The following is a 72,089-nucleotide window of genomic DNA, read 5'->3' as shown; positions in this document are numbered from 1 at the left end:
GTGTCTTGATGCAGCACAGAAAGGTGATCGCGTACGCTTCTCGACAACTAAAGGTGCATGAGAAGAATTACCCCACGTATGACTTGGAGTTAGCGGCAATTGTCTTTGCACTGAAGATCTTGTGTCACTACATGTATGCGAAATAGTTTGAGGTCCTCTCTGATCATAAGAGCCTCAAGTACATATTCACACAATGTGATTTTAATTTGAGGCAACACAAGTGTTTGGAGTTCCTGAAGGACTACAAGTTCTCCATCACCTACCACCCTGGTAAGGCAAATGTAGTGGCAGACACGCTTAGCAGAAGGCTTTAGTCATGATACTTAGCTTAATAGGGCATATTTGGGATATGATCAAAGAGTTTGTGAGATGACAACCATTTGCAGATGATTCTGGATGCATCCTTTATGCGGGGATGCAGGCGTAACCTAAGATTATAGACCACATTGAGGAGCTTCAGTCAATCGATCTAGAGTTTGAGAGGTTGTGCATGAGTGCCCAGAAGCATGATGCATAGTTTGTCGTGAGGAGGATGAAACCATCATGTTCAAAGACAGATGGTGGGTTCCAAAGGCACTGCAGGAGGAGCTGATGAGTGAGGCATACCGGTCGAGGTATTTTGTTCACCCAAGTTCTACTAAGATGTTCAAGGACCTCCAACGGATGTATTGGTGGAACAAGATAAAGCAGGACGTAGCAGAGTTTGTGTCTCGGTGTCTACCTACCAGTAGGTGAAGATCAAGCATTAGAGACCTGGTGGACTTCCTCAGTCATTAAACATTCCAGAGTGAAAGTGGGATGACAACTTAATGGACTTCATCATAGGGTTGCCGTGGACCCATTGTCAACACGATGCCATCTAGGTGATAGTGAACATGTTAACGAAAAGTGCCCACTTTCTACCGATCAGGATCAGTCAAAGCTTGGAGAGTCTAGCAGACCTCTATGTGGATGAGATAGTCTGGCTTCATGGGGTGCCACATTCGATCATGTCAGATCGATACCCTCATTTTATGTCTCGTTTTTGGCACCAGTTGTAGAAGGCCCTTGGTGCCACATTGAAGTTCAACACGACTTTTCACCCACAAACTGATGGTCAGACAAAGCGCATGATACAAACACTAGAGGATATGCTTAGAGCATGCGCGTTAGATTGGGCAGGAGAGTGAGATAGGCTGTAAAGCTTGTAGAGTTTTCATACAACAATAGTTACCCTGCCAGCATTGGTATGGCCTCATACGAAGCTCTGTATGGCAGACCATGTAGATCCCCAGTGTGCTGAAATAAGGTTGGAGTGAGAGCAGTGGAGTCACCAGAGGCCATCAAGCACTACTCAGACCAGGTACGGTTGATCCGACAGAGGTTGGTCGCAGCACAAAGCAGGCAGAAGAGCTATGCCAATCACCGGCGTAGGAAACTCAACTTTGCCATGGGTGACCACGTGTTTGTACAGATCTCGCCCACGAAGAGTGTCTTCCGGTTCGGGAAGAAGGGGAAGTTGAGTCCTCAATATGTTGGACCCTTAGAGATCCTTGAGAGTGTTGGGTAGACCGCATACCGTGTGACACTTCTCCCTTAGTTTTCTTAGATTCATAATGTCTTTCACGTCTCGATCTTGAAGAAGTATGTGACTGACCCCTCACATGTGATCCACTATGAGGCGGTTGATGTACAACCTGACTTGATGACATAGGAGAAGCTGATGAAAATTGTGGATCGCTAGGAGAGGACACTGCACAGTAGGACGATTCTATTCGTGAAGGTGTGTTGGCAACATCACAGATTGGACGAGTGCACTTGGGAGCCCAAGGTCGATATGCGTGAGCACTACCCACACCTATTCAGTACGTTCTAATTTTGTGAATGAAATTCTTTTAAGAAGGTAGGGATGTAATATCGTGTGTTTTTACACAGTCAAATTCAAAGATTTTGGTTGTGTTGCAGAAAAATTGATAAATCCTCAATTTTAGGTGGTGTCAATTGAGTTTGGGTTTGGCTCAAGTCTCATTGACAAGACCTGAACGAGCTAAACAAGATATGATAAAAACTTTTATTTTTTACCTTTAAAATCAAGTAAAATTTAAGCAAAATTTGAGTTAAATTCATGTGAAAATCGGAGGCAAAATTCAAGTTATACATCATTGGATGCACCTTGAAATATTGAATTCAATGATATTTTATTTTCCTGAATTCGAACTATAGTTCGCCCAAAAATTACATTTTTTAAAAAAGTGCCCATCTCGATAGGATCGGGTTCGGGTTGGATCAGACTAGATCCGATCCGCATGATCCAAGTTAATATAGATCTAGACTCAGTCGAAGACCTATATTAATTAGGATCTGATTCAATTCAAGATCCATATGAATATTGAATATGGATTTGGATCTTGGATCCAAATTCAGATTCAAAATCTAGGTCCAACGAAATCAAAGCTTTCAATTTAGTATAAAGGTTTAATTTAAGAAAATTTAAGGTTAAAAAGACTCCTAGAGGGATAAGACACCCTCTAGATTTTTTGAATAATTATTAATTATTAATTAATTAATTAATTATTAAAAATTAATTAATTTGAAATTTCAGTTAGATATGGTAGTTACCAAATAGTGGGGTCTCTATAAGAGCCCCTTTGGTTGCTTTAAAAAAAAAGTAAGTAATTAGAAAGAGGAAGGAGTTGGAAAAGTCAACAAAAAAAATCTAGAAAGATTAGGAAAGGAGGTTGGAGATAGAATCCCATATGGAAAATTCTATCTCCTGTCCATGTGAGGAAGCCCTAGAGGGGTGTCACCCTCTAGAGGCCCCCTCTGATATAAAACTTGAAAAAGAAAGAAAGAAGAAACAAAGAGAGAGAGAGAGAGAAACCGTGGGAGAGAAAGAAAGAGAAGAAAAAATAAGAAGAAAAGAAGAAGGAGAAGAAGGCTCTTTTTCTCTCCGATCATTCGATCTTTCTCCTGGTCTCTTTTGAGCTTCAAAAAAAGGTACAGGCTTCCTTCTTGATTCAAATGCAGAGAAATAGCACAGATGAGGTTTATGTAATGTTTTTGGTGGAATGAAAAAAGAAGAAAAAAATGAGAATATGATTTTACTAGGTATATATATAGAGAGAGATTGATAGATAACATTACATTAGTTTTATATATATATATATATATATATGGTTATAATATATATATATATATATATTATAACCATCCATAAATTTTATTCTTTTAGCCTATGCATGCTGTTTCGATTTTCGGTGCATATAGTTAGATTTGTTCCACTGTTCACAAGGATAAATCTGTCCTACCATGTGTATGGACAAATGTGGATAGATCTTCCTATTGTAATGGTGGACAGATCTGACAAGCCTCATAAACGTGCAAATTTGGTCCGGATCTACGGATGTCAATGATTTTTTTTTTTTTTGGCCTGTTATGCGATAGATTTTCAGCATGTTACATAACTAGATTTTTGGTCTGTTACATGATTAAGATATTGGTCTATTATATGGCTGGTTCTTGGTCTGTACATGATCAGTTCTCGACCTGTGGCATGATAAGTGTTCAGACTGGTCATATAACATACTAATATAATTGTTTAATGCATTATATAAGACTGTTCATGTTTTACATTATGTCACCAAAACCCAAATTTCGTAAATTATGGTTTTAGGATTGATTTTCAAATTTATTTCATTTTTTTATGAACTGTGAACAACCTAGCTGACAAAAGTCGGCTGAGCAGTTTCTCTAGTACACAGGCCCATCCAAGTGTTGTTAGCTGAGCAGGGTTCAAAAAATAATACGAGACACTAATATGCCCAACCAACTGCAGTCGACTAAGTATAATTCAAACACTTATGTGCCCAACCAACTACAGTTGGCTGATCATATTTTATAATCTGTCATGCCCAGCCAACTGTAGTCGGCTGAGCAGTTTCTAAGCCTGTCAAGCCCAACTGACTGTAGTCAGCTGAGCAGATCTCATGTGTTACACTCCAGCTGACTGCAGTCAGCTGGGATAGACTCAAACAAAAAAAATGATGAAATGGAGCTGATGTCAGTGGGTTTTAGCCCAATCGATTATCATCGTCTAGGACCCATATCCAACTTTGTTTGATGCTGCCATTTAGGCCAGCATCAAAACAACCTTTAAAGTTTCATCTTGAACTCTAAGTTAAGATCAGGTATGCTGCCACTGTTTGAATATGGCTTGTTTTGTTGTTGCCACATGAACTGTAGTAAGTCTGATTTTTTTTGGCCTATTATATAGTTGATTTTTTGCATGTACATTACCGAATTCTTGGCCTGATATATGACATATTTTCAGCCTGTCATATAGCCAATTTATGGCATGTTACATAATAAAAATTTCAACCTATTATATAGTCAGTTTATGGCCTGTTTCATAACAAAAATTTCAGCCTGTCATATAGTTGATTTTCAGCTGGTTACATGACAAATTATCGGACTGGTTAAATACATAATCATGTGACTATTCATGTATGTCATGATAAGACTGTTCATGCTTTATAAAACGTTACATAATGTGTGCTTCTATATGACTGTTATGCACACTTTTACAGGATTGTCATGCCTTATGAATATTACTAAAAATATGTTATGTGACTGATTATGCATGCTTTTATGTGACTGTTCTTGTATCAAAAAATGTCACAAAATTTTTATATGGTTGTGTCGTAAAGAGACACCACATACGTGGAGAAATTAATATGAGACTGCATATGGTTATCGGTTGAGGCCGTGATGGTTTTGCCTAAGCCTAACCGATTGCCAATGAGGTCTTAGTGTTATGCCGTGTATGATTAACATACCTTCGGGCTCAATATGTTTTGATTGGTAACCCGAGCATACTCGAATTTGGTAAAGATGTGGTTGTTTACATATGCTCATGAACTTGAGTTTTGTGTTGGCTTAAATATGCATATAGTGAACACGTGAATTCTGAAATTACATTGTTGTTGCATCAGCATGATCATGTGTACGTCTGTATATTATGCATGAGATGAATCATGAAAATAAAAATGTATATTGAAAGCATGTGTTCATATGCATATGTAAATTGTTTATTCATGCACATTCGTATTGTGTGTGAATGAATGTGCATTTGTGAACATGTTTGGATAATTATGTGATCACATGTTCACTTTGCATAAGATGCACCAGTGGTCAGATGTGATCCACTGTAGGCCATGTGGACCATGAGTAGGTGTTGCTCTAAGTTTATTCTATGCATTGCAAAAATCCATTTGAAACTATTGATTTCTGAATTAATTGCACTGTTAAATTTTGTAACGGGCCAATGTCACATGTTGTATTTTGCATGTTGATTTGTAAAATAAATCTTTTGAAAGGAATGTCTTTTGATAAAAGATAAAAAAGATAAAATAGTGTAATTAATGTTTCTTCTTGAATGTTCCTTTTACATTATGGGAATCCTAGATGGCGGTTTTGGAGAACCGTAAGGATACTAAAACTCTGTGTGCGATTGTTCTCCTAAATATGATATGGTGGTTCACCTCTCAGCCACGATTTAGGGAGTTTCTGTCACTTTGCCTGAGGGTGGTGTGAAGACATAGTTATTATTGGTATACCAAGAAAGTGATATCAGTAGATGTTGATTTTCCTGGTGTTCCGACATTAAATGTTGATTTCTAATGTTATGATGTATGACATTGATTTTTGATATAGGTCGAGGGCCAAATCTGAAACCCATTAATAAAACACAAATTATGTGTTAAGCTATAACTAGGATATCTTGAACTTCGGGAATTATTGTGCCCATTTTTTCATATCCGCAGGTTTTAATGAAAAGTGAAACTAAAATTGTGTACATTTAATAGCGACATGCATACAAAAGAAAACTCTGACAAGAATTTAATAAGCTATTCATGCATGTGCATTGATATCATGCATATTTACTATTCTGAAATTAGTTTATGCACCTTTACCTATTTTCATTTCATGTGAGATATTGGTGTTGCATGCTAATTGTTATTAAATGCATGATTGGTTGTTTGGATTATGAGATAGTTGTAGTCATGTTCCTCTAAAAATGTTATATGAATTGATTTATACTTCTCTTGCCTATTTGTATCTTTAGAAAAATTCGTACACAGGATATTTAATTTTGACCCTGTGCTCTTTATGTTTTTCATAGGTCCTGAAGCCCAATGATGAGGACATCTACTATATGGGGCTTATGAGGCTTCATGACTACTTTCTGATATTTTTTTTGGGACAGTGTGGCTCTATAATTAAGGACATTTATTTGATTATGTTCTTAAACTTTAATTATTGATGAATAAAGTTAATTAGTCGATTGTTGGGTTAATGTAAGATCCCTTGTGGTTTGGATTGTGTTATATCTGTAAGGCTCCGGATCTCTGGGTAGAGTTTCCACAATTATAAAAAAAAAATCCACTTTTCAATATGGATGAGTTTGGTTTGTTACAGATCTCTAGATTGAAGTCAAATTCGACAGATGCCAAATCCTTTTTTTTAGAAAGGCAAGATGGGGTTAGGCATAACCCCACCAGTTATTGTTCAATGTACCACTAAGGTTTTTTAACCTGCAACATCCCACCACAAGGAGACGTACACTGATAGCTCTTACCAACCACGCCGAGCCCCATTGGTAACTCATGCCAAATCCTCCAATTACTAAAATGAGAGATCTCAAATTCGTGGATCTAAAATCTTCAAAACTGCCAAAAATGCAAGGCTTTTTGGCAAGGGGGTCAAGCTAAAAATCCTTTGAGGATCCCAATTTCATAAGATGTTAGAGCAGTATTTCAAAGAATGGCTAAGTGCCATGGCTATTTGACACAGGCAAACACATGACAACATTTCACGTGGGGTCTAAACTTTGTAGTTGTGGGCCCCATGCAATGCTGTCGTGTGATTGGCTAGTGTCATATAGTCATGGTTGTTAGCTGCTCCTTTAATCTCAAACTCAAATAGACTTGTGCACACTTACATATTTTTATTAGTTTTTTTACACCTAATGGTGGGTTTGACCGATTAGATTGTGCCTTGCTGGTGACTGATTAGATCTTGGTACTAGCCCTTGTGTGTGGATGTAGAATTATTATGGACCAGCAACTCGAAAAATGATTTTGTGGATGTGCAATCATGTTAAGGGGGTGTTTGATTCACCGAAGAATCTCTTGGAGGGACACCACACTCCCTGCTGAGGTGTTGTCCCGCATTTGATTCACCTATCATGTGTGTTCTGTGCTCAATTTAATTGAGGGGATGCAAAAGTCCAAAACATTTGTCTCTCACTCAAGATTCTTATATCCAGAACATTTGTCGCTTTGCTTGTTCGACCGACAAATGTTCTACATGGCAAACACTTTTTAAGAGTGCATTGATGCCAATATGTTTTAAGAGGGGCAGAAAGGGAGATAATAAAAGTATGAAAAATTATCATAAGTATTGTACGACAAAAATGATGCATTTCACGAAAAACCTTATAATTTTCAAAAATTTGTTTGATGTCCAAAATTGCAAATATCTGTCATTAAAAAGACCATTTTAACCTTTGCATGAGTGGTTTTCTTTCAGATATGCAAATTGTCCCCCAAACATGTTCCCAAGTATTGCATCAAAGATTTATGACAGACCTTATCACTGATTTTTTACCTAAAAAATAAATGATTTCAAAAACACACACAAAAGAACAAAGAAATTAGACATAAATACCATTTCAACGATACCTAATTCGCTGAAAAATTGTGAACAAATGTTGAGATACAACCCTTACAACATTTCTAAACAGGAGATGAAAAGGCACGACTGTGGTTATCCCTATTATTCTATGCTAATGACCACCTGCAGTAGAAATCTGAAAAAACAACAAAAGGGACAAAGACAAATCGAGGCATTAACTTTCCAATACCATAAAGATCACCTTAATCTAATGAGTGGTTGGGGAGAAATATCCTTTGAAAGATAGACTGTTTGGTTATTCTAGTCTGCAGAGCATGTTTTTGTTTCAGTTTTAGAACTCAAAAACGAGAATCCTAAAGGGGTTTTTAGTTGTTACACAAAACAAGAAAGTTACATGCATGTATCTCATTTTCAACAACTATAAAAATGTAAATTTTCAACATCATATCAGAGAGATACATATCAGAGAACAAAGACTGTCATGCAAAAAATATGCAAATTTTCTTTAAAATATGTGAATTTTCTCCCAAATATATGAATTTCCTCCTAAATATGTGATTTTCTCCTACATATGTGATTTTTTTTCTAAATATGTGTCAAAGTATTGCATTTAAGATATGTGTTAGAATTTGCCATTAATTTTTTACTTAGAAAATGAAGGATTTTTGAAAAATACATAAAAAAACAAAGAAACTTGACAAAACACATTTTCAACGATTCCTAATTCGCTAAAAAACAATGAACAAGCATTGAGAAACAACCCTGACATGATTCCTAAAATATGAGATGAATAGGTGTGATTGTGTTTATCCAGATTATTCTATATTATTTTCTGCCCACCTGCATCAAAAATCCAAAAAAATAATAAAAAGAAAAGAGACAGATTGAGGCCTTAGCTTTCCAACACCACCAAGATCACCTTAATCTGATGAAAGGTTGGAGAAAAATATCCACTAGAAGATAGATTGTTTGGTTGTTTCAGTCTGCAGAATATATTTCTGTTCTGATTTTGAAACTGAGAAAGGGGAACCCTAAAGGGCTTTTCGGTTCTGACTTAAAACAGAAAAGTTACAGTCTTGTGTTTCCGCTTTCCAACTATTATAAAAATATAGGTTTTCAACTTCGGATATGAGAAATAAAGATTTGAGAACAAAAATTATTCTGCAAAAAATATGTGAATATGCAAATTTCATCCTAAATATGTAAATTTCCTTCTAAACATATGAATTTCCTCTTATATATATGATATTTTTCTCTTAAATATACAAATTTCCTTCTAAATATATAAATTTTCTTCCAAATATATGCATTTTTTCTCAAATATACAAATTTTTTTCCAAATATGTGAATTTTCTCTTAAATATGTGATTTCTCCTAAATATTTGAGAAGAAAATCATATATTTAAGCAAAAAATCGCATATTTGAAAGAAACCCACATATTTATGAAGAAATTCACATATTTAGGAGGAAAATCATATATTTGAGAGGACATTCACATATTTGGTAGGAAATTTGCATATTTAGGAAGAAATTCATATATTTGAGAGAAAAAATAAATATTTAGGAGAAAATTTATATATTTGGAAAAAAAATTGCATATATAAGAGAAAATTCACATATTTAAGAGAAATTTCTCATATTTAAGAAGAAATTCACATATTTAGGAGAATATTTTCATATTTGAGAGAAAAAAATACATATATAGGAGAAAATTCACATGTTTAAGAGAAATTTGCATATTCACGTATTTTCTGCAAAACCATTTTTTTTTCATATCTGTATCTCTCTGATCTAATAATGAAAACCTATATTTTTATAGTCGTTAGAAGAAGATATAGGCCTGTAACTTTCCTGTTCTTATTAAGAACTGAAAACCCTTCTAAGGTTTATGTTTTTGAGTTTAAAAAATAGAACAGAAATATGCCCTACAAACTAGAATAATTGAACAATCTATCTTTCAAAGAATGTTTCTTCCCCACCACTAATCTGATCAAGCTGATCTTAGTGGCATTAAAAAGCGAACAGCATGATCTCTCTGCACTTTTTATTATTTTTTTAGATTTTTGGCACGTGGCTAGAAAATAGCATAGAATAATCAGGATAGGCACAATCACATTTGTTCATCTTTTATTTTAAAAATGTTATTAGGGTTGTATCCCTGCATCCGTTTATCATTTTCTAGCAAATCAAGTATCGTTGGTAATGTATTTATGCCTAGTTTGTTTGTTCTTCTTTATATTTTTTCATAATCTTTCATTTTTTGGGTAAAAAAAAAGTGGTAAAGTCTGTAGCAAATCTTGGATGCAATACTTAGACACATATTTAAGAGAAAATTTAAATATTTGAGAGAAAAATCACATATTCAGGAGGAATTTTGCATATTTAAAAGGAAGATCGTGTATTTAGGAGAAAATTCGCATATTCGCATATTTACAAATTTTTGTTGAACATTCATTGTTCTCAGATATGTATCTCTCTGATTCAACGTTGAAAACATATATTTTTAAGTTGTTGGAAAGTTAAGATACATGTCAATAAGTTTTCTATTTTGAGTCAGAACTCAAAACCCCTCTAAGGTTCTCGTCGGACTTACAAAATTGGAAACGAAACATGCTTTGTAGACTGGAACAACCAAATAGTCTAACTTTTAAATGATGTTTCTCTCCAACCACTCATTAGATCATGGTAACCTTGGTGGCATTGGAAATATAACACCTCGATATGCCTCTATTCTTTTTATTATGTTTTTGGGTTTCTAGTATAAATGGCTAAAAAATAGTATAGAATAATTGGGATAGGAATAACCATGCTTGTTCAGCTCTTGTTTTAAGAATGTTGTCAGGGTTGTATCTCGTTCGTAGTTTTTCTGCAAATCAGGTATCATTGAAAAGGTATTTTTGTGTAGTTTCTTTATCCTTTTATTTAGTTTTATGGAATATGGTGCACACCGACAATAAGTCAGTTCGTGATCAAGACATCGAAATAAAATTCTATTGCAAAAGCAGTCAAAGTGAAATTTTATGGAATATGACAATGACTGATACTACTAGAATTTGACTTAGTAGGTCACTAAATTTGAAAAAACTGATTAACAGAGAAAACACAGAAAACAAAAATATCTTTCCAACGAATCAATAATTATAATTTTTTGATATCGGGGTGCCATGATATGGTATGAATAACCGGTCTGAATGATGCACCAGAAATACAGTCACTCGAATGACTGTACTCTTTGTTCAGATCTATTTTTGGTGACTGCAAATACAAAATCTGTCAGCGGACTGAACACTGGAAATATAGGAGAGTTCATTAGATTTTCAACAAATCTAAGTAAGCACAAAATAGACCTATATCTACGAAGATACACTCTGATTATCAGGACTGGGTCAGACAAACCAAAATGCATAAACACACATCAAGCACAAATGCACAAGTTTTGATTTTCGATTTTAATTTTTTGGTGGTTAAAATTTGACCTGCACAAAAAATATACTTCCAATGGTGATTTATCAAATTTTCAACTGCCCTTTCTCTGAAACCCAACTCCGGTTAGACAATGCTCAACTCAAACACGAAAGATAATCAACCACACAAGCTTTCAAGAAAATAACTTAACAAATCTGTATTCATTCAAAAGACATGCATGTTTCAAATATGGTGCAACACAATCCAACTCTAACAATGAAATGACAGATTTAAGAAGCAATAACAACATCCACAACACAAATTTAATAGAGCAATTGGGTTTTAGCCAAACTGATGGAGACAAAAATTGGCCAGTTCAAGCCACAAACATGTTTCTTCAATCCTAGTGGTCACAAGATAAGAAGTGTAATCTAAAATTGCCACCAAGGAACACATGCAACATTATGGGTCACGAACAGTAGCAGAGATGCACTTAAAACAACAATGGTGGATGCCCTTCATGTCCATCACGATACCATGAGGATGGAAGGCATCCTACTCGGTTCCTCCAAGCTCGAATACTCCAAGTTTGGCTCAAAACACAAAAATTGCCATTCTTTCTCCAAGTTTCTTCTCAAAACTTTTGCAAAATTCTTCAAATTGTTGTACATATATTGTATTTGAATCGTTATACCAGATAATGTCCTTAAGTGATTTACACAATGACATCTATGTCGGAGACAACGATTTACCTTTGCTACAAATAACAGTCCAACTTATTGACATGTTTAGTAAAATTAATTTTTATTTCAACCCAGAGAGATTTACATAATTTGTCTGTTATATGTTCAAACCACAAACTCATCATTTATAAAGGAAATGTCACTTCGTCTATTCTTTACTGATGAAGCAAAGCGAAGCGACACCCTCCTAAACTTGTGCGACCTGTCATTCATTTATAAAGGAAACATCGTTTCACATACCGCTCATTTTAAAAAAGCGCACACAAATAAATTGCATTGCACATTAATTAAAAAACATCATTTCATTTGCCTTTTGCAAAAATGAATTATAATTGATTGCAAGTCAATCAATATCAAGCAACAATATGCCTTTGTTTGTCTTTCTCAATGAAATCGATTTGTATTTATGAAGTTACCTCGATTTGTATCGCTGAAGTTACCTCAATTTATACTTTACTAAGTCTAAACATTGTGTCGATTTGTTTGTTGTTTTTCTTTTCTGCCTTTTATGAATCAGTCATTTTGTAAATCGCGATAGGACATATCATTCATATAGACAAAGCTCGTAAAGGCAAATCGTAATAGGATATTCAAATGGATTTGGTGGGATGAGATGTATTTGATTGTCAGATGGGTTTAGGTAGGGGAGTGATTGGATTGGGTTGGATGTGAGACCTATTTAGCTCTCATCAAATTTAAACCCAATCTAAACTATTATATATAGAGAGAGATACAAATTTACATATATATATTTTAATTAAATTTATTTGGGTCTCAAATGAACCCAAAAGTTATTATATTTAAGTATGATCCATTTGGAATTTAGATAGATCAAAAACTTATTATATTTTAGTAAAATTCACAGTACACTAAAATGATTCATTTAGATCATAAGTGAATCCAATTCTTTTTTTCTTAAGTAGGAGTTATTTGGACCTCGAATTGAATTCAGATTTAAACAAATTCATTTTACCTTCATGAGAACCATTTAGGTCTCAGGTAGATCCAAAAGCCTTATTTACTTACTGGAATCCAATTGGATCTCCAAATGGGTCTAAATGTTAATATACATAATGAGATCAAATTGAGTCTTTAAGTAGATTCAATATCTTATTTTCTTAGTAGGATCCAATTTGGTCTCTAAATGGATCTAAAATACTTTTACATTAGATTAGATTTATTTGGGTCTTAAACGGATCCAAATCTCTTATAGGTCCAGTCCAAACCCTGATCTGAGTCTAAACTATTTCCATATCTATGATGGTCATGTATTGTATCTAAGCCAAACCATTGATTATGATGTATTATAACTAAATACTCATATTTTTTGTAAATGAATGTGGTTGTAAATCACATCGATTTGTAGTTATGAAGTTACCGCGACAATGATATGTCTTTGTGAAGGAAATCAATTTGTATTTATAAAGTTACATTGATTTGTATCATTGAAGTTAACTCGATTTGTTCTTTACTAAGTCTAAACATCGTCTCGATTTGTTTATTGTTTTTCTTTTTTTACCTTTTATGAATCAGTCATTGTGTAGATCGCGATATGACGTGTCGTTCACTTAGACAAAGCTCGTAAAGGCAAACCCAATCTAAACTATTATATATATATATATATACACATTTACATATATATTTTTTAATTAAATTTATTTGGGTATCAAATAAACCCAAATTTTTTTTATTTAAGATGATCCATTTGAAATATAGATAGATCCAAAACTTAAACCCTAAACTCCAAACCCCAAACCCCAAACCCCAAACCCCAAACCCCAAACCCTAAAGCCTAAACTACAAACCCTAAAACCTAAAACCCTAAACCCTAAAACACTAAACACCAAACCCTAAACCCTAGACCCTAAACCCTAAACCTTAAATTCTAAAACCCTAAACCCTTAAAACACAAAAACCTAAACCCTAATCGTGATAGGGCATATCATTCTTATAGACAAAGCTCGTAAACACAAATCACGATAGGACAAATCATTTTTGCTTTATGTTCATGGGTGTACAGATCGTGATAGAACACTTCTTCTATAAAAAACAAATCGCGATCTCTTATAGAACTGATTGCAAGTCAATCGGTATCAAGCAAATCGTGATAACATGTAGCCTTTATACGTACAAATCCTTTCAGCCTTTTATCATTTTTTGTGTAAATCACGATAGGAAGAAAGGTCGTAAAAGTAAATCATAATTTCTGTAGTACACAACGCTAAATGCTTCTTCAATTTTTTTTTATGAAGGCCGAACATTACAACAATTTATTCAGTAGCACTTGTGTGTTGAACTTATTAAAAAAAGAATTATATATTTATAGAATGTCACATTACAAAAAAGAATTATAGAATTACAACAAAGAATTATAGAATTACAATAAATAATTATCGGGATACAAAAATCACATAATGTTTATTCAGTAGCACTTGACGACTCAGATGGACTATGATATACAAATCGTCTCTTTCTTTTCCTTGGTGGACTCTCTTTTCTCGGTGGCCTCTTGGTTTCCTCGAACTTATTCAAACCACTGGTAATCATCTCTACCAGTGTACCATATTGTGATCGCATTTATCTCTCCAAATTTTGCACCTACTTCCGTAACTCCTTATTCTCTCTCTCCAACATCTCTAACCTTGTGACAGAGACTACCTTCTTTTTTGTGAGTTGTGTTTGCAACTCACCGTGTACTACAACTGAGGGAATCGTTGTTGTAGGCAGAGGGACACGATGAACATTTTTTCTATGCTGGGAGTTGACATGTTGGGGGACGAGAGGGATGCATGGGTTCCCAATATTTTCACGTTGCTTCTTCTCAATCTCCAGATTTTGATGCATGGGTTCCTAATATTTTTTAAAATAGTTGAGGTCATATTGTCGTTCTTTATAATCATATGCTATGTTACAAACACCTCATTTGTTCCAGCTATCCAATTGTTTCCTAAAGCATTCGTGCTGATTCTTGTTCCTGACCCCACCACTATTCATCTTCCTTCTCACTTCCACAAGCTGCTTTGGGGTAGACTGTCCCAAGCCAGCTTACAGGAGAACTTGACTACCATGCTGCAACTTGGCTTCAGATTTGCTAAATAGCCAAATATTGCAGCCAGACAGTCTCGCAGCCTCAGCAATAACCTCTTGGTCCTCGTCCTCCCCATCTTCATACAGTCTCCACACAACCTGTACATTGGAGATTATGGTTTAGGTATAGGCATAATTATTCATGCTAATGAATGCTAAATATTAAAATGATTTATAATAACGAGTGCTAAATATATTACAACGATTGTTGCTAATGAATGTTTTGTATTAAAATGATTTACACTAATGAATGCTACATATTACAACAATTTACAATAATGAATGCTAAAACGATACCGCTTTGTACTAACGAAGACAAAATCATTCAACGATCATTACTTAAGAATGCTAAAGATTATAACGATTTACACTAATAAAAGTTAAATGCTAAAGCGATACCAATTTATACTAAGGAATACAAAATCCTGCAACGATCATTACTTAATAATGTTAAACATTAGAACGATTTATACTAATGAATGCTAAATGCTAATACGATAATGATTTGTACTAACGAAGACAAAATCCTACAGCAATGATTACTTAAAAATGCTAAACATTTCAAAGATTTACACTAATAAAAGTTAAATGCTAAAGCAATAACGATTTGTACTAAGGAATACAAAATCTTATAAGCAATCATTACTTTAGAATGTTAAACATTAGAACGATTTATACTAATGAATGCTAAATGCTAATGCGATAATGATTTGTACTAACGAAGACAAATTCTTGCAGCGATGATTACTTAAGAATGCTAAACATTTCAACAATTTATACTAATGAATGATAAATGCTGAAACGATTATAAACGATTTTAAACCATTTACCTCATTTAATTGCAGACCATCTAAAATGAACTTAGCATTATCCTCCTTGACATTTATTGTAGCCTATCGGTCGATCTTGGAAAAACCATAAATCGCAGGGCCACACTGAGGACAAAAGGCAACAATATGCTCTCATGCTCAGGCCTACAAAAATAATATATTAGTAAGACTATAACCTTCAACGACATTAGTCTATAACTACCAAATATTTAATAAATAATTACCTTAACAAATGGCTAAAACCCTTCGACGGTTTTTGTACCCTTACTCACACGGTAAAGTTGACTGCATAAGAATGCAAGAATAGTAGCACCCCATGCATAGTTGTCTACTTCATCGAAGTCTTTCAAGAACTGCAGCCACAGGTAACTTAACCTCGAACCAAACAAATCCGAAAATAGAGTAAGTCCAAAAACATAAAGAAGGAAGCTGCGCAACTCTTGGTCAGCTCTTTCAGATGCACATGTAGCAGACCGGCCTTCCCATTTATTACGAAAAGAAGAAACTTTCATTAATGTGAAATTGCTTTCACCAAAAATACATTGACCCCAATCCTCCATCGACATTCCTAGAAGGGTCGTGCACTTGTCCCTTGCATTATAGTTTGAATCTCATGCTAGGACAACAATTCTATGTCACTTAAGACCCGTAATTTGTGGCACATCTTCTAGGGTCATGGTGATCTCAAAAGAATCAAACTGGAATGTGTTCATCTTATGATTTCACTTATTGACCGGGTGGGTCATAGTGTTCCAACACGAGAAAGCCACTGAAGTGCATATTTCATAATTGATCATTCTGATATTCACTCAGATGTCCATATTACGACAGAACTGCAGGCCACTGACACCGCCCTTTGAGCTTTTCACCTGGCGCTCTACTTATCTTCTGACCTCTGTGTAGCACAAAATAACATATTATTTGTATCAAATCAAAATTACTCTCATTTGTACTTTTACATGTCGCTATACACAGTAATTCCTATATATAATAATCGTTGCACACTCGCTATCACTGTAATCATATACACAATAATCAATATCAAAGTAATCGCTATACGTACTAATCGCTATACATAGGTCACAATAATCACTATACATAGTAATCACTATCACAGTAATCACTGTACATAATAATACCTATCACAATAAATCATTACGTAATCGCTATATGTTACATATAAACAGATTCAGATATCCTTCAAATTTGGATATTTATCAGATTTGATAGCAAAATCAGAATCGAATTATACTCGAATAGTTTTAGCTTATCAAATGCAACTGAACAATCAAATTTGGTCGGATATAGGATCAAAAATATGATTCACTGAGTGGCAGTTGTGCCAGAGAATGATGTTAAGGCACTTTATGCATTTGAGAAAGGAGGTGAGACGGCCTTTGTATTTGCATTGAAAACTGGATTTAGCAACTACCACCTCATAAAATGGTAGATGCCAAATCCAGAAATGGACTGCTGCCACTTTGTCAAATGCATAAACTCCCTCCAACTACCAGTTTCCATATGGAGACTTATTTCACATTCTTAAGATCGAAATATCATCAAGAGGGCATTTATTGCATCCCCACCCAAGGGAAGCCACTTCTTGAAGGGACGCATGAGAAAAAGTTCTTTCCCATGGGGGGAAGGTGTGAACCAGTGTTGTCGATATTGGCCTGAATGTCGATGCACCAGAAAATACTGACCTGAATTGGCTATTTTTTAATAAAATGTAAAAAATAGATTAAAATTAATTTTTTATATTATTTTAATGGCTTTAACATGTGTCACGTTCTGATTGACACAATATTTTTTAATTATTTTTTGGCCAATTCAGAATAATTCACTTGAGAATGGATATTGGAGGATTCACCTGAATCATTGGGCCAAACGATACAAGTCCGATTCCGATACAGACAACAGTGGTGTGAACCCATTTTGACAGGAAAGATGCTTGTTTGCCTTTATTATGTAAACACCACCACATGTTTTCCATGGAGATGTTTGTTTCACCTCCCTTAGTAAAAGTTCTCTTTCCTACAAAAGAGTGTCTCTTTCATCCCCCCCCCCCGAAAAGAAAGCAATATCCATGCTTGAACAAAGAAGAGAGTGCGAATAGGCCAAGGGATTAAGCATTCTATTATTTCATCACAATTCCAGCAATGAACATTGCATACACAAATATGATCATGGAAAATATTTAGGTGTATGCATGGCTGATCAGACCGACAAAAGGAGAAGGAAAAAAAAAACACCCAATATAACCCAAAAAAGGCAAAAAACTCACATCAGCAAAATCATATCAAAACACGAACCATTCTGCTATGTTCTTCTAGTCTTCAATCAAAGACAAACTGGAAAGGGTTTTCCTACAAACAAAACAGAGAATTCTTTTGACGAAGACTGCACAGAGCAAGAAATGTAAGGCCACACAACTTGCTTCCAAAACCAAATCAACCATCAATTGCAGTTACGATCCCGTTACTGCTGCACTAATCTCCACACACGAATGCATGCATCTTCACCAGAGCTTACAACAGTGCAATCATCATTGAAAACTAATCCATAAACACCTCCCAAGTGAGCACCCTTTATGGTTATACGACTTGAAGCTGGCTTATCAACTTCATATATAATTATGCTTGTGTCTAGAGATCCCGTAGCAACCATTGTGCTATCAGGAGACCAAGCCACACAATTTATACGAGCAGTATGGTACAACATGTTCTTAAGCTTAACCTGCAGAAGATAGTCAACTGGTTAGTGAGACAAATGTTCAGGAAGTTAAAAATCAAACCTTGGTAATTAACATTACATTTCTAAAAAGGATTAATGCGGAAGGGAAAGGAAGAAAGAGAGATGGACTGTAACGCCCCGGATTTCCAAAACAAAGCTAAGTTAAAATTTTCATGAATTTCTTTTTTTTTTTTTTTTTTTTTTTTCATTGCAGCGGAACTTAGAAAAGCTTTTAGCAGCGGAATAAGACGATAATGAGTCGTCAGTTTTAGAAAACTCCGAGCACGTTGCAGGTATGTGGCCAAGCAACTCATTGACCACCAAAGTGTTCTATTTTATCGAAAACATATGTTTATTACAACACTACTGCTTAGGAAAGCAGTGTAGGTTCAATAAAAAGGAAGCAGTACAACTCTGTCTAGAGAAACCCTGGAACTTGATGCCGCCTTGCTCCGCATATCGCCACGCAGGTTCAACACCTGAAATCCCCATTAAACGGGGTCAGGCACCACTGATGGTCTGGTAAGTAGGCAAACACCTATCTGTTCAACTCAAGTAAATGCATAGACCACTCAGGGTCGCAGTTCGTAATACGACGCTCAAGCCTCCATGACTTAGCGTATATCGCACAAGCCTCATCAGGGCTATGAGTTGAACATCCACGCAAGTCGTCATGACTTCGCATGAGCCTCTTCAGGGCTGTGAGTTAGAATAACCTCTCAAGTCTCTACGACTTAGCCTTGACTTCCTCAGAGTCACGAATGGATGTCTAGCTCAAGCCTTTATGCTTGGCACATCCGTATCCTACGAATCTAAGGACAGCTCTCCGAGCTTCACTTAGTCGTACGGATATCAATGGGGTTCTTTCCCAATCGGTCCAGTAGTATACCGACCATGACACCTTCACAAAGGTTATGCAGGACTGACTCAACAACGTCATCCACTCATACATTCAAAGTAGCGCTGTACCTAAGCTAATGCTTTGTTTCGATAATTGCACCTCCCCCTGGGCTTAGGGGACTCATATCTGGGCGACAACGCGACGATCTGGGGGTTGATTATTCTATGTATTTTAGATACCTCAGAGGCCTGTTGACCCCATCCCCCTAGTAGGACGGTACAGCATACCGGAAGAGATCCTTACTAGGTATCCGAATGCATTCTGCTACTGCAGTAGTTGGGTTCAATCCTTAGATATTTAAGGATAACCACGACCTCCATACCTCTGAGTGACGAAGGCCATCAATGAACTCTATCAGGTTCGGGTGAAATATATGTCACTCAAGGCTGCGCCATCACCGTCTTCCTCGGTGAGAAATTCTGAAAGGGGCCTGCCGGTCTTACAATTACTTGACGAACATTGCATGCCTATAGGGCAGCCTTTGAGAAGTATGTACCCGACCCCAATCAACCACACGGTTTTCACCGTGGAACAAAAGTTTTATTCATATGCATGCTTAACTCTGCTCTCGGCACTTCGGCTTTGACGAGCACTTCACCTCTTTCGGTGGAAACAACACACTCCGGCTCAGCGGCCCTTACGAGTCTGGTTGTCTGATAATTCTCAATGAGCATGCACATGACTCGATCTCTACGGATCGGCTACTCGGCGTATTTTTACGCAACGAGCTCAGGACCTCGTCAAGGCGCTACCACTACTTTGGCGCAACGGCTCTTACAAGTATGATGCCCTTGCAGGTGTCAGGGAGACGAGTCATTCTGACATCGTTCCAACAAAGGGCATCATTGTGCCACTTAACTGGTTTCGGCAGCTCTTCTGCCAACCATTCTGTCAACACCTTCTCTGCTCTACCGGCAGTGGTGCGACGAACCTTTCTACATCGTAGAAGGCATTCTATAACTGGGTAGCACTTCTGCTACGTTCTTTCTGAGCCATTCTTAGCTCCTTCAGGAATTTCAGCAGCACTTCCTCTCTTTTACGGAGAAAGCGTGCGTTTCTTTTATCCGTTTCAGCGGCATCTCCCCTCTTTGGTGGGAAATCGCTACGCTTAACTCGGGAAATGGATGCGCACCGTTGTGCGTACTTTGCATCCATCAAGGTTGCAGGAACCTTGGGCCATAGCTAGGCCATACGTAATTGATTTAGTCTTTACGTAAAGAGCATTTTGCCAAAAGGCGAAGCCTTTCCAATAGGGGCTTCATTCGTCAAGCAGAATCTTGTACGAGGAGCGGTAAGGGAATCGCATGGGCGATTTTGGAGTTGATCTCCGTTTGAACGCTCACTTACGCGCCATATATGTAATATAAGCAGAAGCCTGTGCTTTATACAGCGGCGGCGTAAAGGAAATGCATATACTATTGTTCAGGGTGTGTAACTGAACGAAATATTCTACATATATAACAAAGCAGAAGCCTTGGCATCGTTCGACACGACGGTGTAAGTAAATACATTGCAGAAAGCAGGAGCCTTGGCATCGTTCGACGCGACGGCGTAAGTAAATGCATAATCGGAAGTGCAGTAATCGGAAGTACAGAAAGCAGGGAGCCTTGGCATCATACGACGCGACGGCAAAGGTAAATTACATGGCCTGTGCGATATAAGACGCGTCGGCAGTATCAGCAGATATACACCTAGATCTGTATCCAACGATAGTTACGAGGCGAGCGAGTGAACACCGAAGTGTCCTAGAGGGCTCAACCAAGAACTAGGGTGAGATACTATTTTGAAGAACGCATATACTGCGTATTCGAACATATATATCCGACGATAGTTACGAGGCGAGCGCGTGAACACCGAAGTGTCCTAGAGGGCTCAACCAAGAACTAAAGCAAGATACTACTTCAGAAAGTATATTCTATATACAAACAATCAAATACTTGAGAGAGATGGTTTAATGAAGCGAACTTACTTCAAATCGTGGAAGAAACGGCTCCGGGTTGCTTCTTTGGCTTCGAGCCTTCCTTCGAGAGGTCAGACTAAGTCAGATGAAGCTGACTTAGTTGAGAAAGAGGTAGAGCAGGTCAAGCTACTCAACCTAAGTGGTTTGAACCTAACAGGGTTCAATCCAAGTCAACTGGGTTCAGTAGGTTCGAACTCAGCTCAAGTAGGCTAAGTCTGGGTTCAGAAATCCAAACCGGAATCTGGACCAAAAAGGACTTTGACTTTGACTTTAAACCCAACTAGGTTCAAGTCAAGTCAACTGGGTTTGGACCAGGTCAAGTGGGTTCAGACCCAGGTCAGGTGGGTTAGGACCAGGTCAGGCAGGCTCAGGCTAAGTCAGGCAGGCTCAGACCAGGTCAGGTGGGCTCAGGTGGGCTAGGCTAGGTAGGGGAGGTTTAGGAGAGAGAGAGAAGGCAAGAGAGAGAGGGGGGGTCGATTTTTATGAGAAGAGAGAGAGTGGGGAGGGCTATTTATAGCCCAAGCCCACCTCCTCTTGGGTTTTCTCATGCCCAAACTACCCCCTTGGCTTCTTTTTAATTCCAAGAGGTTCCTTGGTGTGGGGCCCACTTGGATATTCCATGGGATATTTTTGTGGGTCCCACCAGATATTTTCTGAGGAATATTTCTGTGGGTCCCACCAATATTTCCGTGGGTCCCGCAAGAATTTCGGGTTTCCGGCGATTTTTTCCGAAAAACTCTGAGTACGTCATTTTCTTCGTATTGACGTAACTAAGAAAGTTGGCTCGTACGAATCTATTGATTTCGTTTAGTTAGGAAGTTATGGCTTCCCGAGTGTTTGAGCATATATTCGCGATTCGACGAATATCCTAAGTATAACTGGCTCGCAGGAATTGATTCGTTTCGCATTCTGAGAAGAAATGCTATTTTTACCGGTAAATGCCTCATGAATTTTATTCAGATATTTTCTGAAAAATTGCGGGTCTTACATCATTACCCCCTTAAAGGAATTTCGTCCGCGAAATTCAGCTAAGAGTACAAGGTGAAGAGTTCAGGATATTTATCCCGCATATCCGATTCGGGCTCCCAAGTGCAATCATCGACTCCGTGATGTTGCCATCTTACTTTGACAAGTGGAATGACCTTTGTCCTTAGCACTTGCTCCCGTCGGTCCATGATCTCTATTGGCCTTTCTTCCACCGTCATATCCTCCTGGATGTCAATATCTTCATGTTGGATGACGTGGGAAGGGTCGTGAACGTATTTTCTAAGCATTGACACATGAAATACATTGTGTATCTGTGTATACTGCGGTGGCAATGCTACTCTGTAGGCGGTCTCTCCTATCCGGCTCAAAACCTCGAAGGGACCAACGAATCTGGGGCTGAGCTTCCCCTTCTTTCCGAAACGAAACACACTCTTGGTTGGGGAGACCTTGATAAAAACCTTATCTCCAACCGCAAAAGCGAGTTCCCTACGCCGCTGATCGGCGTAGCTCTTCTGTCGACTCTGAGCAGCCAGTAGCTTCTTTCTGATCATGTGGACCTGCTCAGTGTAATGCTGTAACACAATGGGCGAGTCCAAGGTTCGCTCACCCACTTCACCCCAATGGATCGGTGATCTACAGGGTCGTCCATACAAGGCTTCATACGGCGCCATCCCAATGCTAGCGTGGTGGCTATTATTATAAGCAAATTCAGCCAACGCTAGGTGGGAATCCCAATCACCTTTCCATTCCAGCATACAGGCTCTTAGCATATCTTCAAGAGTCTGTATGGTTCGTTCTGATTGCCCATCTGTTTGGGGATGGAATGCTGTACTGAACTTGAGTTTCGTCCCCAGGGCTCTCTGAAGCTGCTCCCAAAAGTGAGAGGTGAACTTCGGGTCACGATCGGATATGATCGAAATCGGCACTCCATGGAGTCTAACGATTTCCCGAATGTAGATCTCTGCCAATCGTTCAGTTGAGTATCGAGTGTTGATTGGCAGGAAGTGAGCAGACTTGGTGAGTCTGTCTACGATCACCCATATTGAGTCATGTTGTCTCTTGGACCGAGGCAATCCAACGATGAAATCCATCGTAATGCCTTCCCATTTCCATTCTGGAATCTCGATCCGTTGCATCTTTCCACCAGGTCGCTGATGTTCGATCTTAACTTGCTGGCAGATCAAACACTTCGAGACAAACGTAGCCACATCACGCTTCATACCCTTCCACCAGTACTTTCTCTGCAAATCTCGGAACATCTTTGTACCCCCAGGGTGGATAGTATATTTGCTACTATGGGCCTCCTGGAGTACTTCCAGTCTTAGCTCAGGGTTATTTGGAACCCAAATTCTTTCTTCCATCCATATTCCTCCATCTTCTTTCAAATGGAAGAAAGTGTTATCTTTTTCAGCACGAGCTTTCAATTCCAAGTACTGGGGATCCTTGAACTGTTCGGCTACGATGCGATCGAGGAACTCAATGTGGATCGTCAAACATGACATTTTGATTCTACCTGAATCAGCCAAAAATGGCTTCCACTTGACGAAATCCTCCATCAACTTCCATTGTCCGGTTAGGCTGGCCAGAGTGCCAACAGTCTTGCGACTAAGGGCATCTGCTACAACATTCGCCTTTCCAGGGTGATAGGAAAGCGTGAATTCATAATCTTTGAGGAATTCCAGCCATCGCCGTTGCCGCATATTGAGTTCTTTTTGAGAAAAGAGGTATTTTAGGCTTTTATGGTCCGACATGACCTCAAATTTCTCTCCATACAGGTAGTGTCGCCAGATTTTAAGCGCGAACACTACCGCGGCAAGCTCCAAGTCGTGGGTTGGATAGTTTTTCTCATGGACCCTCAACTGTCGTGATGCATAGGCGATTACTTTGCCATGCTGCATCAACACACAACCCAGACCTGTTCCTGAGGCATCGGTATATGCCACGAAGCCTCCCTGACCAGAAGGTAAGGTAAGGACAGGGGCAGTGGTAAGCCTCTGTTTGAGAACCTCAAAGCACTCCTTACACTGGTCAGTCCATTCAAACTTGGCTCCCTTTTTAAGTAATTTCGTCATCGGTACGGCGATTCGGGAGAAGTCTTGTATGAACTTCCGATAATATCCGGCAAGTCCAAGGAAGCTACGAACCTCAGTGATATTTTCTGGCTGCTTCCAGTCCATCACAGCTTCCACCTTCGCAGGATCCACTGCGATTCCATCTTTTGAGATCACATGACCAAGGAACATCACTTTATCTAGCCAGAATTCACATTTTGAAAACTTAGCATAGAGTTGGTTATCTTGAAGGGTTTTCAAGACGATTTTCAAGTGCTCCACGTGTTGTTCCTTGTTCTCAGAATATACGAGAATGTCATCAATAAAGACGATGACAAAGCTATCCAAATATGGTCTGAATATCCGGTTCATTAGATCCATAAAGGCAGCAGGCGCATTAGTGAGTCCGAAGGGCATTACTACGAACTCATAATGGCCGTATCTCGTTCTGAAGGCTGTCTTGGGTATATCCTCTTCCTTTACTCTAAGCTGATGGTATCCAGACCTGAGGTCGATCTTGGAGAACACTCTCGCTGTTCTGAGCTGATCGAATAAGTCCTCAATCCGAGGCAATGGGTACTTATTTTTAATGGTTGCCTGGTTAAGCATCCGATAATCGATGCATAACCGAAGGGATCCATCCTTCTTCTTTACAAATAGTACCGGGGCTCCCCATGGTGACATACTTGGTCGGATGAACCCTTGTTCCATCAGTTCTTCCAACTGACACTTCAACTCACTGAGTTCAGCTGGCGCCATTCGATACGGGGCTTTGGATATCGGCGCTGTTCCAGGTAAGGATTGAATTCCAAATTCAACCTCACGAAGTGGCGGAAGTCCTGGCAATTCCTCAGGAAACACATCGGGAAACTCCCGCACTACTTCCAAACTCTCAAGGGGTTGGTCGTTGGATTTTTCCACCGAGAGACTCAACAGGAAGGCCACACCACCCTTCCTAAGGTATTTTTGTACCTTAAGTGCTGATATGAGCCTTTTTTGTGGAACTGGTTTGGATAACCGGTATTCCATCTTAGGTAATCCGGGTCGAGATAGAATCACTCTGCCCTCGCGGCACAGAATCTTGGCATTATTCTGAGCCAACCAATTCATTCCCAGAATGACATCGTACTGTATCATATCGATCAGGATGGCATCAGTAGGCAAGTGTTGCCCTGCTATCTCAATATCCAAATTTTTCACACACCGAATACATTTGGTGCGTGAACCCAACGGGTTATATACTTCGATCATTTTATCAATCGGTTGCACCGAAGCGTGGAGTTGTTCGGTGAAATCGTCAGAGATAAACGTATGAGTAGCACCACAATCAAACAAGACGTAAGCTGCATGTCCATTAACAGGTACGGTGCCTTCAATCAGGTCACCATTTTCGACTTGTTCAGTCGTTACAGCATATACACGACCTGCAGCAGGCCTTTGTTCTACTCTAGGTGGGGGTCGTTGGACTTGTGTTCGTTGTGGTACTTGTTGAGAGGGTCCGGCAGATCCGGCATTCCTCCTCTGCTCATCAATAAGCTTCTTCCTGCATTGTCTTGCAATGTGGCCCACTTTGCCACAGTAGAAGCATCCACCTGTGTCACGTGGACATGGTCCTCTTGCGTGATTAACATGGCATTTTGGGCAGTTTGGGTTGAACTGCAGGTTGTTTGGAGCCATGTTCTGCCTTGGCCTTACAACTTGTTGAGTGTTGTTCCCACCTTGGAACCTTTTCTTCTGAAAGGGTTGTCGTGAACCCTGGCCACTTGGAAACATTCTCTTCTTGTTCCCACCATCAACTATGGGCCTTTTTGCTATGATCACTTTTGATCGCTCCCAATCCACTTGTATTTTTGAAGCTGCTGCCACAGCCGTTTGAAACGTTTGGGGCATGCTGGTGATAACCCGTGACCTTAGCCCTTCTCGCAGTCCATTGATGTACTTGTCGGCCCTTTCTTGGTCGGTCTCAAATAACCGGGAGCAGTACCGTTCAAGATTTTGAAATTTGGTGGTATAGTCAATCAGATTCATGCCACCCTGCTCCAATTCCAGAAACTCCATCTTCTTCTTGTTCCTGGAGTGTAATGGAAAGTAATTATCCATGAAAGCTCTCCGGAAGTCAGTCCAAGGAATGACTTCAACTTCCGAGAACTGGATAATCTTAGTGGTATCCCACCACTTCCGTGCGTTGTCTTTCAGCCGATACGTGCCAAAATTGGTTTTCTTTTCCTCTGGTACTCCCAGTACTAAGAAGGCACGTTCCGTCTCTTCGATCCAACTCTCCGCGAGCTCAGGATCGGCTCTGCCAATGAAAACTGGCGGGTCAAGCTTGAGGAACTTCTCATAAGTTACTCCTCCCAGGTGCTCGTTTCGTGGTGCGACTGGTTCTGGCCTCGTTTCACGGATGGCGGTAACCAGGTTGTTGAGTGTCTCTAACAGGAATCCTTGCGTATGAGACTCCTCGCTTGGTATGGTTCTCCTCGTCGTAGGAGCCATTTATCTATGCACACACAAGCACTTGTTTTTAGTTTCTCGATGTATATGAAGAAGTAAAAGCTTTATTTACTTAATATACATCACATTTACACAAGCATTGCCTTAAACAAAACGTCATGCCGCACTGGCAGACTTTAGGCAATGAGAAACTATATACATGAGTCTACTGACTCCAAAACATCACCAGTCTCTTTAAGACTTGGATTTCTTTGATGAAGACGAACTCCAAAAGGTCCATCTATTGCCACATGGCCTTGGTGCAGGCACTACTAGCTTTGGCTTGGGCGGCACTTCCGCACTAGCAAGCGAATACTGGGGATATATGAGAGACTCCAGTCCACTTTCCCAGTTAGCAAGATCAAGACTCTGGGAGTCTGGAATAAGGATTGGCGAACAGAAAGAATCTCCTCTTTTGTTCCTGCCATTTAAGCTCGGCATATGTGATGCCGGATGGTAGCTTGGCGAGTGATAGACTTCTGCAGGGAAGTTCAAATCAAAATCCCTCAGCCTTGGTAATTCATCAAAAGATGTTGGGGTATGGTTGCTCCCAACACTAGAGTGATGCGGTCCACTGACACGCGAAGTCTCATCCCTGAGACCCTTTGAAGCCCGCCGACCCATATCGGCGGTATATTTCCTTTGGCATTCGTTGGCGGAATGCCCATCTTCGCCACAGTATTGGCAGTCTTGGACTTCATACGGGCATATCCACTCATCGTGCATGACCTTGCAGCGATAGCAATATCCACGCGAGTCATGAGTTGCCATCTATACAAAGATGCACCCAGATCAGAACAAAAGTATAAAAACATATACTTACAGTGCGATATCGGTACCATGACGGATCTTGAACCAGGTTTCTCAGACTCATGCTCTGATACCAATTCTGTAACGCCCCGGATTTCCAAAACAAAGCTAAGTTAAAATTTTCATGAATTTCTTTTTTTTTTTTTTTTTTTTTTTTCATTGCAGCGGAACTTAGAAAAGCTTTTAGCAGCGGAATAAGACGATAATGAGTCGTCAGTTTTAGAAAACTCCGAGCACGTTGCAGGTATGTGGCCAAGCAACTCATTGACCACCAAAGTGTTCTATTTTATCGAAAACATATGTTTATTACAACACTACTGCTTAGGAAAGCAGTGTAGGTTCAATAAAAAGGAAGCAGTACAACTCTGTCTAGAGAAACCCTGGAACTTGATGCCGCCTTGCTCCGCATATCGCCACGCAGGTTCAACACCTGAAATCCCCATTAAACGGGGTCAGGCACCACTGATGGTCTGGTAAGTAGGCAAACACCTATCTGTTCAACTCAAGTAAATGCATAGACCACTCAGGGTCGCAGTTCGTAATACGACGCTCAAGCCTCCATGACTTAGCGTATATCGCACAAGCCTCATCAGAGCTATGAGTTGAACATCCACGCAAGTCGTCATGACTTCGCATGAGCCTCTTCAGGGCTGTGAGTTAGAATAACCTCTCAAGTCTCTACGACTTAGCCTTGACTTCCTCAGAGTCACGAATGGATGTCTAGCTCAAGCCTTTATGCTTGGCACATCCGTATCCTACGAATCTAAGGACAGCTCTCCGAGCTTCACTTAGTCGTACGGATATCAATGGGGTTCTTTCCCAATCGGTCCAGTAGTATACCGACCATGACACCTTCACAAAGGTTATGCAGGACTGACTCAACAACGTCATCCACTCATACATTCAAAGTAGCGCTGTACCTAAGCTAATGCTTTGTTTCGATAATTGCACCTCCCCCTGGGCTTAGGGGACTCATATCTGGGCGACAACGCGACGATCTGGGGGTTGATTATTCTATGTATTTTAGATACCCCAGAAGCCTGTTGACCCCATCCCCCTAGTAGGACGGTACAGCATACCGGAAGAGATCCTTACTAGGTATCCGAATGCATTCTGCTACTGCAGTAGTTGGGTTCAATCCTTAGATATTTAAGGATAACCACGACCTCCATACCTCTGAGTGACGAAGGCCATCAATGAACTCTATCAGGTTCGGGTGAAATATATGTCACTCAAGGCTGCGCCATCACCGTCTTCCTCGGTGAGAAATTCTGAAAGGGGCCTGCCGGTCTTACAATTACTTGACGAACATTGCATGCCTATAGGGCAGCCTTTGAGAAGTATGTACCCGACCCCAATCAACCACACGGTTTTCACCGTGGAACAAAAGTTTTATTCATATGCATGCTTAACTCTGCTCTCGGCACTTCGGCTTTGACGAGCACTTCACCTCTTTCGGTGGAAACAACACACTCCGGCTCAGCGGCCCTTACGAGTCTGGTTGTCTGATAATTCTCAATGAGCATGCACATGACTCGATCTCTACGGATCGGCTACTCGGCGTATTTTTACGCAACGAGCTCAGGACCTCGTCAAGGCGCTACCACTACTTTGGCGCAACGGCTCTTACAAGTATGATGCCCTTGCAGGTGTCAGGGAGACGAGTCATTCTGACATCGTTCCAACAAAGGGCATCATTGTGCCACTTAACTGGTTTCGGCAGCTCTTCTGCCAACCATTCTGTCAACACCTTCTCTGCTCTACCGGCAGTGGTGCGACGAACCTTTCTACATCGTAGAAGGCATTCTATAACTGGGTAGCACTTCTGCTACGTTCTTTCTGAGCCATTCTTAGCTCCTTCAGGAATTTCAGCAGCACTTCCTCTCTTTTACGGAGAAAGCGTGCGTTTCTTTTATCCGTTTCAGCGGCATCTCCCCTCTTTGGTGGGAAATCGCTACGCTTAACTCGGGAAATGGATGCGCACCGTTGTGCGTACTTTGCATCCATCAAGGTTGCAGGAACCTTGGGCCATAGCTAGGCCATACGTAATTGATTTAGTCTTTACGTAAAGAGCATTTTGCCAAAAGGCGAAGCCTTTCCAATAGGGGCTTCATTCGTCAAGCAGAATCTTGTACGAGGAGCGGTAAGGGAATCGCATGGGCGATTTTGGAGTTGATCTCCGTTTGAACGCTCACTTACGCGCCATATATGTAATATAAGCAGAAGCCTGTGCTTTATACAGCGGCGGCGTAAAGAAAATGCATATACTATTGTTCAGGGTGTGTAACTGAACGAAATATTCTACATATATAACAAAGCAGAAGCCTTGGCATCGTTCGACGCGACGGCGTAAGTAAATACATTGCAGAAAGCAGGAGCCTTGGCATCGTTCGACGCGACGGCGTAAGTAAATGCATAATCGGAAGTGCAGTAATCGGAAGTACAGAAAGCAGGGAGCCTTGGCATCATACGACGCGACGGCAAAGGTAAATTACATGGCCTGTGCGATATAAGACGCGTCGGCAGTATCAGCAGATATACACCTAGATCTGTATCCAACGATAGTTACGAGGCGAGCGAGTGAACACCGAAGTGTCCTAGAGGGCTCAACCAAGAACTAGGGTGAGATACTATTTTGAAGAACGCATATACTGCGTATTCGAACATATATATCCGACGATAGTTACGAGGCGAGCGCGTGAACACCGAAGTGTCCTAGAGGGCTCAACCAAGAACTAAAGCAAGATACTACTTCAGAAAGTATATTCTATATACAAACAATCAAATACTTGAGAGAGATGGTTTAATGAAGCGAACTTACTTCAAATCGTGGAAGAAACGGCTCCGGGTTGCTTCTTTGGCTTCGAGCCTTCCTTCGAGAGGTCAGACTAAGTCAGATGAAGCTGACTTAGTTGAGAAAGAGGTAGAGCAGGTCAAGCTACTCAACCTAAGTGGTTTGAACCTAACAGGGTTCAATCCAAGTCAACTGGGTTCAGTAGGTTCGAACTCAGCTCAAGTAGGCTAAGTCTGGGTTCAGAAATCCAAACCGGAATCTGGACCAAAAAGGACTTTGACTTTGACTTTAAACCCAACTAGGTTCAAGTCAAGTCAACTGGGTTTGGACCAGGTCAAGTGGGTTCAGACCCAGGTCAGGTGGGTTAGGACCAGGTCAGGCAGGCTCAGGCTAAGTCAGGCAGGCTCAGACCAGGTCAGGTGGGCTCAGGTGGGCTAGGCTAGGTAGGGGAGGTTTAGGAGAGAGAGAGAAGGCAAGAGAGAGAGGGGGGGTCGATTTTTATGAGAAGAGAGAGAGTGGGGAGGGCTATTTATAGCCCAAGCCCACCTCCTCTTGGGTTTTCTCATGCCCAAACTACCCCCTTGGCTTCTTTTTAATTCCAAGAGGTTCCTTGGTGTGGGGCCCACTTGGATATTCCATGGGATATTTTTGTGGGTCCCACCAGATATTTTCTGAGGAATATTTCTGTGGGTCCCACCAATATTTCCGTGGGTCCCGCAAGAATTTCGGGTTTCCGGCGATTTTTTCCGAAAAACTCTGAGTACGCCATTTTCTTCGTATTGACGTAACTAAGAAAGTTGGCTCGTACGAATCTATTGATTTCGTTTAGTTAGGAAGTTATGGCTTCCCGAGTGTTTGAGCATATATTCGCGATTCGACGAATATCCTAAGTATAACTGGCTCGCAGGAATTGATTCGTTTCGCATTCTGAGAAGAAATGCTATTTTTACCGGTAAATGCCTCATGAATTTTATTCAGATATTTTCTGAAAAATTGCGGGTCTTACATGGACTATGCAAATGGGAACCAAAAAGTTAGAAGTATGAACAACTTAAATATAGTGACAAAATCTATCAAAAATAAAGAAAAAAAAAACATGGATGAAGCATGACAGCCTTCCACTACTTTAATGTGTGTAAAAAGAATTTAGGAAACAAAAAGAAAATTAAAAAACCATATAGGATTTACATTATGCCTGATAAATTGAACCATGGCATTTTGCTATGTCACATGGGTGCGGGTGCGGGTGCGACACGGGTGCGGCGCAATTTCAAAAATTTTGGACACGGGGACTCGGCTATATATATATATAATTCTAGTAAACAATTAAAATTAAGTAGCCAAAACTATGACCTTAATTTTTTCGAAAGTTTCAATTTGGCATTCCCATTTCTTTATGGTAGTTCTTAAGCTAGCTTTTCTAATACTTATGAAACTAGTATTTTTTTAAACTGGAAAAGCATTTATTTAGCTATCTCAAATGGTTGGGTTACCTTTTATCGTGTTTTATATATATTTTTACATAAGTTGTGACTTGTGAAACAGTCACACAGACTGTGCACACAGTCTGTGCAATGCAGTCTGTGACTGTGCAGACTGTGCACAGTCACACAGACTGTGTGCAATGACTGTGCAGTTGCAGTTGCACAGTTTGTGACTGTGCAACTGCATGCATTGCACAGTCTGGTTATATATTAAAAAAAAAGATATATAAAAATTGTTTTTTTTTGTTTTTTGTCTTAAAAATGGACATTTTTGGACTCGGTCAAAGTTGACCGAGTCCAAAATGTGGACGGACGCGGCCTGGACTCGTTGACCGAGTCTGACTCGGCGTTGACCGAGTCCGGGCCGAGTCCGAAGCCGCACCCGTGTCGGGGCGTGTCGACTCGGGTGCGGCACCTCCCTAGCCGAGTCCGTGTGACATAGGCATTTTGTAGTCTAGGAAAACAAGGGTAATTATAATACCGCACACAAGGCCATAAATGCTTAAGAATTTTCAAGCTTTTTGGATCTAGAATGCCATTGACATACAATAGAATGAATGTCTACTACATTTTTCATAACAGGGATATTGCGCCAAATCAATTCATTCTAGGTCTTGATTGCTTTGTCACCTTCTCATGAAAATCCAGAACATGCAATTAATAGCAAAGTACACCATTATTATCAAAACTGGTATTTGTCTTATGCACCACAATTTGCTTTGTAATCCCATTGTTGCTTAAAGCTAAACTTATGGTCCCCAATAGTAATATTCCTGCTTATTGCTGATCTCCAATCTTTACTGGGCTCCTCCTTTTCCCAGTTCCTTCAACTTGCTTCATGTCAAATTTTTTGTGTTCTGTAATTTCGGACAGCTTGTAACATGCCCATTCTATCCCTGACAATGCTCATCTTTCTGTTTAATTAACTCTTAAGGACAAGATGTAAGGATACGTGGCATTTCTTCAATATGTGTTTTTATTTTTGCTTTACGTAACATGCATTAGTATTGTATCATTGTCATCAATGGCTCGGGTAATTGATTTGTAGTACCAGTTGGAGTCACACTATCTCAACCGGGCCATATTCAGGCAAACCTAGCTTGACTAATAAAAAAGAATTAACTCAATCGTAGTGAGGATTAATCTATTATGAGAGATCATCCCATGTGATTAATGACTTGGGACATCAACCTGTTGTAGTTGGAATATTCATTTTCTCTTTCCTATTTCATTGAGTCAAATTGAAATGACAAAAATTGACACAGAATTAGAGCAACCATGACGAAGTGATCTATTAATCTCATCTTCATGCTTTTTCCTCTAATCTTCTAACCTCTTTCTTCTCTATGGATTTAATATTTTTCAGAAGATTTCTTTGTTTTGAATGTTAAATTTTAAAACACTTACTGGAATCATAGGCAGATCTGATTGTTAGCTTTAAACAAATCTGGAATCTAACTTGTTTTTTGGTCCCATAGGCTTGGGTGAAGGGGATAAATGGATTGGTACGTGGAAATGGTAGCTCTATCTCAGCTGGTGGTGTGGTTGGCTGGAACCAAATAATCAAATCTTCAAGGGAGTACGACCTTGCAAAGGGGGGTGATTGAATTGGTAATTAAGTTTATGGTTCAAATCAAGCTTGCAAAGGGGTCAAGCTGAGGTTCCAGACTGACTTATGGTCCAGGGATGTAACTCTTGCTGAAAGATATCCACCATTTTTTCACATAAACAGAGATAACAGCATACATGTAAGTGAATGTTGGAAAGGAAGAGCTAGTTAGTTCACTGAATTCAGAAGGAATTTCACGGAGCAAGAGGTAGAAGATTGGTTTTGGTTATGGCTATTGGATTTTTAGGCCCATGGAAAATTTCTGACAGCGAGAATTCCTTATATGGAAATGTGACGGATGTGTTATGTTCTCTATAGCTTCATTTAGCCATGCTTTTGGCTGTAAAGATGTAGACCACTTTCCAAATGACACCGTCCAGGGTTTCCATCCCTCTCCTACAGCCAAGATATTTGTGTGGCTCTTAGCACTTGATAAGGTTAATAACCAGTGCAAATTGAAAGACAAAAGTTTCCAGCTTGCAAGTACTTGCTACTTCTGTTTCGATGAGAACGAAACAATTGAGCATTTGTTTTGGTTTTATCCAGCATTTCAGTGGTTGTTCAAACAAGCTTTGGATTGTGCCAATAAAATGGCCAGATGGGGATTTAGCTTGGATTGGTCGGAATAGGACTGGTGATTAAGAATCTTAATTTGATCTATTCTGTAAGCTTGTTGAAAGATTTCTTATCCCCTGGCTTAAATTATTTCTCTTAGACAAAAAAAAAAGGATTTACATGGTTTGCAAAGTGTTATAATGTGCATCTCCCTCGCATACTGTCTGTAGACTCTGTACATACACCAATTCTTGTTTTCTTTTTGTTATGTGTGTGTGCTTGTGTTCAAGGATTGATACACACACACACACACACACACACACACACACACACATATATATATATATATATATATATATATATATATATATATATATATATATATATATATATAGAGAGAGAGAGAGAGAGAGAGAGAGAGAGAGAGAGAGAGAGAGAGAGAGATGGTACCTCTCGAGTGACATGGTCCCATACAACAGCTTCTCGATTGAGATCACCAGAAATAAACATAGAGGCATCTGGGGAGAAACGAATGACGTTAATAGCACCACGATGCTTCTCAAGGACTGACTCTTCAGTGAGAGTGTCCCCATTGACAGAATAGACGTGGAGTTTCCCATCTTGGCCACCAACAATGGCCTCACTTCCATCAGGTGAAATTGCAGATGCCGTCACAGCAAACCCAAGATTCAGAGTTGACAACACTTTGGATCCACGAAGCATGATTACTCCTGAATCAGTTGAAAGCAATGCCAGCTCGGGCTTATCAAGTGCAATATTTAAGTCCTTTGGTTGTGCACCAATATCAATTTGTTCTTCATCACCACACTGATCAGCATGCAGTGGAATTCTCCTTACCTGTAAAATTTTGGGAAAAGGATCATCTCTTGTAGCAAAAGCAAGTTGAACATATTGTACATAGCTACAGTTGTTGTACAGTCAGCAAAATATAAGCCCCACAGCAGGATATCATCAATTGGAATTTGGCAGGTAGATTAAGAAATTGTTCCTTATTAAAGGAATATGCTATTCATCAGACTTGGTGAGCAATACTACCGTGTATTGAACTTTTATAATTGGCTGGAAAGCTTTCCAGACAAGAATATATGGACTATCCCTGATATTTACTATCCGAACATCAAAGAAGAGGACCAAATATTTGGAGAACACCTGATAAAATCATCAAATTGGACTAGGACAATATAACTTAAAAACGAGGAGAAAATCTCCAACCGAATAGCCTTTGGAAATCTTTCACATGTTATTGCCATTAGACATACTAGCGAGCACAAACATGCTCCCAGTCTATGTCACAGGGACTCACCAAAGAGGCCTCTGCACCCACGTCGACGCGACGCGGGTGTGGCACCCAATTCGGTCAACCCGCACCCAAGGTTATCATTGTCCAAAATGGACTTGGTTAACTTTGTCCATTAAAAAAAGGGACAGGGCTCGATAATGGGTAAGGGTACCTCGAGCACCCCCCTCCCCCCCCCCAATGAAAAAAATAAAGGGGTACCTCGAGAAGGGGTAAAGAGGGATGGGGCTTGAGAATGGGGTACCACGAGAAAGGGTAAAGGGGTGGTGTTAAAATATATATATATATATATATATATACCCTCCCGCACCCCCACACCCAAGTTCTTTTAAAGTGCCGCATCGTCGCCCCCGCATCTGCACCCGTACCTATGTGACATAGCTCCCAGTTTATCCAATACATATATGCACATGTATGAATACAAATTGTAGTTAGTTGCCTGTTTATATAGAGCGTGAGAGAGGTTGACTATACCATGCACGTGCGAAAATCAAATTCCACTTGTACAACTTACATAATGAATAACAAATAGTGTCAACTGTCACATACAAATCAATTCCTTATGCTGTGAACATTGGATCAAGAGAATTTCTGCTCATGACATTTTATATGTCAAAATTACAACTGGCACGGTAACAATGTCAGAACAAAACAATATCCATAGTGCTATGATTAGGCCAATGAAGCACTGCTCGTCATATTATATCATTACATGGCAAGGTGTACCTTTCAAAAGGTATATGTGTAATTAGGTTAACCTAAAGTTAGACATAACATACAAGAGAGTTGACTACGACATCACCCACCATATGAGGCACTTTACAGCCCTGTGGTACCTCCTGTTATCTCTTCTCTATTCTTCGTCTTCACCACATGAACATAAAGTTGAATTACTTGCTTAAAAGATGTAGTACTGCTCATTTCAAGCATGGGCGTGAACAAATCTCAATTCATTTTTTATTTCTTCTCAAGGAGTATTGAAAATGATATTACTTGCATATTTTTGTCAAACTATTTCAATGGAATATTATATAGAATTTCAAAGGCTATTTAAGTTTCTAATTCAAGAATTTGACATCAAGAAATTGGTCTCATTTACGTACCTCTTAGAGATTGAAGTTACAAGAACAACAAAGAGTATATTTATCTTTTAGAGAGAATATGTTGGAAGATACTGTTATTAGTCAGTTTGGAGCCTTGTGAATTAACTAACATATCTGTTATCCGATTAGCCTGATTAATCAATTCATGCACAATGAAATGATACTGAGATGGGCCATGAATATTCAAAAAATTGAAGGCTACTCATCAAAAAGGAATCTTCTATGCCAATTCCTTTGAAGTACAAAATAGATGACCTGCATGTATGTGCATAAAAGAACCGCCTCTGGTTTTATTTTCTTTGAGAGTGAATTCCGTACCATTGAATAGAAAAGAGACAAATGATCATAAGCTTAAATGTTGAAGCCAAATTATAAAGCCATGTCTTTTGGGCCATTTGAAAAGAATTCATATAAAAGCAATATTACAAAAGGCAGAGATTCAGGTGAAACTTCTAGGAAGCTTTATGGTGATAAATAATATCTATGAAAAGAAGCAACCATATATTGGTGACTTGCCACTTTAATAAGAAAGAGTTGCATTCAAGATGTTTAGCACTTCAAATTTTCTGAACAGAATTGCAAATTCTCCAAGAGAGTTCAAGGCTTGACTTCATAAATCAATTCGATAGATATCTTTGCAACACCTCAAGATGGAGCATTGTTGCCTATCTCAATTAGGGGTGGCAATCGGATCGGGTTGGCAGGTCGACCCAGCGGGTTGGCTGGTCAGCATACCTCAACCCGACCCGTTTATTAAACGGGTCGGCTGTGGCAAACACGAACCCGACCCGTTTATTAAACGGGTAACCCGACATGACCCGCCAACCCGTTTATAAACGGGTTGGGTCGGGTAAACGGATTGGCAGGTTAGCAGGTTGACCCGCCCGCCTAACCCGTTTATTAAACGGGTCAGCTGGGTTGGCATACCCCTAACACGAACCCAACCCGTTTAATAAACGGGTTAGGCGTGAAAAGATACTGTCATTTAGTATAAAGTCTGGATCTCAGGATCCAGACCCAATTCCTTTCATTTTAAACACATGCTCATTAATGTTTCATTAATGATATGCTATAATTTTATCATAACATGTAATGGGTATTTTCGTACCCTAGCTATTGTATCTGTGTGTATTTAATCAGAGAAGCAAAAATGAATACCCTGATTAGGGATTTTTGCTGCAGCCTCGTTCTCTCTCCCCATGCTGTGTTGTTGCTTGTAGATGAAGAAAGGAACCCATGATTTCTATCATGGTATCAGAGCAGCAGGTTCAATATTGAAGATCGGTTCCTTCTATGACTGATTTGTCTCCTTCTAAGGTACCTGTTTTCTCATTTTTTCTATCGATTTCTCTTGTATTTAAATCTGCAGTCCTGACTGAAATCTCTTCTTCGTACTCTCCTTTTTCTTTTTGCTCTTTTGAAATACATCATTAATCTGCTTATTGTCTTCTTCAAGTACCTCCTTTTGATTCCCCTTTTTTATTTAAGCCAACGTGTTTCTCTTATTTCCAAAATCCAAAACTGAAATTTGGTCACGTTGGCATATTTCCTCCTTCTTTCATTCCCTGTTGTTCTTCTGTCATATCTACTACTTCTTTCACATCGCTGCACGTGATCTTACCCATCCATAAGCAAAATAATCAAGCAAGATCAATTTTTTTGATCTATGTGTGATTACAAGAGTTGAAAAGGATCACTCCAAACTCATTTGCATATTGACGTCAGATCAGATTGTGATCTGCACGCCCATATCTATCTTGATTAAAATAATTTCATCTTCGAATTCATTTTCATCTCTGTTTTGCCTGTTTTCTCATTATTCTAAAAGGAAAACACATTATTTTCAAAATAACGTACCTATTACTGATTGAATTTTATTCAGAACAGATTCTTTACTGTGCAGTCCTGTTTTTTTGCCTCGTGTTCATCAGTTAAAAAAAAAAAACTAGTCTGGTCTTTAGACTTCTCTGATATTAAAATTTATGTTCTGAATTATACTAGAATTCAATTGTGGTTGGGTCTTTGTCGTAAGGCCATTTCTTATTTTTTATTCCTTCTCTTGGTTGGATCTTATTCCTTCTTGTTTTTGGCTTCAAAAGAATATGGACTCATTCCCTCATTCTCAGTCTGGTCTTTCCTCAAACTTTCTCAGCCAACTCGTGTCTGAGAAACTGAACAATTCCAATTTCCTAACTTGGAAGCAACAAATCATACCATTCATAAGAAGTCAGGACCTTTCTGGACATCTGGATGGTTCTGTTCCTGTTCCTCCAGAATTCATACCACAAGAAGAAAAGAATGGTGAGAAAGATCTTTCTATTACCTATGTTAGAAATCCTGAGTATGTATCCTGGATGAAGTGAGATTAGGCGTTGGTTGCCTATATCACTTCTACATTGTCACAAGAAGTGCTTGTGGCAATTCCAGATGACTGCTCTGTTAAAATGTAAAACTGTGCAAATGTTTCATATTTACTGACAAAAATGATAAACTTTCTCCTCGTGTGATTCCCTGTGCCTTTTTAGGATATGCTGAAAACCAGAAAGGTTATAGATGTTTTGACTTCAAAAATAATAAACTATATGTGTCTAGAAATGTTTCCTTTCTTGAAAAGGAGAGCTTCTTTGATTTTAGAAAATTAAAAGACGTCACTGAGTACTCCTTTTTGCTAGATCTAATATCAACATCTGATGAATATGACCTTGATTGTAACTTTGATGATGATCAAAGAATTATTGATCTTAATGTTGAAAATGAAGAAGTTCATAGAGATACTAGTATTCAATATTCCAGGCGACAAGAGTCTAATCCTCCATGTGCACTTGAAAAATATTCTAACATTCCAACTAGACAATCATCCCGAATCTCGAGGCCTCCAGGAAAGTTTATATCAGTGGCGGAGCCAGGGGTGGGCATGGGTGGGCGGCCGCCCACCCTAAAATTTGAAACCGAGTCGACTCATGACTCGGAAAACCGAGTCGAATCGGGACTCGTGAAACCGAGTCGACCGAGACCCGGGCTCTCGATGAGTCTAGAGCCTGCCAAAAGAGGCGAGGGGTAAAACCCTAGCCAGTTTTCTAAAGCTCTGCCCCTCCGTTCCAGCGTTCCCCTTCAGTCACAGGCAAGACGGCAACCCCATTCGCCGGCAACCCTTGTGCTCTGCAGTGCCGCCGGCCTCCCTTCGGTGAACCCGCGGTGGCGGTGCCCCCCTCCGAGCTTCTCCCTCTCGGCTGCAATCTCCAGCGATGCGAGGCACCGGTGTCGCAGTCAGTCGGACCTTTGCCAATCTCCGGCAACCATCGCTAGCAGTTTGAAGAAGACCCTCTTATCTCCTAAATTTGAGGGTGGGTTTTGTTCATGTTCAGTGGCTCTGGTGATACAGTATCCAGTTATCCATTCTACAGGAGCAATACAGGCCAATCCTTCAATTTGGTTCTTGATCCTTTCTTTTTGGGGCGCAACTGAACGTGGGTCTAGTTTCTTTCCTCCTTTTTGGGCGCAACCTCATTGGAAGAGTCAATCTTGCTATCCTTTCTTGGTCATCGTGCGTGCATAGGACTCTCTATTTGTGCCTGCTGCTAAAACAAGGTATGGATGTCTATCAATGTAACGAAGGCAACGGATAGCGTATCTTTATCTACCAGATAGTTGGTGAGTGAATTGCTTGTTCTCGATTGTCTAGGATTCTTGTAGTGAGTAACTGTGGCCATTGACAGATTTTAATAATTGGGCGTCTGTATTTTTTTTCTAACAGGCATTTTTATACTCTTTTTGCTTGAATTCTTCATATGGTGCATGTTGGTCATCATCGGTGTCATAAAAAATGTATTCATTTTTTAGCTTAAAGCTTTTTCGGGGTTCTACGACCAATCTTGGTGGTCAGAGGCAGAGCTGGAGGGGGCGGGGGCAGGAATGGGCTGTAGCCCAGTCCTGCCTCTCGAAACAGTTAAATTTTTTTTTTTTTAAAAGCCTAGTCCTAGCCCAGCTCAGCCCTGACTGCAGCAAATAGTTTGATTTGTCCATATAAAATAGATTTTTATTAATAATTGTAGCCATTTTTTATTTTATCTCAAATTTTTTTTTTTCGAGGGCGCTGCCCCCGAGCCCCCGACTATCACGCCATTTTTTTTTTTGCTACACCCCTGTTTGCCCATCCCCCACGTCAATCCTAGCTACGCCACTGGTTTGTATCATACGAGTCTTTCTCACCCACATATAGGGCAGTTATTGCATTAATTCACTCATATGAAGAACCATCCACATATTTTCAAGCAAAAAATGATATCAAATGGATAGAAGCCATGAAAGCTGAATTAGATGCACTTGAAAAGGCTTCTACATGGAATATTCAAGATCTTCCTTCAGGGAAGAAAACTATAGGATGTCGATGGGTTTATAAAATTAAAACCAAGAGTGATGGTACTCTTGAAAGATATAAAGCCCGTTTAGTAGCCAAAGGTTATGCCCAAGAATATGGGATTGATTATGAAGAAACCTTTGCTCCGATGGCTCGTATGACTATTGTCCGAACCTTAATTGCCTTAGCTTCTATAAAAAAATGGTCTATTTTTCAAATGGATGTCAAAAATGTTTTTTTAAATGGAAAGCTAGTTGAAGAAGTATACATGGAACCCCCTCCTGGTCTAAGTATTCCTAAGGGTAAAGTCCTTCGCTTAGAAAAAACTCTTTACGGACTTAAACAAGCACCAAAAGCTTGGTATGATAGGTTTAGTCGTGTTATGATTGATATTGGTTTTCAATTCTGTTTAACTGACACTGCTTTGTTTATTAAGAATTCTGATGCAGGGATCATTGTGCTTCTTCTCTATGTGGATGATATGATCATCACCGGAAGCGATAAACAGGGAGTTGAAACAATCAAAACACTTCTTAAATCTCATTTTGAAATGACTGATTTGGGCTTGTTGAGATACTTTTTAGGCATTGAAGTTGCTTATTCTCCTAGAGGATATTTATTATCTTAGACTAAATTTGCTTTTGATATTGTTTTCAGGTCTGGTATTACTGATGATAAGAAAGTTGACACTCCAGAAGTTGTTAATGTTAAAATGAAGATTGATGATGGAGAACTTCTTGCAGACCCTACTCCTTATAGACAGCTTGTCGGGGCACTTTCCTATCTATCCATTACCAGACCAGATATAGCACATGTTGTTCATACAGCAAGTCAATTTCAACATGCTCCTACTTCTGTTCATATGGGAGCAGTCATGCGTATTATCATATACATCAAGTCCTCTCTTTCACAAGGACTTTTCTTATCTTCCTCCTCTTCTCTTGATTTAATTGCATATACTGATGCTGAGTGGGGAGGTGATCCCAATAACAGACACTCAACCACTGGCTTTTGTGTCTTTTTAGGGGAATCATTGATCTCGTGGAGGTGTAAAAAGCAGCAGAAGGTATCTCTCTCATCCACCGAAGCTGAATACAGAGCCATGGCAACCACGACCATGGAAGTAGTTTGGCTCCGACGACTGCTTGCTGACATGGGAGCTGAAGCAACAAAGGCTTCACAAATGTGTTGTGACAACAAAAGTGCGATCTACATTGCCAGTAACAGAACATTCCACGAACGCACCAAACACATCGAAATGGATTGTCACTACGTCAGAGAGGAATATCTACACGGGATAATTGATCTGCCATATGTCACTTCAGAATATCAGTTAGCAGACTTCTTTACAAAGCCTCTCGCTGCTCCCCGATTTCACTTTCTCTTAGACAAACTTTCGCTCATTGTACCGTAAGTTTGAGGGGGAGTGTTAAAATGTAAAACTGTACACATATGTATATATAATAATATTATATTATTATTATATATATATATAAATACATTTTTCATTTCTTTCTTTTCTGTATTTTTTTTCCTTTATTTTTATTTTTTGTCTTTATGTCATCTAGTTCAGTTTGAACAAGAATGACTGTTGCTAGTCAAGTCCTGTCCAGACTTGACTAGCAATAGAGTTGTTGGACTGACACATTCCAACAGCTCTTAATAGAGCTGTTGGACTGACACATTCCAACAGCTCTAAATAGAGCTGTTGGACTGTGTCCAACAGCTCTATTGAGTCCTCTTTCAGCTGTGTATATAAAGGGGTGCAGCCCCTCTTGTATTTCATTCCAATGCTTCTTAAGCAATTGGTTTTTCATATCAATAAATAATACATTTTTGTTTTTATTTTGTTTCCGGTTATACCCTTTTTAAGGGTTATGCTTTAGTGTCATTCTTGACACTTGCCCTTGTTAATCTAAGCTCGTGTTTCGAAGATCCCCATTTCATTTCATGCTCAACAATGCAATTATGGCATCGACTGGTTCAGACATATTCTCAAGTTTCTCAGGCCAGAGTATTATTTTTAAAGAAAGAGTTTCAAATGCTAAGAAAGGACTCCATGACTATTATGGAGTATTTGAACAAAATGAAGACTATTACAGATCAATTGGCCATTGTGGGATGCCCTGTTAGTGACAAAGATATGGTGCGACAAACTTTGAGTAGGCTGGGGTCGGACTATCATATGATGGTTACTTCCTTATTGTGTTTGCCAGATTTACCTACATTTGAAGATCTTCGTGTCAAGCTTTTACAGTATGAGATGACGTTGAAAGGATTTTCTGAAGATACTCATGCTCATGTTGGAGCACACAATGTTCTTGCCACAGGAGTTGCCTATGGGCGAGGACGTGGTAGGTATGATTTTCGAGACAAATGGGGTCAAGAAAGAAATGGACAAGGAAGTCGTGGAATACTACCTACACCCAATGTTCCTCCCAATGGGCAAAGGCAAAGGACAATACCTACCTGCTTTCTCTGCAACAAAAAGGGACACATAAAGGCAAATTGCTGGTTTAACCCGCAAAATAGAGGAAAGCAATTGGAGACAAGAAAGGGAACAGATACATTGAAAAATAGTGGAGAAGTCAAAGAGTTACTATTATTTGCCTTGGCTGAATTGAATATCAAACAGAATAATCAAGGTACTTGGTATGTTGATTCGGGTGCAGCCACTCATGTCACTGGTGATGCTGGTAAGCTCCTAAATCTTGTTTCTTATGTTGGTAGAAATAGTATAGTCACTGGAGATGGGTCTCACCACCATATTTCGCACATTGAAAATTTTGTAATCCCCATGTCCAACTATTCTCTTGCACTTTCAAATGTCATTCATGCTCCTAATATCAAGAAAAATATTGTTTCTGTCTCTAAACTTGTAGATGGCATTAATACTTCAGTTGAGTTTACTCCTTTTTCTGTTTGTGTTAAGGACCTTCAAACGAGAGAAACATTCACTGAAGGAAAACGTCAAGGAAATATGTACGTGTTCCAAGAGAATCCTTCCTCTCGTGTTCAACCTGTTGATTCCATCTTGAAGCTCACATCATCATCTTCAGTTTCTACTGAGAGTGTTTTTAATCTTTCTGAATGTATTGAGTCGAATCTTTGGCATGGTCGTCTGGGTCATTGTAGTAGTCGCTTTATTGATAAGCTTGTTTCAAGTAGTCTTATTCCCAAGTCAAGTCTAGACTTAAGTGTCGATAATAAAAAGTGTTCTAGTTGTCTTCAGTGTAAGAGTCATGTTCTTCCTTTTCATTCCATTAATAAAAGAGCTTCAAGACCATTTGAAATTATATGTTCTGATGTTTGGGGCCCGGCTCCAGTTCCTTCCATGTATGGCACTAGATATTATCTCATATTTGTTGACAGTTATTCTCGATATACATGGATCTTCTTTATGAAAAGTAAATCTAAAACCTTCAAGTTATTTCAGAATTTTCATTCTTTTGTTCAAAACCAATTCTCTCAGAATATTATTTGTTTCCAATGTGATGGAGGGGGTGAATTCTCTTCAAATGACTTCATAAATTTCCTCCAAACAAATGGAATAAGTAGATATGTGTCTTGCCCTCACACACCTCAACAGAATGGGATTACTCAACGGAAGCATTGTCATATTGTCAAGAGTGCAATGAGCATGATGCATGATAGTAACCTTCCAGTTACCTTCTGGGCAGAGGCTTTTCACACAACTGTCTATGTCATAAATTGATTGCCTATGAACATCTTAGAGAACAAATCACCCTATTTCTCTTTGCATGGTGTGCATCCAAATTATCACGATTTGCGTGTATTCGGGTGTATGTTATGTTCATGTTGACAGTTCAATGCGGCACAAGTTTCAGGATAAGGCCTTAAAGTGCAGATTTGTGGGGTATGCTGATGATTACAAAGGCTACAAATGCTATGATCCCGTGAGCAAGCGCATAAAAATATCCAGAAATGTTGTGTTTGATGAATCAAATTTTGGTCATAATGCTAGCACTCCTCCTGAAATTGAAGTTTATCACCCTTGGTTGAACTCAAATCTCTTTTCTAGTATTGATAATGTATGTTCTTCTTAATGTAATCAAAGAGACTAGGGAAACGTATCTACTGTTGCGCAAAGAACTCAAGAAAGTGTAACGTCTGAATCACTATTGGCCCCCGAAAGGTATAAAGGCATTGGTTACTCTCGACATGAGAAGGAGATACCTCCCAGCTTTAATCAGGAGCATAATTCTCCTTATGTTTCCACTCAATCACTTGCTCACAGAAGGTCTACCCGACCTCGGCATCCTATTGATAGGTGGGTCAGTTATGAGAACTTCACGATGGATTTTCAACTTTTCTTAACCTCTTTGGGCAAGGACAATCAACCGACAACATTTTATCAAGCAATAAATTCTAAGAGATGAATTGAAGCTATGAACAACAAAATGGCGGCTCTTCATGAGTCTGGCACTTGGGATATTGTTCCCAGACCACATAATCGGAATGTGGTTGGGTCAAAATGGGTCTATAAGATAAAGTATAAGCTAGATGGTGCTATCGAGCGATATAAGGCAAGGCTGGTTGCCAAAGGATTCACACAGAAGCAAGGACAAGACTATGATGAGACCTTTATTCTAGTTGTGAAAATGGGAACTATCCGCATCATAGTATCATTGGCTGTTGAGCACCAGTGGACTCTCAACCAATTGGATGTGAAGAATGTGTTTCTACATGGAACTCCGAAGGAAGAAGTATACATGGAGCAGCCCACTGGGTATGCAAAAGGGAACTCTAAAGAATACGTGTGCAGGTTAAAGATAGCTATATATGGTCTAAAGCAGGCATCTCGATCTTGGTTTGACAGTTTTGCTCTTGAAGTAGAAAAATATGGGTTTAGTCGGTCTCTTCTTGACCATTCTCTTTTCATATTTAAATGCAAAGATATAATTACCCTATTATTGATATATGTTGATGACATTATCATTACAGGTAACTCTAATGAACATATTGAACAGGTTAAAGAACTTTTGAATCATAAATTCAAGATGAAGGATCTTGGTAAACTGCGATACTTTCTTGGAGTAGAAGTTGACAGGACTCCTTAAGGCATGACGCTTACTCAGCATAAGTATACCATTGATGTTCTTAGCAAGGCAGGTATGACAGATTGTAAGCCCCTCAGCACACCCAATGTACTTCATCAGAAACTCAGTGGCTAAGATGGAGATTTGTACGAGGATCCTACAGGATATCGCAGGATAGTAGGAATGCTTCAATATCTTACCTTCACTCGGCCTGACATTGTCTATTCTGTCAATCAGGTATCTCAGTTCATGCATGAACCACATATTGGGCATATGAAAACCGTTAAACGCATTCTTCGATATTTGAAGGGTACTATTGGAGATGGTCTTCTGTACAGAAAGAGTATGCCTGGTCATCACATGCATGAACTCCTTACTTACACAGATGTAGATTGGGCAAGAGATCCAGATGAACGTAGGTCTGTCTCAGGATACTGCGTTTTCATTGGGCTAAATCTTGTCTCCTGGAGCAGTAGAAAACAAAAAGCCATAGCCAGGTCGAGCACAGAAGATGAATATAGATCAATGTCAGCTACTACAGCCGAAGTAACATGGATCAGACACCTGTTGACAGAAGAGAATCGATTTCTAAAAGTATTCTCTTGTGTGACAATCAAAGTGCTATCAACATGTCATTCAATCCTATCTACCACAGTCGTGCCAAACATATTGAAATTGATCAACATTTTGTAAGACAAAAGGTTGAAGAGAAGGAAATTGAACCAGAATACGTGCGGACTGCTGATCAAGTTGTTGACTTGTTTACAAAAGGACTTATCAAGGACAGATTTTGGATGTTCATGGTCCAAAACCATGTACAACTGGAGGGGGGGTGAAAAGATACTGTCATTTAGTATAAGGTCTGGAACTCAGAATCCAGACCCAATTCCTTTCATTTTAAACACATGCTCATTAATGTTTCATTAATGGCATGCTGTAATTTTATCATAACATGTAATGGGTATTTTCATACCCTAGCTATTGTATTTGTGTGTATTTAATCAGAGAATAAAAAATGAATACCCTGATTAGGGATTTTTGCTGCAGCCACGTTCTCTCTCCCCATGTTGTGTTGTTGCTTGTAGATGAAGAAAGGAACCCATGATTTCTATCAAGGCGGGTCGACCCGTTTATTAAACGGGTTAGTTTAAGCCCAACCTGAACCCGCCTAAAAGGCGGGTTGGCGGGTCGGGTTGGGAGGTCGTGTCAGGTTTTGCCACCCCTAATCTCAATATTTGTCATATTTTATGACAAAATCTTTGCAGTTTGTAGTTCTACTTTTAAAGGCAGTGACATTTTTTATTGATAAAAATATAATTTACAATCAAGCTCCTTTACCACCGGAGAAAATTATTAACACTATCACAGTTCACTATACATGGAGTTCACAAAACTATACTAGTCATCAATAACTTCACTTTTCATATTCTTTATATATTTTATATTTTTCACTCCATTGTTCTCTAAAATGCCAAAATTACTTCTGTAATATCACATAAGGGCATTTTGTGAAGCACATTCTTGTACCATTTCTATATTGAGGGATCTAACATTTCTCCATCAACGCAAGATTTCATTTTCTTGTTATTCAATTGCAATGAACATCTAGTCAGTCTTTTCCCTCAAGACATGTTTTATTTAGAACACAAGATCTTGTTGGCTTACTATGCCTGACTCAACATTGAGTAGTAATTTTAGCTAGTGTGTAAATTGCCTACCCCATCAAGGTGCAAGATTGAATTGAAATATATTCATTTCAGTGATCATATTGGATAATAGAAAGACACATCATCATGTTCTCCAGCCTAGTTGCAATCATAAGTCATCAAGAAAATCAGCTTCAAAAAGATGGTGCAAGCACACAAACCACAAGATATAAAAATAAAGGCAACTACTACATGTACATGAAGAAATGGTGCTACCTTGTTATCAAAGGCAAATGTGGTGAGCTCTCCTTCCACCACTGCAAAACATTTAATTTGAGAGTTCTCCCTTCTCTGTAACCTTCCTGCACATCCAACTCCTTGCATCCATCGGACAATCACCCCATCATAACTGCTAGATAGAATAATATTCTGGCTGCCTTCAGAGGTGACTGCCAAACCAGTGACGCTCTTCATGTGCCCAGAAAATGATACTGGCATCTTTTCTAGGTCATTGGCTGAATATATACTAATAGTGCCACCAAGGGAAACAGTGACAAGATGATTATTCTGCCACAGGCAACCAACTAGCATTCCATCCAGTCCAGAATCAGATGAAGTAAGTGTCTTCTTCACCTTACCGTTTCCATTTTCATCAATCTCCCACACTTTTGCAGTTTTATCTGCAGACACTGTTAGCACCTGAAACAGCAAGATAAGCTTTCGCAGTAAGATATGAGAGTTGGCTACTAGAGAAATAAATATATAAAACAAAGAATGAATAGGTATCTTTCTGTTGAGTCACACCAAAAGAAAAAATCATAATCAGCAAGTGCATTCTCTTTGAAGACCTAAAAATAAGAAAAAACAATGTATCAAATATTGCATTAACACTTTCCTTTAATCCACCTGTAAAATTGCAACAGGCAATTCAGTCAAAACCAGAAATCCAGCAGTAGCCGATGTGATTCGAAGCTAACAAGGAAAATGAAGGGCTTTTCACCATCTCTATTTCTCATAGTGACATAATCACTTCAACAGATTAAGTTTGCAAACTAAAGGCTATTAAGATACAGCATACAATGCAAACTACTTGTCTTAGATGTTCAAATGATATAACCCAAATATTGTTAAGATATATATATATACATATATATATACTTGTATATATATTATATACTTTAAAGTTAAGTCAACTGTGGTTGACTTAGACTAGTTGTTGGACTGCTGGTCCAACGGCTAGAAATCTAGCCATTGGACTAGGTCCAACAGCTAGTCAAACTAATGTGGACTCCCTTTTTCTCTCCTTTAATCTCTTTTCTTCCTCCATTTCTCTATAAATATGGGTGCCTTTGTAAGGTAAGAGAGTGATGGGTAGTTTTAAGCTTCTTGTGTGTTTTTTAGTGTATTGTAATGATGATTAAAATGTATTTTTCTTTGTATTTTTAATGTTCTTTATTAATGAAGTTATTCATTCACATTCTATTGTGTTTTATTTTAGTTATTATGTTTTTATCCAAATGCATTGTGTTTTTATTCTTGGAGTTCATTATAGAGTGCATTGAGGTCCATGCCATTTTGTGACATGGTATCAGAGCAAGGCATCATGGTCTTGAAAAAGATTCGTATTAATGAATAGCATGGATTCAAGGATTTTGCATTCCGGTATTTATCTTTAGCTTTTCTACCTTCATATGTATGGTAGGAGTTTTGAAAGGGTTATATTAAAAATGAATGTCTTCTTTTGAAATTAGAATATGTAGAAATTGTTAGAAGTCAAGCACCTTCGACCAGATCTTCATCCACAGCAGAAGAGAAAGGGATTTGCAAGAAGGAGAGGCGGCAATGATTGACAGGATTCTCAATGAGAGGTTGTGCCCTATATTCAATGTTATATATATGATACAAGTTGGATTGGGTCTGTCAACCCAGACCCAATAATACCAACCATGTAAATACAATACAAAAGAATCATTTTGGGTCTAGAACTAGACCTGTACACTACATTCTCAATACCCTCCTTCAAGTTGTGCATGGTTTTGCAACATGGACAACTTGTTCTTCAAGAACCAAAAATGCATATTGGTACGGCCCTTAGTGAACAAATCTGCCACTTGGTCAGCCGTAGGAACATAAGTAGGTGCAACTTCTCTATCTTCAATCTTTTGCCGAATGAAGTATTGATCAATCTCTATATGCTTTGTGCGACTATGGTGAATAGGATTAAAAGCAATTTGTAGGACACCTTGATTATCGCGCAAGAGAGTGGTGGGTAGCATAGATTCTCCAACTTCAGTCAAAAGATGTCTCAGCCATGTGGCCTTTATTGTAGGAGCCACCATAGATCGATACTCAGCTTCAATACTAGATCGTGCAAATGCACGTTGTTTCTTGTTACTCTACGCCATCAAGTTCCCATCAAGAAAAGCACAATATCCAGAAACCGACTGCCTGTCATCTGGAACTCCAGCCCAATCTGCATTTGTGTATACATCCAGTCGATGTTGCTCCCCTTTAGTCTTGGATTGATGATAAACTAGACCATCTCCAAGAGTTCCTTTTAAATATTGAAGGATTCTCTTGACAACATTCATATGCTTTGTTCGTGGGTCATGCATGAATTGTGAAACTTGATTCACTGCATACACAATGTCTGGTCTAGTGAAGGTGAGATATTGGAACATACCCACAAGACTCCGATATTTCTTGGAATCTTCATATGCTTCCCCATCCCGGGATCCGAGTTTATGATTAAGGACACTAGGGGTGGATAGAGGTTTATAATCCTTCATGCCTGCCTTATCCAACAAATCCAAAGTATATTTGTGTTGGGTTAGTGAAGTGTTTCATCCTGTCGATCCACCTCAACCCCTAAGAAATAACGCAAAACCCCCAAATCTTTCATCTTAAACTGTCGACTCAATAAGATCTTGGTAGCTTCTATGTGTTCATCAGAGTTCCCAGTAATAATAATATCATCCACATATATAAGAATTAAGGTGCGTACCTGACAATCTCGAAAAATAAAAAGCGAATGATCAAGATGAGATCGAACCCATGTCTCTGAACTTCAATAGAGAAACTATCAAACCATGAGCGGGAGGCCTGCTTTAGCCCATAGATGGCTCTTCGTAGCTTGCAAACATGCGTGTTGGGGCTATGTTTGGTATAACTAGAGGGTTGCTCCATATACACCTCTTCCTTGAGAGTGCCATGCAAAAAATACATTTTTGACATCAAGTTGACTTAGAGTCCATCCATACTGAACTGACAAGGACAGAACTAATCGAATAGTTTCCATCTTGATCACAGAACTAAATGTTTCGGCATAATCTTGCCCGTATTCTTGAGTGAACCCTTTCGCTACTAGCCTCACCTTATAGCGTTCAATGGATTCATCGAGTTTATACTTGATTTTATAGACCTATTTAGATCCTACAACATTCTTGTTCGATGGTCTAGGAACAATCTCCCAAGTCCCACACTCATGTAAAGCTTTCATTTCCTCATTCATGACCTCAACCCATTTGATTGACATAGATGCTTGTGAGAAACTGATAGGTTCATCATGCTTTTCAATCTGGGAGATGAACAGTTGTAAGTCTGTAGAGAAGTTGTCATAACTTACCCATCTTTCAATAGGATGGTGAATCCTCTCAAGCCTCCTGGGTTGCACAATAGGTCGTTGAACTTTGTCTTTGTTTCACTGCACATAGGTAATCCCTTAAAACTTTGTAACATCTGAAATGACAGGCATAGTAATATCTTGTGTGTTTGTCGACATTTCCTTTTCTGGGTGTACAACTGTACTATTTTGTTCTGCAGATAGTGTATGACATGAGGGTACGTCATGCATCACCATTTGATCAAGCACCTCAGCAACAAGCCATGGCTGATAACTTTTAGCATCCTTACAGTGTCCCTCTGTACTTCCTGAATCATCAGTATGAGTCTCGTCAAACACGACATTCCATGAAACTCTGATGCGACTGGTAGTGGAGTCATAGCAGTGATATCCTCTATATTGATCAACATATCCAACAAACCTACACCTGCATGCCTTTTTCTGAAACTTATCACGTTAAGAACTGTCAATATGAACATAGCATATGCAGCCAAACACTCGCAACTCATTATAGTCAGGATGAACCCCAAATAGTGTAAATAGCGTAAAATAAGGGGATTGATCTGCTAACAATTTCATTGGCAGTCGATTTATGACATAGACAACTGAATGAAAAACTTTCATCCACAAGTTTAAAGGAATGTGAGTGTTATGCAACATACTCATCGCACTCTCTACAATGTGCCAGTATTTTCTTTCAGCCGCACCATTTTGTTGTGGTGTGTGTGGACAAGATATTCGACGACCTATTCCACTATCTTAGAGAAATTCAGTAAATTCCTTTGATAAGTACTCTCATCCACCGTCACAATGAAAATATTGAATTTTAGTTGAAAATTGATTACAAACTAAAGCACAGAATGAGCAAAAAAGCTTGAAAACTTTAGATTTATATTTGATAAAATAAATACAGGTGTATCTAGAGTAACTATCAATGAAAGTAATGTAATAATGATTGCCCAATAAAGAAGACTGCGGGGCATGTCTCCAGACATCAGAATAGACAATTTCAAAAAGCACAAAATCTCTTTGATTTATTGAATGAAATGGAAGAACATGACTTTTACATAATTGACAACGGAAACAAAGAAGAAAATCAGCCTCGACATTCAAACTAGACTGCGGAACAAGTCCACTAGACACAAGCTTCTCAATAAATGAATGATTACAATGACTAAGATGACGATGCCAAATCTCTGGCTTATTACATTGAGATAGACTAAAACAAACTTTGAATGACACTGGACGAACTGGTTGTGAATTTATTGATGCATCATGAACTAGAAGAGACTCCTTGAAGACATACATGTTTCCCTGTCGTTCTCCTTCAACGAGTGTCTTCTTCGTGAGAAGATCCTTGACACATACAGAAAGAGTAAATTCGACAAAAGAATTAGTATCATCGACAAGTTTAGAAACAGAAACAATGTTTTTAACAATACTAGGAGAATGGTAAACATCAGATAAAGGTAATGAGGAATTGGGGAGTAGAAGGAAAATATTTCCATCATGAGAGATAGGATGAAGAACACCATCTCCGGTTTTAATAAATCTTACCAATATCACATGTCACATGTGCAGCAGCCCGGAGTTAATGTACCAAGTCTCCTACTCAGTTTGCTTGAAGCTCAATTCTGAAAGAGCGAAAATCAAAAGATTCTTCACATTTTTCTTTTCATCTCCTTTACGGTCGTCTCCTGATTGTCCCCTAGTAGAAGGCCCAGCACCATTAAACTTGCCTTTGTTTTGCGGATTATGCCAGCAATTTGCTTTAATGTGCTCCATTTTATTACACTGAAAACATGTCGGGATGTTTATAGGGTTCCCTGGATACAAGTTAGGTGACATGTAGGGTATGGGAAAAAGCCCACGGCCTCCTTGATTACCTCTTCTATGTCCACGCCCGCCTCAAAAGCCCCCACGTCCTCGCCCTAATACTACTCATGTGACAAGTACCTCATGGTTGTTGGAATTCAGGGTCATCTTCTCGCCCCTAATGGTAACTTCATATTGTAGTAGCTTAGTCCGTAGATCTTCAAAACTGGGCAATGAAGGGAGGCATAGAAGAGAGGTGACTAACATGTGGTAGTCAGAACCCAGACCATTCAGTGCCTGTTGAACCTTTTCTTTGTTAAGAATTACGCAACCCACCATGGCTAGTTGATATGTAATACTCTTGATTTTGTTCATGTATTATGTCACTGATAAACTCTATTTCTTCAAAAGCTGAAATTCTCTCTTTAAATGCAAAATCCTAGCTTATGAAATCTGTGAATAAGTCTGCGCCAATATTTGCCACAACTCTCTGGCTGAACATTCATCTAGGATGGCCACTAATATCTCATGGGAAAGCATAGAGGTAATGTAAGCCACAACTGCCTGATCTTTTCTTCTTCATGTTACAAATTTTGAATTATGAATCAATTTGTTGGAAACCTCCCCTTTATCATCTCGCTCTTCTTGCAGGATGAATTCTAGTGGTGCATGGATCGTTCCATCAAGATATCCAGAGAGATCCAGACTCTTAATAAAAGGAAAACTTTGTCGCTTCCAGGTCAAGTAGTTATATGAGTTGTCCAAGGAAACTGGAAGGGAGAATCCATGTGAAAGGACAACAAAAGAACACTCTGACCAGCAGTTTGATTTACCAGCAATGTAAATTTGTTTTTTTTTTCTTTTTGCTACGAAAATAATATTGCAGGGAAACAAATAATCAGTAGAACACGACAAATTAATGATCTGAATTTTTTTTTTGTATGGACCGAAACTTTGATTTGGTTTTGGAGAATAAGATTTTACTTGAAAGACAAAAGAGAGATCTAAGTTTAAATGGAAACACAAATCTGATCTGATACGATCAGATTTGATTTAACGCTGCTGAAGGGAAGAATCAATATGCCATGGCCAGATCTAATTTAGTCTGGCTTGGAACGAAAACACTAGATCTGGAACGATCCGATCCAGCATCAAAGAGGAAAAAAAATAATCAAGATTTAAGAAAACAGATCTGGTTTGACTTGACCAGACTGTTTGACGTGAACAGATTCAGTTTTAAGAGATCGAAAACTTAGAGAGGAAGAAAGATGTTTAAAAATTTTAAGAGAGAGATTTTTAACCCAATATGATAAGATCAATTTTCAGGACAGAAGGAGAATAGAATCTGATCTGATAAGATCAGATCTTGGATCAAAGAAAGGAAGAAGAGAACTCGACCTAGTATTTACTTCTCAGCCTGCTCTGATACCATGTTAGAAGTCACGCACCTTCGACCAGATCTTCATCCACAGCAGAAGAGAAAGGGATTTGCAAGAAGGAGAGGCAGCAATGACTGGCACGATTCTCAATGAGAGGTTGTGCCCTATATTCAATGTAATATATATGATACAAGTTGGATCGGGTCTGTCAACCCAGACCCGATAACACCAACCATGTAAATACAATACAAAAGAATCATTTTGGGTCTAGAACCAGACCCGTACCGTACATTCTCAATAGAAATTATTGTCTTTTAATATATTTTTTAGATTATGGTTATGTATATTGAAAAAATTATATTTTGCAAAAATATGTGGTTTCTTAAAATCTTATGTGTTTCATGTTTTGCAAAATATTAATTTTTTACATTTTTTTTTTGTGTCTCTTAATGTATGTATTTACATAGATTATCTTTGGGATTTTTAATATATAGTGATGTTTCTTTGGTGATTCTAACTATGTGACCATGCATGATTTTAATTATGTAGCCTTTGTGATTATTATTGGATGGCATAAGCATGATTTGTCATCATGAACTCGAATGCATATTTTAATTTCTCTATTATGCATTATATTTTTTAGTGGGTTCTTGTGTATGCTTCTTGAGCATTTTATGAATAAAACTTATATTTTTTAAAAGACTCTTGTATGATTGTTGCTTAGCCCTTAGTAGTTTTATGTGCTTTTTGGTAGCTTAGTGACTTGATTGTTTGTGCACTTTTGTAACCCTTAGCGGTTTCTTTCTTGTGCATTGATACTTCATTGCATGTTTCTTAAAGATTTTATATTTGTTACATTGTGATAAAATTCTTTGTATGATATATATGAGTTCATGGTTGTTGATAGTTATATAGCTCTTTGTGAATCTCTATATGTTTGTCATCAATTGTCTAATAGTAGACTAATGATTTAGATCTAGCTTCTTAGAAGCTTTTCTTTAATAAAATCATATACTTTTGTCTTTTTATTGAGATTTATTGGATCTTTTGTATATGATGTGCCTTAGTGCACTTGTTTCTTGATTGGTGGATTCATGATTCCATTATCTTTTGAAAGATACTCTAACATCATAATTTCATCACATCTATGCAGATTATTTATATTGGGCATGATTCTTGTCCATTATTTGCTTGTCAAAGTTTGTAAAATTTGTCATGAGACATCTTGTGTTGGAAGTGATTGCATCAATTGACATATTGTTGTGCATATGATTGAACTATATTCATTCTAAGTCTTCATCTACCTTTATTGGATTTGATTTAAAACTTTGTTTTTTCAAATCGGTACTTTTATATATGAACTCACTTATTTGAAAAACAATTTCCGTGAGTATTTTTTGCCTTCTTTTGGCATTGTTTTTTGTCCATCATAGATTTTTCTAGGATGCGCCATTTATTTTTGGCCTTGTTGTTGGGTCAGAGTTAGCCGTTGAGGTGAGTTATGTGTGCACCTCATGTCATCTTACTAGTCTAGATTCCCAAAGGTTATGAGTGATGTGTTGTCACTTGTCTTGGGTTTGATTGGTATCTACATCCATGTTGCTTTTGTTGAACAAGAGATGCTTGTTGGGGTGAGTTGTGTGCACCTTGGTTTTCTTATCAGTATAGATTGTCGCCTTATAGTTTGGCTCTAATTGACGGTTGTTTGATCTCTAGTTCTATGAGTGTGTTATATCACTCATTTGTTTATTTGGACAATGTTATTATGAATACTTATAATTATGTTTATCTGTGATGGTTATCTATTTTGAAAATATGGTGTTTGAAAGATTGTTAAAATTGATACATTTATCCTTCTTGATGACATTAGTTTGTTTTTATTACAAGCTCTCTTACTTCGTGTCTTCTCCTATTATGTCTCTTATTTAAAAGATATTTTTGTGGTGAGTTATATGCACCCATTGGTTATTCACATTTTGTGTGTTTGTATTATACTCTTATTTTAGTAGCTGATGCACTTCAATATTGAGGTTTGTCTCTTATTTAAGTGTCATTTTACGTAGACAAGAAAGATTTGTTTGCAATGAGTTAGGTGCACCCATTGGTTATTCATACTTTTTGTGTGTTTGTATTATGCTCTTTTTCTAGTAGCTGAAACATTGAGGTTTGTCTCTTATTTAAGTGTTATTTTATATAGATGAGATGTTCACACTTTTTGTGTGTTTGTTAAGCTCATAAGTAGCATTGTCATTGATCTCTTGTTCTAGCAGCTATTACACTTGAATTTTGAGGTTTGAAGGTCAAGCGAGGTAAATTGCTTATGGTGGTCGAACTATTGTGAAGGTTTGCAAAATATCATTTCTTGATATTTGTGGGATTTTCAAATCTCTCCACAAAATTTCTAAAAAAAATTCACTCATTTACCCTTGTCTGGGAAATGGTTATTGAAAATTCTTCATGCATTTTGCATTGAATATGTTTTAATTGCATGCTTAAAGATATTTTAAATGTGTTCCATGATTAGTTATCTTGGGTGATTTACATCATGATATGCCTTGGTTGCATAGGATGCAATATTTTGAGTGTATTTATAGATATTGTTTCTATTGTTGAGATTTAAATTGTTATTAATATTTGTCATTATTACAAAATATCTCTTGTTATGATTTGTACGTGGGATTTTGAACTTCCCCATTATTTCTGTTGTACATTTAATATGGCTACTTGTTTTGAAAAACCCTGCTTTATGAATATTTTTTGTGTGGGTTAAACTCTTTTGTGAGTTATTTATTCATGGTATTGATGTTGTTTGAGAATTCATATTTCATGCATTAATGTGCTTTTCGAGATAGATGTGTGTATTGACTTTCAATAATGCATGTTTTCATGAATGTTTAAAGTGATGAATGATTTATACGTTTATCTTTGAGATATTTTATGCATGCATCTCTTCTTTTGATAATATGCAATTGTGTTCTCTTATAAATCAAGAACTATGATTTCGTAAAATTATCTATTGAGGTGAGACTCTCAATGAATATTGTGTATAAAAATTTAATGACTTTCAAAATTGATGTTGAAAAATTTTATTACTATTAAAAGATTTTGAAAATTATTAAAATGTCTTATTAAATATGTATTGTATTTTTGGCGTGTTTGGTCATTTATATATATATATATAGAGACAGAGAGAGAGACAGAGAGATGGGTGTGTACGAAATGAAATATGCGAATGAAATGTGCTAAATGGGTTTTTCTGCTCTTTTGGTGTGGGTTTTTTTTTTTGCAGTTCTGACCCCATAAATGTGTTGGGCATGGTCAATTTACGAGGAATCCACACTTGGATCATGTGTTTTGGATGAAAAAAATGATATTTGGAGCCTAAAAATTAACAAAGATTTTGGAATGGTGATTTTTTAAACGTTATAAAAACCCGCTCATGTGTCAGAATCGAACACTTAAAGAGTTGAACCCTATAAAATCAAGTACATAGATCACATTTGTACGATTAGAATTTAAAAATAAAACAAAAAAACCCTGAAAAACTCATTTAGCATGTTTCATCTAGCATATTTTATTTAGCACGTACCCATTACTCTCTCTCTCTCTCTCTCTCTCTCTATATATATATATATATATATATATATATATAGTTATTTTTAGTTGGATTGCTCCTTTTGCACTCTTTAAAATATTGGCATTATTGATGATTCTAGAGACCTTTCGAGCATATCAAGGAAGATCTAGAAGCTCCTTCAAGAATTTGTATTATAGAAGAACATGTCGATATCTTGTGTAATGGGATTCCTTTTGTAATTGCAAACTTATAGTGAGTCAATGTAAGTTTGAGCGGGGGCGTTAACATATATCATGGTTGCCAGTCGAGGAAGCAGGAGCAGGAAGCGTGGCACTTTCAAAATTTTAGGAAGTGAGAAACGTGAGACTACTTAAAAGCGAATCAAGAATCATCTTGGAAGCGACCTAGGAAGCGAACCGGAAGCGACCTACGAAGCGAGGGGGAAGCGAAAAAATAAAAATAAAAAAAAATGAAAAAAGGGAGGAAGCGCAGGAGAAGCGCGGGGTAAGCAACGGGAAAGCACGCTTCTTAAAAAAAATGGTGCTTCCCAACGCGTTTCGGAAGCACAACATTTCGTGCTTCCACTAGGCTAGGTGCTTTCGGTAACTCTGATATATATACTTTAAAGTTAAGTCAACTTTGGTTGACTTGGACTAGTTGTTTGACTTATGGTCCAATGGTTAGTGTGGTCTCCCTTTTTCTCTCCTTTAATCTCTCTCTTCTTCCTTCTTTTCTCTATAAATATGGGTGGGTGGGTGCCTTTGTAAGGTGAGGGAGTGATGAGTAGTTTTAGGCAGAGTTACTGGAAGCACCTAGCCTAGTGGGGAAGCATGTTTCGGAAGCGTAAAACGTCGCGCTTCCAAAACGCACTGAGAAGCGCCAATTTTTTTGAAAAGCGCATTTCCCATTTATGGGAAGCACGTTTCTCTTTTATGGGAAACATGCTTCCCATTTATAGGAAACACACTTCCCATTTATGGGAAGCACGCTTCTCCTTCGCTTTCCCTGCATTTCCTCCCTTTTTTTGTATTTTTATTTTTATTTTATTTTTCGCTTCCCCCTCGCTTCCTAGGTCGCTTCCAGATTCACTTCTGGTTCGCTTTCGAGACGATTCTTGATTCGCTTTTAAGTCGTCCTATGTTTCCCGCTTCCTAAAATTTTGAAAGTGCCACGCTTCCACTTCACATATCGCTTCCCGCTTCCTCGACTAGCAACCATGGTTTTAGGCTTCTTGTGTGTTTTTTAGTGTATTGTAATGAGGATTAAAATGTATTTTTTTTGTATTTTTACTGTTCTTTATTAATGAAGTTATTTACTCACATTCTATTGTGTTTCATTTTAGTTCTTATGTTTTTGTTCAAATGAATTATGTTTTGACCCTCGGAGTCCATTATGGAGGGTATTGGGATCCGTGCCATTTTGTGACAAATATAACCTCAACCAGGTTTATCCAACTGCACAGAAAATATGAAAGAATTTTCTATCAATACCAAAGTAAAGCAGACTAAAGCACACAATGAAACTTTGGATTAACACTTCCACTCACACCTGTAATACAGACAAGTACAGCCCCATCAGAACCAGTATGGTGCTGGAGACCATTAGAATATAGGTAAACCAGATTGTATAAAACTTTCATTCAACAGATAAATGAATGTGCTTCTTCGATCAACCAAAAAACAAAAAAGTAGAAGAAAAACTCTCCATTAGTCAGGCATTTGATTATATGAGTAACATTTAAATTTAATTGTGTTCCAATTAAAATGTTCATATTATCAATCTAAGAATCTGAAAAAGGAAAAAGTAGATATCATTCAATGTAGATATTTGCATACTAAGTCCACCACTGGAAGTATAATTATTAATCAATAATGAAAATAGCATAGGAATATCATAAATACCTCTTTACTGTCAGGACTCCAACTAACAGCATAGATGCTACCATTGTGACCTTCAGCAGATAGCTCCCCAATCTTTTCTCCTGTCCTCCCATCATATAGTATACCTTTCTTATCTGAACTTACACTGATAAACTTGCTTCCATCAGGAGAAAACCTTACACAATTGACAAAGTTGGAATGTTCCCTGCACTTCAAACAATAATGTTTCCTTTACATACTACCTCTGTTCGGTAAGACACAATCAAGAACATCTTCCTCAGCACATTATATTTTATTATGGCCACAAGCCTACATTGCTACAATGCCATGAATGAGTTTTTTATCATTGACATAAAATTAAAATAATGACTACATTTCTCCTACAAGAAATTTTGAAAAAAAAAAAGAAAAAATACCAAGCACTCGATGTTAATTAATATGAACCCTAGAACATTTTTCCAGAAGTTTTGCATTGGACTCTGCAAATCAAGGACACGACTGTTGCTCCAAAATAAAGAGTATGCTTCAACAATTAATGGGGAAAGGCATCTTGTAAACAATGTAGCCAAATCACACCAATGCACAATATTTGATGGGCCAAACAAGCAATGCAAGGAAACTTGAATAAATGTTATGTTTCTGCGTTCTATCTTGAACCAAGAGGCTACCATGAATTAAAATCTTAGAAGGATGAAGACATCTAACACTCAATCCAATTGCATCGATCAGAAGATGGCAGGTTTAGTGGATACTTAAGGGAAGTTTTCCACTTTTTCACTTTTTCTGTTTTGGTTAGCCTAACTGGAGTGCAGACCAGTGAATTAATGAGGTAACAAAAATAAAGGGTTCATATACATCATGATGACCACTTTAGAGGTTTATCCCAGGGTTACCGGAAGTACCATAGGACATGGGGAAGCATGCTTCTCCGAAGCGTATTTCGGAGGCGCGAAACGTGGCGCTTCCAAAATGTATCTTTTTTTCCTTTTTTTGTTTTTTCCTTTTTTTGTTTTTTCCTTTTTTCGCTTCCCCCTCACTTCCCGCTTCCCCTACCCGAATCGCTTCCCCAACTGGCAACTCCGGTTTATCCTTTGAAGTACAATATGTTATAAGGAAGCATTACATGAGAGTCAAAATTGATTGGCTAGTGAAGTCCTTTTTTGTATTCAAGACCCAATAGGTCAAAAGATATAGTTATGAAGGGCATTTTTGTAAACTGACTTAAATTACCTTTATAAGGGTCAATATGAGAGGGATAGGGCACGATTCCAGCCCCTATTCTCTTTCTCCCTTGTCTTTTCTCACTTCCTCTCTTTTCCTATATCTTCTTCTTCCTCCTCACTCACTCATTTCTCTCACCTTGTTTCACAGTTCGCACACACCACATATTCTTTCACACATCAAAGGAACATAATCATGTTACCATCAATCTGAAGATGGTATCAGACCAGATGAAGATATGAAGGGAAATTTTGAAGCATACATCAACCACAAAATGACAAGGGGATTCATGACCTGCCACATGGGAGCTCCAATCAGTTTTGGTTGCATTCATGCAGATAATATTTCAGAAGATTTTGGTTAGGGAGCTCCAAAATCCAAAATTCAGTTTTTAAACATTATAACAAAAAGTATTCTTAGGTATTTCCAAAAAATCTATGTAGTATAAACCTCCTTCTTTACAGCCTTCTCCAATCAGCTTCCCTGAGAGACGATCCCGCACTCATAAACCAATAGAAGAGAAAGAAACATTATACCAAAGGTCACATAATTAAGAGACAAATAAAAGATTTAGGCTTACCTTGGGAATATATCTAATTTTTTGAATAAAAAATCTCTTTAAAATATTTTCAAAATTTCTTATTCCCTTTATCTCAAGAGATATTCTATCAACAATAAAAAACATTTGACTCGCTTGAGTTATGACATCCAGATAAAATATCACAATTTAGTGTCATATGAAATGAGGCACATGAGCCAAGAAGCCAAAGAGACTTACTGGGATCAAAGATGCCAACAGAAGAGACCGTAGCTTCGGTTGGTGAAGCTCCTTTGAATAGAGGTTGAAGAGCTTCTACAATTTGAGTCAAGGACATGCTCTCAATAGTTGATTCTTGTGTAGCTTTGAATTCACTTGACTCTTGAGCAACGGAGGCTACCTTCTTCTCATAGGGTATCTTTAGTTTAGGACAATATATCTTGACATACCCCGGTTCACGACAATAATAGCAAATAATTTATTTTTTTTTCAAACTCATTGTCTTGCTTTCCATAGCTATCATTGTTTGGTCTCTTATAATGTGATAGTTATAATGTAGTAGTTGGTAAGCATGGACATGGTTTCTCAGCCTAGACACGGCTATGACCGAATTATCATCATCTTTAAATGTCTTTTTTTTAGTCTATTTTCTTTCATACTTAGCTCTTCAATAGAGAGAACTTCTCCTTTATGAAGAAAAGCCGATTTAGTAGACTCAAACTCCGGTCTTAGACCATTGATGAATTGATAGAAATGTTTCACATCAATTTGTCTTTGACGGAGTTCTATGTCTTTGGGATAATGTCATTGTGACTCAAGAAGAGCAAACTCATTCCAAAGGTCGAACAACTTACTAAAATATTCTCTAATACATTTTTCTCCTTGAATCATAGTGTGTACCTTGTCTTACAAGTTGCAAATGTGGGTAATATCTTTAAGACTATGTCACAGGGACTCTTCAACTAGGTGCCGCACTCACATCGCACCCGCACCCGATGCGATCAACCTGACCCTGGGTGCAGTCAATGCACCCAGGGTCATTTATGTCCAACTTTTTGCCGCATCCCCGCACCCAAGTTTTTTTAAAGTGTCGCACCCCTGCCCCTGCACCTGCACCCATGTGACATAGATTTAAGAGAATACATTTTCTTAAGATAGTCTCATGCAAATATTTATTTGCATGTTCAAATTTAGCTAGACTCAAGCACTTCTTGATATCAAGACTACTAATGACCCAAGACATAATCTTGGCATGCCCCATTCTCCATTCTTTCCATTTTTTCTCATATGTGGCCATAGCCATAAAGATTCAAATAGAGATACATGTTTAAATTACTTTGAATAGAAAGCTAATCTAGTTTGATCTAATTTCAAATCTAACAAATATGTTAATCAAATCCTCAAACTGTATGAATCCATATGTATATATGAAACTTAAACCTTTATGAATGTGCAATTAGATTTTCTAGAGAAGCGTCATTTGTTAGTAGCCTTTTCCCTTATCGGTTAACTTACTCTTTTATCATTTATATATCCATAACCTATGTTAACTGTTAAGAAAAAGAAAGTTTGCCAAGCCCCTCATGTTCTTGTCATATTTTCTGCTTTTTGCCATTTTTATAACCTTCCAGCCTTAAACACAGAGGGAGAGAGACCTAAATTAGTAAGTGTTCCTGATGTGCTCAGACTAGATTCATAACTATGTTGCTCTCATGAAGGGGGCTTGGCAGTTATAATGTATTTTGAAGCAATATTATCAAGATATGAACTGTGATCTGGAAACCAGCAGGGCCCATCCTCTAGGACAGAAAAGCTCTCTAGTTATGGCTTGAAAAATCTGTTTAGATTTTTGGTAGAAAAAGTGGTAGTCCTGTCCCTACAAGAACAAAGATCAATTATATTAAAACATTTACCTAGACGGTGCAGTTAATTTAAACCTGTGTTGGCCATTTTAGGAATAATAGTTTAAATGTTATCTTCAATACCCTGATATATTCCCCTTGGATGTTATTAGTTAATTCTCTTACTAGTTTTAAACAGACTACACATCAGATAAAGGGCAGGTATACATCTCCCTCACTAGAGCACATAATTCCTTACAATTTGGAGAAAATATTATTTACATCATGTGCATTGCTTTTGGAAAATGTCATTCAAGCATGAAGATACTAGGAACACTTATTTATACCATGATTTTATATTCCATTGCAAGTTAAACGTTATAGTAATGTTTCAAGCCAGAGTGCACTCCTAAAGTTTGAGAATGGTCATTATTTACTTAAAAGCTAACACATCATATACTGAATAGCTATTAGAATTTCATTTGCTTCGACAGGCTAACATGTCACGCTTCAGTTCCTGCATTGGATCCTCATACCTTTACCAAAAAAGAAAGACAATGTACCAAAGGATTCTTCATACAAAACAATTATGTTAAAACAGCTGAACCTTTAGCAAATTTGCACTATCCTTGACCTAATATAGTATAAATCAATCTCTTAAAACCATAAACAAGACTAACCTTTGTGACAGTTTGAACCTAAATGGTGGTCCCTCATAGAAATTCACCAAGTAATCTTCTCCACATGTAACAATACGAAAAGGTCTTGTAGGCTTGAATGCACAACTTAAGACACGTCTTGAATGACCGTCAAACTCACCAACAGTTGATCCTGAATCCCACCTACAAACAAAAACAAAAAATACAACAAAGAGAAGGAGATCACCATGACAAAGATGGATTAAACTATAAATTGTGCAAAGCACAAAATACAACCGAAACAAATTTAAATGTAAAATATCAAGGCAATCTCAATCAAACTTCACATATGGTAAATAATGCTAGAAAAAAAAAAGATATTATCTCTATCATAAACAGAATGTCAATGATAGAAAGACAAAAAAATCACCCTTTCCTTACTCTTTGAGGTATCAAAAGAAAATGGAATTAGCAACATTATGCATGCTTGCTTTGTCATTTTTTAATTGTGTGCAAATGATTCAATTATAAATAATAAAAAAACTACATGTGACGTGCACTAAATGGAATTAGCAACATTAAACTGTTTAAGAGAAAAAAGTTTGTTCGGTTCTGAGTGCCAAACGTGTAAGCCTGTTAGGTTATTAGTGGACAGGGTCACACGCATTTACTTTTTTTTTCCCTTTTTTTCGACAGTACCATTGGGATTCGAACTTACAACCAACACAAGTGACGTGCACTAACTGCTCTTGCCAGATAAGCGGATCTCCCGTTGGTATCTATTTTTTTTCTATTATATTTTTTTATAACCCAAAGAAGAATAAAAAATCATCACCGACGGCAGATTGTCGGTCCCTCATATTTTGCTTGCACTCTGAGACTAGGCCATGGGTTAGATTTAGATGGTGCATTCATTTATGTGAATCCATTGGCATTCATAAACGATAGGACGAACTCGGTCTGGATTCAAGTGGGTCCGGCATCCTACTCTGTCCTTGAGGGACCTTTTACCAGACTGGCTTTTGAGAAAGCTACGATTCCGAGTCGACCAGACGTTTGCTGCATGGATTGTCAAAGTTGGGCCGCATTTAAAAAATGTGACGCCTCTTTTTCTAGTCTTTTGGCTACGATGAAACAAACATTTAGCGGCGTTTTCTTGTCAAGGAATAGGGTTCTGCGGCACTTCTTTAGTGGATTCCTCTGCGGCGGAAACTAAATGGGACCCACATGAGAACAGTTTTTCGAGAAAAATGAGAGTTAAGTGTGTAAAATGACACACCCGTCGAGGCATTTTTCCATACGCCATGTTTGTTTTGGCATTGTAAGTTCTGCAGAAACGCACGCCCATCGATGCATTTTTTGCGAAAAAACTTGAATTTTCCATGACACACAAACACCCCCTTAAACATCACAGTTAAAATTGTCATGTTGGCATCGGTGAGTCTCAGTTTTTTTTTTGTTACCTTTTCTTTCTTATTTTTAATAAGCAAGATGGGGTTAGGCCGACTCCACCCGTTACACTACATACCATTGGGTTTTGAACTTGCAACGTTCCATCACATGGTGACTTGCACTAACAGCTCCTACCAAACAAGCAGAGCCCCCGTTGGTTACCTTTTATTAATCCTTTCATACTTCTCTCAATTAAATTGAACTGGCAAGAGCTTTTAAAAATCGATGCCTATTTTTGTATGATAGATCATTCCCATCCATGAAAATGGAACAAACAGGTCTTTGAAATATAAAAAACATTATTTTTTGACAAAATATTATTATGTAATATATACAAATTGGGGTCTCAGGTTCATGGCGTTATCCCTCAACTTGCTCATCAAACAGCAAAAAAAAATAAAAAGAAAAAGACAATTCTCCCTCAATCAACACAGCTTATTTGTCTCTTCTGGTTCATTTTTTATGTTTGTAAATGTAGCTATGAGAAACTCAAAGTTAACCAAGCAATGGGTCAAGTCAAGCTAGATGATGGGTTCAGGGCTAGTCAAACTCTTCCTATTTATTTCTTGTCCTAAGTAAGATTATGTTAAGACATTGCCAAAATACATATTTGCTCCTAATTAAGTGAGTCATTAGTAGCCAAAGCTGTGTTGTTGGTAGGAGCTGTCAGTGCATGTCTCCTTGTAGTGGGAAGTTGCAGGTTCAAAACCCAATGGTAGGTTGAATAACTGATGGGGTCTGCCAAACCCCACCTTGCCTTTCAAAAAAAAGAAGTGAGAGCCATTAGTCTCTTAGCCTAGTTGATCATGTCTCATTAATTTATAACCTTAGGGAGACTGGTCATGCCCTTCAACGGACAAGATGGCGTGGATGCCAATTCCTTGGGTGGTAAGTCATGGATACAAATATAGTAAGTAGCAAGTCATGGAGACGTGGATTGGTATCCCCAAAGGGTTTTGTGTAATGGAAGGGCCCTTGGCTGCTAGGCGGGTGGTTAGAGTTTCTCACAAATGTCAGCCCCTTGCATTATGAAGGGTAAGGGTATCATGCCTTTAGCTCGTGCCGAAGCAAGACGACTCCCTAAAGACAAGGTGTGTCTCAGGGGGTTTACACCGTGGTATCAACGGCTGAATGTGCGATATGCATAGCCAGCGCAGGGTCTGATTTCGCAGATGGTTTCAACATTCCTCATAAAAAAAAGACTTCTTGATGTTTAATAGAGTCTTCCTTTTATATATATATAGTTAGTTAGTTAGTTAGTTAGTTAGTGGAGATGTGCATACAATATATACATAGTTAGTTAGTTAGTTAGTGGGGATGTGCATACAATATTAATGAGTTGAAATGAGCAATATCTCATAGCTCGTGTTATTTTATGTGAATCTTTATAGATATGATCTACATGGTCTATTTGGTTGGGATCAAATTTTTTGTTTCATGGGAATCCAGTTTATGCAAGTGTTTTTTTTTGGTGATTCAAAAATCAATGGTCACAAATGCTCAATTTTTTCATAGCTTAAAAAAAGTTTCTTTTGTTGAAAAAATGTGATCGATATAAAACTCGGTTGTTAGAAAAAGAACACCGTGGATTATCATGGGTTGTAGATTTTGGACCTTCTTATAGTTGGACGGTCCCTCTTCCTATATATAGAGCACCTACTCCCATCTAGTAAAAGGTTTGGGTTTTCCAAATCTTGTAGTTTTTTTTTTTGTTGATAAGACCTTATAAATGTGATCTATATGCATTTTTAAACAGAAAACAAGTTTTAGATCATGCGATTGTAATCATTGTATAGGTTTTTTAAGACCTTAAAAAAATCAACGGCCTAAAATGTAGCAAAGTTTCATGATTTAAAAAATCTTATTTTATGTCCAAAAACATGATCCGGACATGATTCTTATCAAATAACTATGTTGAACACGGAGTCCGATTGAGAAGATACTACATCTATGATTTTACTATGTGTGTAGGTAATCCCGAAGCAGCTTAGCATTACTTTATATATATATATATATATAGGAAGATGGATCCGTGCTAAACCGCATGCTAAATGGGTTTTTGGGCTTCTTCGGTGCTTTTTATGCAGTTTTAGCTCTATAAATGTGTTGGGCATGGTGGATTTACTAAGGATCCACACCTGGAATAATGTTTGGAGCCTAAAAATTTTACAAAGATTTTGGACCGTTGTTTTTTTGAACCTTATAAAAACCCACCCATATATTGGAATCAAATGCTTCAAGAGCTGATCCCTATAAATCAAGTACATAGATCACATTACGGTCAGAATTTAAAAGTAAAATGAAAAAAAGGACAAAAAAACCCATTTAGCATGTGGTTTAGCAACAAATGAGTTTAGCACAAACTCATTAATATATATATATATATAACCTTGGTTCCATTCGCAGGTAGATCATAGATCAACCACCAATGGGGTAAAATTCTGAGGTCAAGACTTTCGCCCTCGCGCCTATGCTGGGCTTTGGCTTAAGTAATTCTTGTTTGATTAAATTTCACAATTTATCCCCTACTGTTTGGTGCACTGAAATCTATTGTCAAACAACCGAGGCATAGAAAGTAAGGTCGTAGCTCTAGATCATAGGGTTTTATTGTTGTTGTAACTTGCAATTAATGGGAAAAAATCACAATCACATTAGAAACGGTTGAAGGCATACATGTATACATTATGTTTACACTTTAAAGTGATAATTTCCTACTAAAATTCTAATATATGATACAAAAGGGCAGCCTTTAATTTTGCTCCCAATACATCACTAAGCCATGCCTGCGTATGTCAAATCAACCTCTTTCACTTTCTTACTAATATTATATTTCCATGCCTCTCTCTCTATTTGGTAGATTTTTTTTTCTATAAACTTGAGTAAGGCCCTGTTTGGAAGCTGTCAGTATGTGGCAGGAATGGAAATTTTTGTGTGTATATTGTTGGGGTTAAAACGGATGTACTGGGTCTCCCCACGAGTGTGAATTGATGGAAACAATACGACGATGACACTGGTAGAAAAATAAACCAAAACAAACCAGTAGCGAAAATAAAAACAGCACACAACGATTTACGTGGTTCTCTCTCAACTGAGGTACGTCCACAGCGACCAATAGGTCAACAACTTTTACTATCTTCAAACAAAGATTACAGAGTGGCCAAAAGGCATAAGCCTTACAAATACACAAGGTGTAACGAAATGAACAAGAGGATATACCTCACTGAGGAACAAAGAACGAATGATCTGAAGAATCAGCTTGACAAAGTTGTCCTGAAAGAAGTATCGTAGCACTTCTTGCTTTTTGTTCCCTCCGCACCTTTTCGGTGCCCTAAAAGTGTTTCTCACACTCTCTCCCTAATGTTCTGCCTTTTTTGCTCTCTTCCGCTGCTTTTGTTCTCTCATCCATCCCCTAAATAGAGGACGAGACTCGCATTAAATGTGGAAGACTAAACGTCCTGCATAACTTACGATGTGCCTGAAGTGCCTTATCACAAATCGCTATCCAGTGATAACCACAATTCGTCATCCAGCTGAAGCACATAATGTTAACCACAAATCGCTATGCAGCTGAAGGCACTCACCACAAATTGCCATCGACAACTCGCTGAACCTCAAACTCTGAACAACTAAAGCATCATTCAGCTGAGAGGACTTCTACAAATCACTATCCAACGAATACTCCAAATCGTCCTCGAAAAGATCAAGCATCGTGCTTAGAATTATGCAGCGATACTGAATGTGCATCGAACCAATGGATCCCACAAAGGAGGAAACCGCAACAATTCTCCCCCTTCCCGACTTATGTGGAAGCTTCTTCCATTCCTGCTAGGAATCGACACTTCTCATGCTTGTCCTTGGTCAGCATATCTGATGTATTGTCATCAGTATGCACTTTCTCTAGTTGCAGCAATTTTTTATTCAAGACATATCGAATCCAGTGGTATCAAACATTAATATGTTTCGATCTTGAATGAAACGAGAAATTCTTACTCAAATGAATAGGACTTTGACTATCACAATGAAGAACATACTCTTCTTGCTTCAAGCCCAACTCTTGCAAGAATTTCTTCACCCACAACAATTCTTTACTGGCTTCTATAATGGCAATGAACTCAACTTCTATAGTGGAGAGAGCTAGACATTTCTGTAATTTCGACTGCCATACAACTGCTCCCCTGCAAAAGTAATCAAATACCCAGAAGTAGACTTTCTACTGTCTACATCACCAGCCATATCAGAATCTGTGAATCTATCAAGAATGGGTTCACCCTTTCCAAAACACAGACTCATCTTTAATGTGCCCTGAAGATACCTTAGAATCCATTTCACTGCTGCCCAATGTTCTTTCCCTGAATTTGACAGAAATCGACTAACAACTCCAACAGCATGAGCTATGTCTGGTCGAGTACAGACCATAGCATACATCAACGAACCTACTGCCGAAGCATAGGGAATTTTCTGCATCTTTGTTCCTTCTTCATCATTTGTAGGACATTGTCTTGAGCTAAGTTTGAAATGGCCTGCAAGTGGACAATTAACAGGCTTTGCTTTGTCCATGTTGAACCTCTCAAGAACCTTTCTGATATACTTTTCTTAAGATAACCATATCATCTCATGTGATCTGTCATGAACGATTCTCATCCCAAGAATCTGCTTTGCTGGACCTAAATCCTTCATGGCAAATGTCTCACTTAGCTCCAACTTTAACTTGCTAATCTTGCTGATGTCTTGGCTCACAATCAGTATATCATCCATATAAAGCAAGAGAATGATAAAATTACCATCTGGAAATTTCTTCACAAACACACAATGGTCTGTGGAGGTTCTTGAGTATCCATGCTCATTCATAAAGAAATCAAATTTCTTATACCACTGCCTTGGTCTTGCTTCAATCCATACAAGCTCTTCTTCAACTTGCAAACTAGGTGCTTTTTACCCTTGTCAATGAAACTCTTAGGTTGCTCCATATAAATTTCTTCTTCCAAGTCACCATATAGAAATGCAGTCTTCACATCAAGTTGTTCAACTTCCAAATTCATGCTTGCAGCTATATCGAGCACAGTTCAGATGGAGGGCATCTTCACAAGTGGTGAGAAGATCTCATCAAAGTCAACTCTTTTCTTCTGAGCAAAACCTTTCACAACAAGACGTGCCTTGTATCTAGGTTGAGAGTTGTTTTCATCAGTCTTCTACTTGAAGACCCATTTGTTCTTTAACACCTTCTTCCCTTTAGTTGTCTTTACCAGATCAAAGGTGTGATTCGCATGCAATGAATCCATTTCTTCTTTCATTGCCTTAAACCACTCAGACTTGTTTTCATCCTCCAAAACTTCTTCAAAAGTTTCTGGCTCACCTTGATCTGTAATCATCACATACTCATTTGATGAGTATTTTCTGGATGACTGTTTTTCTCTAGTGGATCTCCTTATCGGAGTCTGAGGAAGTGACTCTTGGGGTGTTGGCTCCCCCTCAATTTCTGACTCAACACTTCCTTCCTTTGCATCATTGCGAGGAGGTGGAATCTCCTCCACGAAATCATGAACAGTTGGCGCATCTAGGGGATCTAAATCAATAAGATCACCTGTACTGGACTTTGATGGCTCAGACTCACCAATGTCTTCAATGGTCTAATCTTCCAATAAGACAACATCTTGACTTCTGACCACCTTTTTATCAATAGGGTCATACAGTCTGTAGCCAAATTCTTCATGTCCATAGCCAATGAATATGCATTGCTTGACTTTTGGATCAAGCTTGGACCTCTCTTCCTTCGGAATGTGAATAAATGCTCTACAGCCGAACACTCTTAAGTGTCCATAGAAAGGTTCTTTTCCTATCCAAACTTTCTCTGGAACATCTCCCTTCAAGGGAATAAAAGGAGACAAGTTGATAAGATCAATTGTTGTCCTCATTGTCTCACCCCAGAAAGATCTTGGCAATTTAGAGTGTGACAGCAAACATCTGACTCTCTTAAGAATGATGTGCTTCATCCTCTCAGCAACCCCATTCTGTTGAGGTGTCATCCTTATAGTTCTTTCATGCTTGATGCCATGATTGGTGCAATACTGATTAAATGGCCCAATGTATTTGCCACCATTATCCGAGCGAACACACTTCAACTGCCTGCCAGTTTCTTATTTAGCCATGGCCTGAAAGTGCTTGAATACATCTAGAACTTGGTCTTTAGTCCTCAGTGTATAAGCCCAGACTTTCCTAGAGTGATCATCAATGAAAGTCATAAAGTACAATGCACCACCAAGTGTCTTGACCTTTAAAGGTCCACACACATCAGAATGTACAAGATTTAGAACATGAGATTTTCTAGATGCAATGCATCTATGGAAAGAAACTCTATTTTGTTTACCATGGAAGCAATGAACACAAGGTTCCAAAGATGTACCTGCTGCACCTGTCAGGAACTCTTTCTTAACTACGACTTGCAGCCCCTTCTTGCTCATATGCCCAAGCCTTCTATGCCATAATTTTGTGGACGAGCCAGTCTCCACAACATTCACAACACTCTTCCAG

The 72,089-nt window shown here is 38.4% G+C and overlaps 1 protein-coding gene across 1 annotated transcript; it reads right to left on the bottom strand.

The window, feature by feature from the left end:
• Window positions 1-18,218: 18,218 nt before the first annotated feature.
• On the bottom strand, window positions 18,219-51,729 carry LOC149829708 (actin-interacting protein 1-2-like). The gene is made up of 5 exons (XM_090015270.1): window positions 51,642-51,729; window positions 51,455-51,528; window positions 47,875-48,297; window positions 34,565-34,972; window positions 18,219-18,476 (listed from the first exon to the last, which is right to left on the bottom strand). Exons 1-5 carry the CDS (start codon window positions 51,727-51,729, stop codon window positions 18,219-18,221), a joined length of 1,251 nt encoding a protein of 416 aa, XP_089871396.1.
• Window positions 51,730-72,089: the final 20,360 nt, after the last annotated feature.

Source organism: Nuphar pumila, chromosome 8 (genome assembly GCF_984573655.1).
Source record: "Nuphar pumila chromosome 8, dmNupPumi1.hap1.1, whole genome shotgun sequence".
NCBI classification, from domain to species: domain Eukaryota; kingdom Viridiplantae; phylum Streptophyta; class Magnoliopsida; order Nymphaeales; family Nymphaeaceae; genus Nuphar; species Nuphar pumila.
This window is presented reverse-complemented; position numbering and strand designations above follow the sequence as displayed.

Excerpts from the sequence above, each read along its gene's own strand:
- LOC149829708 (XM_090015270.1), bottom strand. The coding sequence starts at position 51,729 with ATGAGTTGCGAGTGTTTGGCTGCATATGCTATGTTCATATTGACAGTT. Across the intron at positions 51,529-51,641 it reads AAAAAGGCATGCAGGTGTAG|GAAGTACAGAGGGACACTGT; the intron begins GTTTGTTGGATA and ends CTGATGATTCAG. Across the intron at positions 48,298-51,454 it reads CTGAGGTGCTTGATCAAATG|GTGCTAACAGTGTCTGCAGA; the intron begins GTGATGCATGAC and ends TTGCTGTTTCAG.